The sequence below is a fragment of the Heterodontus francisci genome, chromosome 32, assembly GCF_036365525.1.
Source record: "Heterodontus francisci isolate sHetFra1 chromosome 32, sHetFra1.hap1, whole genome shotgun sequence".
In the NCBI taxonomy this organism is placed as follows: Eukaryota; Metazoa; Chordata; class Chondrichthyes; order Heterodontiformes; family Heterodontidae; genus Heterodontus; species Heterodontus francisci.
Genome location: NC_090402.1, coordinates 54,797,375 through 54,869,463, shown reverse-complemented (window position 1 = coordinate 54,869,463; position 72,089 = coordinate 54,797,375). Strand labels below are relative to the sequence as shown.

General features: G+C 44.5%; 1 protein-coding gene across 1 annotated transcript; it reads right to left on the bottom strand.

Moving 5' to 3' along the window:
- Nucleotides 1-42,977: 42,977 nt before the first annotated feature.
- LOC137347525 (lipocalin-like) lies at nucleotides 42,978-57,372 on the bottom strand. Its single transcript, XM_068011979.1, has 7 exons — nucleotides 57,014-57,372; nucleotides 54,680-54,819; nucleotides 54,041-54,117; nucleotides 48,605-48,718; nucleotides 45,465-45,566; nucleotides 43,912-43,937; nucleotides 42,978-43,097 (listed from the first exon to the last, which is right to left on the bottom strand). Exons 1-7 carry the CDS (start codon nucleotides 57,107-57,109, stop codon nucleotides 43,092-43,094), a joined length of 561 nt encoding a protein of 186 aa, XP_067868080.1. The 5' UTR covers nucleotides 57,110-57,372; the 3' UTR covers nucleotides 42,978-43,091.
- Nucleotides 57,373-72,089: the final 14,717 nt, after the last annotated feature.

Below are 72,089 nucleotides of genomic sequence, written 5' to 3'. Positions count from 1 at the left end.
TTATCTGTGAGTTGTAAATTAGTCTCTATATTATCAGTGAGCTGTAAATCAGTCTCTATATTATCTGTGAGTTGTAAATTAGTCTCTATATTATCAGTGAGCTGTAAATCAGTCTCTATATTATCAGAGAGTTGTAAATCAGTCTCCCTATTATCAGTGAGTTGCAAATTAGTCTCTATATTATCAGTGAGTTGTAAATTACTCTCTGTATTATCAGTGAGTTGCAAATTAGTCTCTATATTATCTGTGAGTTGTAAATTAGTCTCTATATTATCAGTGAGCTGTAAATCAGTCTCTATATTATCAGTGAGTTGCAAATCAGTCTCTATATTATCAGAGAGTTGTAAATCAGTCTCCCTATTATCAGTGAGTTGCAAATTAGTCTCTATATTATCAGTGAGTTGTAAATTACTCTCTGTATTATCAGTGAGTTGCAAATTAGTCTCTATATTATCTGTGAGTTGTAAATTAGTCTCTATATTATCAGTGAGCTGTAAATCAGTCTCTATATTATCAGTGAGTTGCAAATTAGTCTCTATATTATCTGTGAGTTGTAAATCAGTCTCTATATTATCAGTGAGCTGTAAATCAGTCTCTATATTATCAGTGAGCTGTAAATTAGTCTCTATTATCAGTGAGCTGTAAATTAGTCTCTATATTATCAGTGAGTTGTAAATTACTCTCTGTATTATCAGTGAGTTGCAAATTAGTCTCTATATTATCAGTGAGCTGTAAATCAGTCTCTATATTATCAGTGAGCTGTAAATTAGTCTCTATATTATCAGTGAGCTGTAAATTAGTCTCTATATTATCAGTGAGTTGTAAATTACTCTCTGTATTATCAGTGAGTTGCAAATTAGTCTCTATATTATCAGTGAGCTGTAAATCAGTCTCTATATTATCAGTGAGCTGTAAATTAGTCTCTATATTATCAGTGAGCTGTAAATTAGTCTCTATATTATCAGTGAGTTGTAAATTACTCTCTGTATTATCAGTGAGTTGTAAATCAGTCTCTATATTATCAGTGAGTTGCAAATTAGTCTCTATATTATCAGTGAGTTGTAAATTAGTCTCTATATTATCAGTGAGTTGTAAATTACTCTCTGTATTATCAGTGAGTTGCAAATTAGTCTCTATATTATCAGTGAGTTGTAAATCAGTCTCTATATTATCAGTGAGTTGCAAATTAGTCTCTATATTATCAGTGAGTTGTAAATTAGTCTCTATATTATCAGTGAGTTGTAAATTACTCTCTGTATTATCAGTGAGTTGCAAATTAGTCTCTATATTATCAGTGAGTTGTAAATCAGTCTCTATATTATCAGTGAGTTGTAAATTAGTCTCTATATTATCAGTGAGTTGCAAATTAGTCTCTATATTATCAGTGAGTTGTAAATTAGTCTCTATATTAACAGTGAGTTGCAAATTAGTCTCTATATTATCAGTGAGTTGTAAATCAGTCTCTATATTATCAGTGAGTTGTAAATTAGTCTCTATATTATCAGTGAGTTGCAAATTAGTCTCTATATTATCAGTGAGTTGCAAATTAGTCTCTATATTATCAGTGAGTTGTAAATTAGTCTCTATATTATCAGTGAGTTGTAAATTACTCTCTGTATTATCAGTGAGTTGCAAATTAGTCTCTATATTATCAGTGAGTTGTAAATCAGTCTCTATATTATCAGTGAGTTGTAAATTAGTCTCTATATTATCAGTGAGTTGCAAATTAGTCTCTATATTATCAGTGAGTTGTAAATTAGTCTCTATATTATCAGTGAGTTGCAAATTAGTCTCTATATTATCAGTGAGTTGTAAATTAGTCTCTATATTATCAGTGAGTTGCAAATTAGTCTCTATATTATCAGTGAGTTGTAAATTAGTCTCTATATTATCAGTGAGTTGTAAATTAGTCTCTATATTATCAGTGAGTTGTAAATTACTCTCTGTATTATCAGTGAGTTGCAAATTAGTCTCTATATTATCAGTGAGTTGTAAATTAGTCTCTATATTATCAGTGAGCTGTAAATCAGTCTCTATATTATCAGTGAGTTGTAAATTACTCTCTGTATTATCAGTGAGTTGCAAATTAGTCTCTATATTATCAGTGAGTTGTAAATTAGTCTCTATATTATCAGTGAGTTGTAAATTACTCTCTGTATTATCAGTGAGTTGCAAATTAGTCTCTATATTATCAGTGAGTTGCAAATTAGTCTCTATATTATCAGAGAGTTGTAAATTAGTCTCTATATTATCAGTGAGTTGTAAATCAGTCTCTATATTATCAGTGAGTTGTAAATCAGTCTCTATATTGTCAGTGAGTTGTAAATTAGTCTCAATATTATCAGTGAGTTGTAAATCAGTCTCCATATTATCAGTGAGTTGTAAATCAGTCTCTATATTGTCAGTGAGTTGTAAATTAGTCTCAATATTATCAGTGAGTTGTAAATCAGTCTCCCTATTATCAGTGAGTTGTAAATCAGTCTCTATATTATCAGTGAGTTGTAAATCAGTCTCTATATTGTCAGTGAGTTGTAAATTAGTCTCTATATTGTCAGTGAGTTGTAAATTAGTCTCAATATTATCAGTGAGTTGTAAATCAGTCTCTATATTGTCAGTGAGTTGTAAATTAGTCTCAATATTATCAGTGAGTTGTAAATCAGTCTCCCTATTATCAGTGAGTTGTAAATCAGTCTCAATATTATCAGTGAGTTGTAAATCAGTCTCTTTATTATCAGTGAGTTGTAAATCAGTCTCTATATTGTCAGTGAGTTGTAAATTAGTCTCAATATTATCAGTGAGTTGTAAATCAGTCTCAATATTATCAGTGAGTTGTAAATCAGTCTCTTTATTATCAGTGAGTTGTAAATCAGTCTCCATATTATCAGTGAGCTGGAAATCAGTCTCTATATTATCAGTGAGTTGTTAATCTGTCTCCTATTATCAGTGAGCTGTAAATCAGTCTCTATATTATCAGTGAGTTGTAAATCAGTCTCGATATTATCAGTGAGTTGTAAATCAGTCTCTATATTGTCAGTGAGTTGTAAATTAGTCTCAATATTATCAGTGAGTTGTAAATCAGTCTCTATATTATCAGTGAGTTGTAAATCAGTCTCTATATTGTCAGTGAGTTGTAAATTAGTCTCAATATTATCAGTGAGTTGTAAATCAGTCTCCCTATTATCAGTGAGTTGTAAATCAGTCTCAATATTATCAGTGAGTTGTAAATCAGTCTCTTTATTATCAGTGAGTTGTAAATCAGTCTCCATATTATCAGTGAGCTGGAAATCAGTCTCTATATTATCAGTGAGTTGTTAATCTGTCTCCTATTATCAGTGAGTTCTAAATCAGTCTCAATATTATCAGTGAGTTCTAAATCAGTCTCAATATTATCAGTGAGCTGTAAATCAGTCTCCCTATTATCAGTGAGTTGTAAATCAGTCTCTATTATCAGTGAGTTGTAAATCAGTCTCGATATTATTAGTGAGTTGTAAATCAGTCTCCCTATTATCAGTGAGTTCTAAATGTGTCTCAATATTATCAGTGAGTTGTAAATCAGTCCCTATATTATCAGTGAGCTGTAAATCAGTCTCTATATTATCAGTGAGTTGTAAATCAGTCTCGATATTATCAGTGAGTTGTAAATCAGTCTCGATATTATCAGTGAGTTGTAAATCAGTCTCCCTATTATCAGTGAGTTGTAAATCAGTCTCTATATTATCAGTGAGTTGTAAATCAGTCTCCCTATTATCAGTGAGTTGTAAATCAGTCTCAATATTATCAGTGAGTTGTAAATCAGTCTCTATATTATCAGTGAGCTGTAAATCCGTCTCTGTATTGTCAGTGAGTTGTAAACCAGTCTCGAAATTATCAGTGAGCTGCAAATAAGTCTCTCCATTATTAGTGACTTGCAAATCAGTTTCTCTATTATCAGTGAGCTGTAAATCAATCTCTGTCTTATCAGTGAGCTGTAAATCAATCTCTGTATTATCAGTGAGCTGTAAATCTGTCTCTATATTATCAGCGAGCTGTAAATCTGTCTCTATATTATCAGTGAGCTGTAAATCAGTCTCTATATTATCAGCGAGCTGTAAATCTGTCTCTATATTATCAGTGAGCTGTAAATCAGTCTCTCTATTATCAGTGAGCTATAAATCATTCTCCATATTATCAGCGAGCTGTAAATCAGTCTCTATATTATCAGTGAGCTGTAATTCAGTCTCTCTATCATCAGTGAGCTGTAAATCAGTCTCTTGATTAAGAATGAGCTGTAAATCAGTCTCTCCATTATCAGTGAGCTATAAATCATTCTCCATATTATCAGCGAGCTGTAAATCAGTCTCTATATTATCAGTGAGCTGTAATTCAGTCTCTCTATCATCAGTGAGCTGTAAATCAGTCTCTCCATTATCAGTGAGCTATAAATCATTCTCCATATTATCAGCGAGCTGTAAATCAGTCTCTATATTATCAGTGAGCTCTAATTCAGTCTCTCTATCATCAGTGAGCTGTAAATCAGTCTCTCTATTATCAGTGAGGTATAAATCTGTCTCTCTATTATCAATGAGATATTAATCTGTCTCTATATTATCAGTGAGCTGTAAATCAATCTCTGTATTATCAGTGAGCTGTAAATCAGTCTCTCTATTATCAGTGAGCTGTAAATCAGTCCATACATTAAGAGTGAGCTGTAAATCAGTCTCTCTATAATCAACGAGCTGTAAATCAGTCTATGTATTATCAGGGAGCTGTAAATCAGTCTCTGTAATATCAGTGAGCTTTAAAACGGTCTCGATATTATCAGTGACTTGCAAAGCAGTTTCTCTATTATCAGTGAGACATAAATCTGTCTCTATATTATCAGTGAGCTGTAAATCAGTCCATACATTAAGAGTGAGCTGTAAATCAGTCTCTCTATAATCAACGAGCTGTAAATCAGTCTATGTATTATCAGGGAGCTGTAAATCAGTGTCTCTATTATCAATGAGCTATAAATCAGTCTCTATATTGTCCCAGTCCCAGAATTACTGCATTAACTACAGTCCCCAAACCCAGTCCCGGAATTTCTGCATTAACTACAGTCCCCAAACCCAGTCCCAGAATTACTGCATTAACTACAGTCCCCAAACCCAGACCCAGAGTTACTGCATTAACTACAGTCCCCAAACCCAGTCCCGGAATTTCTGCATTAACTACAGTCCCCAAACCCAGACCCAGAATTACTGCATTAACTACAGTCCCCAAACCCAGTCCCAGAATTACTGCATTAACTACAGTCCCCAGACCCAGAATTACTGCATTAACTGCAGTTCCCAAACCCAGTCCCAGAATTACTGCATTAACTACAGTCCCCAAACCCAGACCCAGAGTTACTGCATTAACTACAGTCCCCAAACCCAGTCCCAGAATTACTGCATTAACTACAGTTCCCAAACCCAGTCCCAGAATTACTGCATTAACTACAGTCCCCAAACCCAGTCCCGGAATTTCTGCATTAACTACAGTCCCCAAACCCAGACCCAGAATTACTGCATTAACTACAGTCCCCAAACCCAGTCCCAGAATTACTGCATTAACTACAGTCCCCAAACCCAGTCCCGGAATTTCTGCATTAACTACAGTCCCCAAACCCAGACCCAGAATTACTGCATTAACTGCAGTTCCCAAACCCAGTCCCAGAATTACTGCATTAACTACAGTCCCCAAACCCAGACCCAGAGTTACTGCATTAACTACAGTCCCCAAACCCAGACCCAGAGTTACTGCATTAACTACAGTCCCCAAACCCAGACCCAGAGTTACTGCATTAACTACAGTCCCCAAACCCAGACCCAGAGTTACTGCATTAACAGCAGTCTCAAAACCCAGACCCAGAGTTACTGCATTAATTACAGTCCCCAAACCCAGACCCAGAGTTTGTGCATTAACTACCGTCCCCAAACCCACCCCAGAGTGACTGCATTAACTGTAGTCCCCAAACCCAGACCCAGAGTTACTGCATTAACTACAGTCCCCAAACCCAGACCCAGAGTTTGTGCATTAACGACAGTCCCCAAACCCAGACCCAGAGTGACTGCATTAACTATCTTCCCCAAACACAGCCCCAGAGTTTCTGCATTAACTACAGTCCCCAATCCCAGACCCAGAGTTTCTGCATTAACTACAGTCCCCAAACCCAGACCCAGAGTTACTGCATTAACTACAGTCCACAAACCCAGACCCAGAGTTACTGCATTAACTACAGTCCCCAATCCCAGACCCAGAGTTACTGCATTAACTACAGTCCACAAACCCAGTCCCAGAATTACTGCATTAACTACAGTCCCCAAACCCAGACCCAGAGTTACTGCATTAACTACAGTCCCCAAACCCAGTCCCAGAATTACTGCATTAAATACAGTCCCCAAACCCAGACCCAGAGTTACTGCATTAACTACAGTCCCCAAACCCAGACCCAGAGTTACTGCATTTACTACAGTCTCCAAACCCCGACCCAGAGTTACTGCATTAACTACAGTCCCCAAACCCAGACCCAGAGTTACTGCATTTACTGCAGTCCCCAAACCCAGACCCAGAGTTACTGCATTAACTGCAGTCTCCAAACCCTGACCCAGAGTTACTGCATTAACTACAATCCCCAAACCCAGACCCAGAGTTACTGCATTAACTACAGTCCCCAAACCCAGTCCCAGAATTACTGCATTAACTACAGTCCCCAAACCCAGTCCCAGAATTACTGCATTAACTACAGTCCCCAAACGCAGACCCAGAGTTACTGCATTAACTACAGTCCCCAAACCCAGACCCAGAGTTACTGCATTAACTACAGTCCCCAAACCCAGTCCCAGAATTACTGCATTAACTGCAGTCCCCAAACCCAGACCCAGAGTTACTGCATTAACTACAGTCCCCAAACCCAGTCCCAGAATTACTGCATTAACTACAGTCCCCAAACCCAGACCCAGAGTTACTGCATTAACTACAGTCCCCAAACCCAGACCCAGAGTTACTGCATTAACTACAGTCCCCAAACCCAGACACAGAGTTACTGCATTAACTACAGTCCCCAAACCCAGACCCAGAGTTACTGCATTAACTACAGTCCCCAAACCCAGACCCAGAGTTACTGCATTAACTACAGTCCCCAAACCCAGTCCCATAATTACTGCATTAACTGCAGTCCCCAAACCCAGACCCAGAGTTACTGCATTAACTACAGTCCCCAAACCCAGAACCAGAGTTACTGCATTAACTACAGTCCCCAAACCCAGAACCAGAGTTACTGCATTAATTACAGTCCCCAAACCCAGACCCAGAGTGACTGCATTAACTACAGTCCCCAAACCCAGACCCAGAGTTACTGCATTAACTACAGTCTCAAAACCCAGACCCAGAGTTACTGCATTAATTACAGTCCCCAAACCCAGACCCAGAGTGACTGCATTCACTATCTTCCCCAAACCCAGCCCCAGAGTTTCTGCATTAACTACAGTCCCCAAACCCAGACCCAGAGTTTGTGCATTAACGACAGTCCCCAAACCCAGACCCAGAGTTACTGCATTAACTACAGTCCCCAAACCCAGACCCAGAGTTACTGCATTAACTACAGTCCACAAACCCAGACCCAGAGTTACTGCATTAACTGCAGTCCACAAACCCAGACCCAGAGTTACTGCATTAACTACAGTCCCCAAACCCAGACCCAGAGTTACTGCATTAACTGCAGTCCCCAAACCCAGACCCAGAGTTTGTGCATTAACGACAGTCCCCAAACCCAGACCCAGAGTGACTGCATTAACTATCTTCCCCAAACACAGCCCCAGAGTTTCTGCATTAACTACAGTCCCCAAATCCAGACCCAGAGTTACTGCATTAACTACAGTCCACAAACCCAGACCCAGAGTTACTGCATTAACTACAGTCCACAAACCCAGACCCAGAATTACTGCATTAACTACAGTCCACAAACCCAGACCCAGAGTTACTGCATTAACTACAGTCCACAAACCCAGACCCAGAGTTCCTGCATTAACTACAGTCCACAAACCCAGACCCAGAATTACTGCATTAACTACAGTCTCAAAACCCAGACCCAGAGTTACTGCATTAATTACAGTCCCCAAACCCAGTCCCAGAATTACTGCATTAACTACAGTCCCCAAACCCAGTCCCAGAATTACTGCATTAACTACAGTCCCCAAAGGCAGACCCAGAGTTACTGCATTAACTACAGTCCCCAAACCCAGACCCAGAGTTACTGCATTAACTACAGTCCCCAAACCATGACCCAGAGTTACTGCATTAACTACAGTCCCCAAACCCAGACCCAGAGTTACTGCATTAACAGCAGTCTCAAAACCCAGACCCAGAGTTACTGCATTAATTACAGTCCCCAAACCCAGACCCAGAGTTTGTGCATTAACTACAGTCCCCAAACCCAGACCCAGAGTTACTGCATTAACTGTAGTCCCCAAACCCAGACCCAGAGTTACTGCATTAACTACAGTCCCCAAACCCAGACCCAGAGTTTGTGCATTAACTACCGTCCCTAAACCCACCCCAGAGTGACTGCATTAACTATCTTCCCCAAACCCAGCCCCACAGTTTCTGCATTAACTACAGTCCACAAACCCAGACCCAGAGTTACTGCATTAACTACAGTCCCCAAACCATGACCCAGAGTAACTGCATTAACTACAGTCCCCAAACCCAGACCCAGAGTTACTGCATTAACAGCAGTCTCAAAACCCAGACCCAGAGTTACTGCATTAATTACAGTCCCCAAACCCAGACCCAGAGTTTGTGCATTAACTACCGTCCCCAAACCCACCCCAGAGTGACTGCATTAACTATCTTCCCCAAACCCAGCCCCAGAGTTTCTGCATTAACTACAGTCCCCAAACCCAGCCCCAGAGTTTCTGCATTAACTACAGTCCCCAAACCCAGCCCCAGAGTTTCTGCATTAACTACAGTCCCCAAACCCAGCCCCAGAGTTTCTGCATTAACTACAGTCCCCAAACCCAGCCCCAGAGTTACTGCATTAACTACAGTCCCCAAACCCAGAACCAGAGTTACTGCATTAACTACAGTCCCCAAACCCAGAACCAGAGTTACTGCATTAATTACAGTCCCCAAACCCAGACCCAGAGTGACTGCATTAACTACAGTCCCCAAACCATGACCCAGAGTTACTGCATTAACTACAGTCCCCAAACCCAGACCCAGAGTTACTGCATTAACTACAGTCTCAAAACCCAGACCCAGAGTTACTGCATTAATTACAGTCCCCAAACCCAGACCCAGAGTGACTGCATTAACTATCTTCCCCAAACCCAGCCCCAGAGTTTCTGCATTAACTACAGTCCCCAAACCCAGACCCAGAGTTTGTGCATTAACGACAGTCCCCAAACCCAGACCCAGAGTTACTGCATTAACTACAGTCCCCAAACCCAGACCCAGAGTTACTGCATTAACTACAGTCCACAAACCCAGACCCAGAGTTACTGCATTAACTACAGTCCACAAACCCAGACCCAGAGTTACTGCATTAACTACAGTCCCCAAACCCAGACCCAGAGTGACTGCATTAACTGCAGTCCCCAAACCCAGACCCAGAGTTTGTGCATTAACGACAGTCCCCAAACCCAGACCCAGAGTGACTGCATTAACTATCTTCCCCAATCACAGCCCCAGAGTTTCTGCATTAACTACAGTCCCCAAACCCAGACCCAGAGTTACTGCATTAACTACAGTCCACAAACCCAGACCCAGAGTTACTGCATTAACTACAGTCCACAAACCCAGACCCAGAATTACTGCATTAACTACAGTCCACAAACCCAGACCCAGAGTTACTGCATTAACTACAGTCCACAAACCCAGACCCAGAGTTACTGCATTAACTACAGTCCACAAACCCAGACCCAGAATTACTGCATTAACTACAGTCTCAAAACTCAGACCCAGAGTTACTGCATTAACTACAGTCCCCAAACCCAGTCCCAGAATTACTGCATTAACTACAGTCCCCAAACCCAGTCCCAGAATTACTGCATTAACTACAGTCCCCAAACGCAGACCCAGAGTTACTGCATTAACTACAGTCCCCAAACCCAGACCCAGAGTTACTGCATTAACTACAGTCCCCAAACCATGACCCAGAGTTACTGCATTAACTACAGTCCCCAAACCCAGACCCAGAGTTACTGCATTAACAGCAGTCTCAAAACCCAGACCCAGAGTTACTGCATTAATTACAGTCCCCAAACCCAGACCCAGAGTTTGTGCATTAACTACAGTCCCCAAACCCAGACCCAGAGTTACTGCATTAACTGTAGTCCCCAAACCCAGACCCAGAGTTACTGCATTAACTACAGTCCCCAAACCCAGACCCAGAGTTTGTGCATTAACTACCGTCCCTAAACCCACCCCAGAGTGACTGCATTAACTATCTTCCCCAAACCCAGCCCCACAGTTTCTGCATTAACTACAGTCCACAAACCCAGACCCAGAGTTACTGCATTAACTACAGTCCCCAAACCATGACCCAGAGTAACTGCATTAACTACAGTCCCCAAACCCAGACCCAGAGTTACTGCATGAACAGCAGTCTCAAAACCCAGACCCAGAGTTACTGCATTAACTACCGTCCCCAAACCCACCCCAGAGTGACTGCATTAACTATCTTCCCCAAACCCAGCCCCAGAGTTTCTGCATTAACTACAGTCCCCAAACCCAGCCCCAGAGTTTCTGCATTAACTACTGTCCCCAAACCCAGACCCAGAGTTACTGCATTAACTACAGTCCCCAAACCCAGTCCCAGAGTTACTGCATTAACTACAGTCCCCAAACCCAGTCCCAGAGTTACTGCATTAACTACAGTCCCCAAACCCAGTCCCAGAGTTACTGCATTAACTACAGTCCCCAAACCCAGTCCCAGAGTTACTGCATTAACTACAGTCCCCAAACCCAGTCCCAGAGTTACTGCATTAACTACAGTCCCCAAACCCAGTCCCAGAATTACTGCATTAACTACAGTCCCCAAACCCAGACCCAGAGTTTCTGCATTAACTACAGTCCCCAAACCCAGACCCAGAGTTACTGCATTAACTACAGTCCACAAACCCAGACCCAGAGTTACTGCATTAACTACAGTCCACAAACCCAGACCCAGAATTACTGCATTAACTGCAGTCCCCAAACCCAGTCCCAGAATTACTGCATTAACTACAGTCCCCAAACCCAGTCCCAGAATTACTGCATTAACTACAGTCCCCAAACCCAGACCCAGAGTTACTGCATTAACTACAGTCCCCAAACCCAGTCCCAGAATTACTGCATTAACTACAGTCCCCAAACCCAGACCCAGAGTTACTGCATTAACTACAGTCCCCAAACCCAGTCCCAGAATTACTGCATTAACTACAGTCCCCAAACCCAGTCCCAGAATTACTGCATTAACTACAGTCCCCAAACGCAGACCCAGAGTTACTGCATTAACTACAGTCCCCAAACCCAGTCCCAGAATTACTGCATTAACTACAGTCCCCAAACCATGACCCAGAGTTACTGCATTAACTACAGTCCCCAAACCCAGACCCAGAGTTACTGCATTAATTACAGTCCCCAAACCCAGACCCAGAGTTTGTGCATTAACTACCGTCCCCAAACCCACCCCAGAGTGACTGCATTAACGACAGTCCCCAAACGCAGACCCAGAGTTACTGCATTAACTACAGTCCCCAAACGCAGACCCAGAGTTACTGCATTAACTGCAGTCCCCAAACCCAGACCCAGAATTACTGCATTAACTACAGTCCCCAAACCCAGACCCAGAGTTACTGCATTAACTACAGTCCCCAAACGCAGACCCAGAGTTACTGCATTAACTGCAGTCCCCAAACCCAGACCCAGAGTTACTTCATTAACTACAGTCCCCAAACGCAGACCCAGATTTACTGCATTAACTGCAGTCCCCAAACTCAGACCCAGAGTTACTGCATTAACTACAGTCCCCAAACCATGACCCAGAGTTACTGCATTAACTACAGTCCCCAAACCCAGACCCAGAGTTACTGCATTAACAGCAGTCTCAAAACCCAGACCCAGAGTTACTGCATTAATTACAGTCCCCAAACCCAGACCCAGAGTTTGTGCATTAACGACAGTCCCCAAACCCAGACCCAGAGTTACTGCATTAACTGTAGTCCCCAAACCCAGACCCAGAGTTATTGCATTAACAGCAGTCTCAAAACCCAGACCCAGAGTTACTGCATTAATTACAGTCCCCAAACCCAGACCCAGAGTTTGTGCATTAACTACCGTCCCCAAACCCACCCCAGAGTGACTGCATTAACTATCTTCCCCAAACCCAGCCCCAGAGTTTCTGCATTAACTACAGTCCCCAAACCCAGACCCAGAGTTACTGCATTAACTACAGTCCCCAAACCCAGACCCAGAGTTTGTGCATTAACTACAGTCTCCAAACCCAGACCCAGAGTTACTGCATTAACTACAGTCCCCAAACCCAGACCCAGAGTTACTGTATTAACTGCAGTCCCCAAACCCAGCCCCAGAGTTTCTGCATTAACTACAGTCCCCAAACCCAGACCCAGAGTTACTGCATTAACTACAGTCCCCAAACCCAGACCCAGAGTTACTGTATTAACTGCAGTCCCCAAACCCAGACCCAGAGTTACTGCATTAACTACAGTCCCCAAACCCAGACCCAGAGTTTGTGCATTAACTACAGTCCCCAAACCCAGTCCCAGAATTACTGCATTAACTACAGTCCCCAAACCCAGACCCACAGTTACTGCATTTACTACAGTCCCCAAAGCCAGACCCAGAGTTACTGCATTAACTACAGTCCCCAAACCCAGACCCAGAGTTTGTGCATTAACGACAGTCCCCAAACCCAGACCCAGAGTGACTGCATTAACTATCTTCCCCAAACACAGCCCCAGAGTTTCTGCATTAACTGCAGTCCCCAAACCCAGACCCAGAGTTACTGCATTAACTACAGTCCCCAAGCCTGAACCCTGATTTACTGCATTAACTGCAGTCCTCAAACCCAGAATGAGTTACTGCATTAACTACAGTCCCCCAAACCCCGACCCAGAGTTTGTGCATTTACTACAGTCCGCAAACCCAGACCCAGAGTTACTGCATTAACTACAGTCCCCAAACCCAGACCCAGAGTTACTGCATTTACTACAGTCCGCAAACCCAGACCCAGAGTTACTGCATTAACTACAGTCCCCAAACCCAGACCCAGAGTTACTGCATTAACTACAGTCCCCAAACCCAGACCCAGAGTTACTGCATTAACTACAGTCCTCAAACCCAGAATGAGTTACTGCATTAACCACAGTCCCCAAACCCAGACCCAGAGTTACTGCATTTACTACAGTCCGCAAACCCAGACCCAGAGTTACTGCATTAACTACAGTCCCCAAACCCAGACCCAGAGTTACTGCATTAACTACAGTCCCCAAACCCAGACCCAGAGTTACTGCATTAACTGCAGTCCCCAAACCCATCCCCAAAAATACTGCATTAACTACAGTCCCCAAACTCAGACCCACAGTTTCTGCATTAACTACAGTCCCCAAACCCAGACCCAGAGTTACTGCATTTACTACAGTCCGCAAACCCAGACCCAGAGTTACTGCATTTACTACAGTCCCCAAACCCAGACCCAGAGTTACTGCATTAACTGCAGTCTCCAAACCCCGACCCAGAGTTACTGCATTAACGACAGTCCCCAAACCCAGACCCAGAGTTACTGCATTAACTACAGTCCCCAAACTCAGACCCAGTGTTACTGCATTAACTACAGTCCCCAAACCCAGACCCAGAATTACTGCATTAACTACAGTCCCCAAACCCTGACCCAGAGTTACTGCATTAATTTTAGTCCCCAAACCCAGACCCAGAGTTATAATAAAAGCTAAATACTGCGTATGCTGGAAATCTGAAATAAAAACAAGAAATGCTGGAACCACTCAGCAGGTCTGGCAGCATCTGTGAAAAGAGAAGCAGAGTTAACGTTTCAGGTCAGTGTCCCTTCTTCGGAACTGCATTAACTGCAGTCCCCAAACACTGACTCAGAGTTGCTGCACTAATTACAGACCCCAAACCCAGACCCAGAGTTACTGCATTAACTGCAGTCCCCAAACCCAGTCCAGAGTTATTGCATTAACTGCAGTCCCCAAACCCAGTCCAGAGTTATTGCATTAACTACAGTCCCCAAACACAGACCCAGAGTTACTGCTTTAACTGCAGTTCCCAAGCCTGAACCCAGATTTGCTGCATTAACTACAGTCCCTAAACCCACACACAAAGTTACCTCATTAACAACAGCCCCCAAACCCACCCCAGAGTTACTGCATTAACTACAGTCCCCAAACCCTGACCCAGAGTTACTGCATTAATTGTAGTCTCCAAACACAGACCCAGAGTTACTGCATTAACTGCAGACTCCAAACTCAGTCCAGAGTTACTGCATTAACTACAGTCTCCAAAGCCAGACCCAGAGTTACTGCATTAACTACAATCTCCAAACCCAGTCCAGAGTTACTGCATTAACTACAGCCCCCAAATCCTGACCCACAGTTACTGCATTAATTATGGAGCCCAAACCCAGACCCAGATTTACTGCATTAACCACAGTCCCCAAACACAGACACAGATTTACTGCTTTAATTATAGTCCCCAAACCCACACTCCTAGTTCCTGCATTAGAGAAATTGGAGGGGTGGAGAGAGGTGGTGAGGTATTGCTGGATGTCGTCAGCATATATGGGAAAACTAATGTGTTTTCGGATGATATTGCTGTGCGGCAGCATGTTGATGAGAAATGGGTGGCAGCCAAGGATAGATCATTGGGGGCCACTAGAGGGAACTGTGTGGGAGCTGGAAGAGAAACCATTGCAAGTGATTCTCTGGCTACGACGTGACAGATACAATTGGAAGCAGGCGAGTGCAGTCCCACCTCGGTGGACAACAGTGGTGAGGAATTGGGGGAGGATGGTGTGGTTAACCATGTCAAAGGTTACACAGAGGTCAAGAAGGACCAGGAGGGCTAGTTTACCATCGTCACAGTTTGATAAGAGCTCTTTTGTTACCATGGCAGGGACAGACACCTGATTGGAGGGATTGAAATGTGAAGCTCCAGGAAAGATGGGCACAGATTTTGAAGATAGCAACACGTTCACAAGGATTTTGGAGAGAGTAAGTGATGTTGGATCCCAGAGCTGCTGCACTAACTACAGTTCCTGAGCCCAGTGTTCAGTACCATTCACAACACCTCAGAAACTGAAGCAGTGCCCACGTGCAGCAAGACCTGGGCAACATTCTGGCTTCAGCTGATAAGTGGCAAGTGACATTTGTGCCACAGAGTGCCAGGTAATGACTATCTCCAACACGAGAGAACCTAACCATCTCTCCTTGACGTTCAATGGCCCACCGTCAACCTTCTTGGGATTATCATTGACCAGAAACTTAATTGAATCAGTCATATAAATACTGTGGCTACAAGAGCAGGTCAGAGGCTGGGAATTCTGTGGAGAGTAACTCACCTCCTGACTCCCCAAGTACCATCCACCATCTACAAAGCATAAGTCAAGAGTTTGAGGGAATACTCTCCACTTGCCTAGATGAGTTCAGCGCCAACAACACTCAAGAAGCTCAACAAGCTGCAGGACAAAGCAACCCGCTTGATTAGTACCCCATCCACCACCTTAAACCTTCACTCCCTCCACCACCACGCAGAGTAGTAGCAGTGTGTACCATCTACAAGATGCACTGCAGCAATGCACCAAGGCGCTTTCAACAGCTCCTTCCAAACCCGCGGCCTCTACCACTTAGAAGGACAAGGGCAGCAGGTGCATGGGAACACCACCACCTGCAAGTTCCCCTCCAAGTCACACACCATCCATACTTGGAACTATATTGCCATTCCTTCACTGTTCCTGGGTCAAAATCCTGGAATTTCCTTCCTAAAAGCACAGTTGGTTTCTCGCACCTGATGTAATGCAGAGTTTCAAGGAAGCAGTTCACCACCACCTTCTCAGAGGCAATTATGGATGGACAACACATCACATGAATTAATTTTTTTTTAAACTACTGTCACCACACCCAGGACCCAGAACTGCTGTACTAACTACTGTCACCAAACTCACACCGCAGAGTTGCTGCATTAGATATGACAACGATTACCTGATTCATATCAAAGTTTTCCTGGACCTGCACATCATTGTTTGCATTCAGAGGGACAGCAGCTCCGAGTCCCGGGGAGAGTACAGCAAACAGCAGCAGAAGACTGCACCTCATCTTCTCTGGTCAGCTCTGGCCTGTTCTTAAAAACAGAAGACTGACAACATGGAACAATAGGGAGCTGGCTGCCTCGAGATGTCCCAATCGCTGTTTATTTATAGCAAGAGTTCATCAAACATCCGCTGTTGATGCTTCTTGTTAATCGATAGAACTACTGAGAAATCAACAAAATCCCAGAGGACAGATCAGACAAACTGAATTCAGACAGCTCAGACAGTGTATGGGGAGAGAGGGATTAAACTAGATGGATAACATTCATGTGATGGTTATTACTTGGTATCATACCTACCTACTGGGACTCACAAATTCAGAATATTCCATTGTTTACAAATGTTTATGAGGTGTTTGGACTCATTGGGGTTTTGGTGTAAAATGGACCCATGGTGCCACCTTGCTGAATAGAAAGAATTCTTCACTTTCATCTGAAAATAGTTAGCAGTAGATAATTGGGGAATTTCCTCCTGTATATTACAACACCTTCGATTCATTTACCACCTTTAATGTTGTACAACATTCCAAGATGTTTCACACGAGCGAAATCATTCAAAATATTTGACATTGGCCCACATAAGAAGATCTTAGGACAAGTGTTTTTGGAGCAGCATCTTAAAGGAGAACAGAGAAGTGGAAAAGTTTAGGGAGGAAATTCCAGAGTTCCGGAATTTGGTAGCTGAAGACACAGCACCAATGGTGGAGCGATGAAAATCAGGGCTGGACAAGAGGCCAGTGCTTGTATGTAAATACACCATGTGTGATAAATAAGGTTGGTGAGCTGCAAGCACAGATAGACATGGGGGAATAGGATGTCATGCTGGTAATACAAAGAACAAAGAACAAAGATAATTACAGCACAGGAACAGGCCCTTCGGCCCTCCAAGCCTGCGCCGATCCAGATACTCTCTCTAAACATGTCGCCTATTTTCTAAGGTTCTGTATCTCTTTTCTTCCTGCCCATTCATGTATCTGTCTAGATACATCTTAAAAGACTCCATCGTGCCCGCATCTACCACCTCCGCTGGCAACGCGTTCCAGGCACCCACCACCCTCTGCGTAAAGAACTTTCCACGCATATCCCCCCTAAACTTTTCCCCTTTCACTTTGAACTCGTGTCCTCTAGTAATTGAAACCCCCACTCTGGGAAAAAGCCTCTTGCTATCCACCCTGTCTATACCTCTCATGATTTTGTACACCTCAATCAGGTCCCCCCTCAACCTCCGTCTTTCTAATGAAAATAATCCTAATCTACTCAACCTCTCTTCATAGCTAGCGCCCTCCATACCAGGCAACATCCTGGTGAACCTCCTCTGCACCCTCTCCAAAGCATCCACATCCTTTTGATAATGTGGCGACCAGAACTGTACGCAGTATTCCAAATGTGGCCGAACCAAAGTCTTATACAACTGTAACATGACCTGCCAACTCTTGTACTCAATGCCCCGTCCGATGAAGGAAAGCGTGCCGTATGCCTTCTTGACCACTCTATTTACCTGCGTTGCCACCTTCAGGGAACAGTGAACCTGAACACCCAAATCTCTCTGGACATCAATTTTCCCCAGGACTTTTCCATTTACTGTATAGTTCACTCTTGAATTGGATCTTCCAAAATGCATCACCTCGCATTTGCCCTGATTGAACTCCATCTGCCATTTCTCTGCCCAACTCTCCAATCTATCTATATTCTGCTGTATTCTCTGACAGTCCCCTTCACTATCTGCTACTCCACCAATCTTAGTGTCGTCTGCAAACTTGCTAATCAGTCCACCTATACTTTCCTCCAAATCATTAATGTATATCACAAACAACAGTGGTCCCAGCACGGATCCCTGTGGAACACCACTGGTCACACGTCTCCATTTTGAGAAACTCCCTTCTACTGCTACTCTCTGTCTCCTGTTGCCCAGCCAGTTCTTTATCCATCTAGCTAGTACACCTTGGACCCCAAGCGCCTTCACTTTCTCCATCAGCCTGCCATGGGGAACCTTATCAAACGCCTTACTGAAGTCCATGTATATGACATCGACAGCCCTTCCCTCATCAATCAACTTTGTCACTTCCTCAAAGAATTCTGTTAAGTTGGTAAGACATGACCTTCCCTGCACAAAACCATGTTGCCTATCACTGATGAGCCCATTTTCTTCCAAATGGGAATAGATCCTATCCCTCAGTATCTTCTCCAGCAGCTTCCCTACCACTGACATCAGGCTCACCGGTCTATAATTACCTGGATTATCCCTGCTACCCTTCTTAAACAAGGGGACAACATTAGCAATTCTCCAGTCCTCCGGGACCTCACCCGTGTTTAAGGATGCTGCAAAGATATCTGTTAAGGCCCCAGCTATTTCCTCTCTCGCTTCCCTCAGTAACCTGGGATAGATCCCATCCGGACCTGGGGACTTGTCCACCTTAATGCCCTTTAGAATACCCAACACTTCCTCCCTCCTTATGCCGACTTGACCTAGAGTAATCAAACATCTGTTCCTAACCTCAACATCCGTCATGTCCCTCTCCTCGGTGAATACCGATGCAAAGTACTCGTTTAGAATCTCACCCATTTTCTCTGAGTCCAAGCATAACATTCCTCCTTTGTCCTTTAGTGGGCCAATCCTTTCTCTAGTTACCCTCTTTCTCCTTATATATGAATAAAAAGCTTTGGGATTTTCCTTAACCCTGTTTGCTAAAGATATTTCATGACCCCTTTTAGCCCCCTTAATTCCTCGTTTCAGATTGGTCCTACATTCCCGATATTCTTTCAAAGCTTCGTCTTTCATCAGCCGCCTAGACCTTATGTATGCTTCCTTTTTCCTCTTAGCTAGTCTCACAATTTCACCTGTCATCCATGGTTCCCTAATCTTGCCATTTCTATCCCTCATTTTCACAGGAACATGTCTCTCCTGCACGCTAATCAACCTCTCTTTAAAAGCCTCCCACATATCACATGTGGATTTACCTTCAAACAGCTGCTCCCAATCTACATTTCCCAGCTCCTGCCGAATTTTGGTATAGTTGGCCTTCCCCCAATTTAGCACTCTTCCTTTAGGACCACTCTCGTCTTTGTCCATGAGTATTTTAAAGCTTACGGAATTGTGATCACTATTCCCAAAGTAGTCCCCTACTGAAACTTCAACAACCTGGCCGGGCTCATTCCCCAACACCAGGTCCAGTATGGCCCCTTCCCGAGTTGGACTATTTACATACTGCTCTAGAAAACCCTCCTGGATGCTCCTTACAAATTCTGCTCCATCTGGACCTCTAACACTAAGCGAATCCCAGTCAATGTTGGGAAAATTAAAATCTCCTCTCACCACCACCCTGTTGCTCCTACATCTTTCCATAATCTGTTTACATATTTGTACCTCTATCTCACGCTCGCTGTTGGGAGGCCTGTAGTACAGCCCCAACTTTGTTACCGCACCCTTCCTATTTCTGAGTTCTGCCCATATTGCCTCACTGCTCGAGTCCTCCATAGTGCCCTCCTTCAGCACAGCTGTGATATCCTCTTTGACCAGTAATGCAACTCCTCCACCCCTTTTACCTCCCTCTCTATCCCGCCTGAAGCATCGATATCCTGGGATATTTAGTTGCCAATCATGCCCTTCCCTCAACCAAGTCTCAGTAATAGCAATAACATCATACTCCCAGGTACTAATCCAAGCCCTAAGTTCATCTGCCTTACCTACTACACTTCTTGCATTAAAACAAATGCACCTCAGACCACCAGTCCCTTTATATTCATCATCTGCTCCCTGCCTGCTCTTCCCCTTAGTCACACTGACTTCATTATCTAGTTCCTTACAGGCTTTTGTTACTACCTCCTTACTGTCAACTGACCTCAATTGGTTCCCATCCCCCTGCCACATTAGTTTAAACCCTCCCCAACAGCGTTAGCAAAAGCACCTCCAAGGACATTGGTTCCAGTCCGGCCCAGGTGTAGACCGTCCAATTTGTAATAGTCCCACCTCCCCCAGAACCGGTCCCAATGTCCCAAAAATCTGAACCCCTCCTTCCTGCACCATCTCTCAAGCCACGCATTCATCCTGACTATTCTTTCATCTTTATTCTGACTATCACGTGGCACTGGTAGTAATCCTGAGATTACTGCCTCTGAGGTCCTACTTTTTAACTTGGCTCCTAACTCCCTAAACTCTGCTTGTAGGACCTCATCCCGTTTTTTACCTATATCATTAGTGCCTATGTGCACAATGACAACTGGCTGTTCACCCTCCCCCTTTAGAATGTTCTGCAGCCGATCTGAGACATCCCTGACCCGTGCACCTGGGAGGCAACATACCATTCGGGAGCCTCGTTTTCAACCACAGAACCGCCTATCTACTCCCCTTACAATCGAATCCCCTATGACTATAGCCCTTCCACTCTTTTTCCCGCCCTTCTGAACAGCAGAGCCAGCCACGGTGCCATGGACCTGGCTACTGCTGCCTTCCCCTGGTGAGCCATCTCCCTCAACAGTATCCAAAACGGTATACTTGTTTTGGAGGGAGATGACCGCAGGGGACTCCTGCGCTGCCTTCCTGCTCTTTCTCTGCCTTTTGGTCACCCATTCCCTTTCTCCCTCAGCATTCCTAATCTGCGGTGTGACCAATTCACTAAACGTGCTATCCACGACCTCCTCAGCATCGCGCATGCTCCAAAGTGAGTCCATCCGCAGCTCGAGAGCCGTCATGCGGTCTAACAAGAGCTGCAGTTGGACACACTTCCTGCACGTGAAGGAGTCAGGGACATCAGCCATGTCCCTGAGCTCCCACATTGAGCAAGAGGAGCATGACACGGGTCTGAGATCTCCTGCCATTTTTAATCTTAAGCTTAACTTAGTTAAATGAAAAAGGAACGAAAAGTTTTTACCAATCACAATAAAACCAGAGAAATCGAAAAAGCCTTACTTTATAAACACCCCACCGAGTCCTTTTTTTTTGGTTAGAGGAGGAGGGCGGGTGGGAGACACGACAAGTGTGGTGTCTCGGGTTCAGAAACCGCCCAAATATATAGTGTTTTACTTACCCAGCAGCCCCCTGGCCTCCGCCGAAAAACAAAAGGAAATTAAATTTACTTTCAAACTGACCTTCCCAGCTGCTCACTCGCTCATACTCTGCTCCCGAAAAAGCTGCTGCAATGAAAAGGCATGGCTTTAAAAGGAGCAGAAGTGGGTTCTACATATTCCTGGATACAAGGTGTTCAGGAAAGATAGAGAAGGAAAGAAAGGAGGAGGGGCAGCAGTATTGATTAACGGGAATATTACAGTGCTGGAGAGAGAGGATGTCCGAAAGGAGTCAAGGACTGAATCTATTTAGATTAGATTAGATTAGATTAGAGATACAGCACTGAAACAGGCCCTTCGGCCCACCGAGTCTGTGCCGACCATCAACCACCCATTTATACTAATCCTACACTAATCCCATATTCCTACCAAACATCCCCACCTGTCCCTATATTTCCCTACCACCTACCTATACTAGTGACAATTTATAATGGCCAATTTACCTACCAACCTGCAAGTCTTTTGGCTTGTGGGAGGAAACCGGAGCACCCGGAGGAAACCCACGCAGACACAGGGAGAACGTGCAAACTCCACACAGGCAGTACCCAGAATCGAACCCGGGTCCCTGGAGCTGTGAGGCTGCGGTGCTAACCACTGCGCCACTGTGCCGTTTAGAGCTAAGTAAAATAGAGGGACCATTACACTACTGGATGTATTCCACAGGCTAGCAATTAGTGGGAAAGATATCGAGGAACAAATTTGCAAGGAAATTACAGAGAGGTGTGAACACTATAGAGCAGTGTTGTCCCGCATACAGCCCACGGGCCAGAGTCCGGCCCCCAAAGGTTTCAATCCAGCCGCCAATCCTCCATGACTGACAGCGGTCTGCCCGGGTGGGGTGAGCACTGATTGGTGATTTGCAGCTCAGTTGTACTGGGATTGGCTGCCCTGCTGTTTTTGTGCAGTTTGGAGAGTGAGCGATTCAATGGCTGCTATGTGGGCGAGAGAGAGAGAGCGAGGGGGGAGAGAGAGAGATGACTGAGGGGAGAGAGAGAGTGACGGGGAGAGAGAGAGCGAGGGGAGAGAGAGAGACTGAGGGGAGAGAGAGAGAGAGACTGAGGGGAGAGAGTGAGGGGAGAAAGAGAGGGAGAGACTGAGAGCAGAGAGAGAGAGAGAGCGAGGGGAGAGAGAGCACATGAGGGGAGAGATAGAGAGTGTGCGAGGGAGAGAGAGAGAAAGAGACTGAGGGGAGAGAGAGAGTGAAGGGGGGGTTGTGGTGGGGGTGGGGAGGTTGGGGGGGTAGGTGGTCTGGGGCAGGGTGGCCAACAGCTGCTCACAATGTATTTGTGGAACCAGGAGGAGAATTCCCACTCCTTCCAGCTCCACGAAACAATCATCAATGCTGGGGGAGGAAAAACACCATCAAATAATCGGACAGAGCCTTCCACCCCCTCAGTGGGTCCTGTAGACCCAGTAAAAACATGTATAGCAAAAACACATAAGAACTTAATTAAAGCAAAGGGACCAGTAACACAACAATGAACAGCGTGTTGAAGCATAGGGAGGATGAGTAGAAAGGAGCACAGCACACAGATAGCCGAGGAGTTGTAGATAGTATAGAAAAGGTATTGAGGAGGAACCCAGACACTGTCCTTGCACGTAGCAGATACAGGGAGTCGTCATGGGCACCAGATGTGATCAAACTCATAACAGACAATGGGAAACTGTGAAGTTTTGAACAGGTTCTCACTGAGCCAAATAAGGAATTATCATTATGTCATTATACCAGACCCCTATGAGTAAGAGGGAAGGGTCTTCGAAACAAGATTTAACCCCTGACTGAAACTAGGGAAGGCACAAGAACCCCGGGCAAGAACACTCGAGAAGATACCCTGAGCCAAGGGCACAGAGAAGAGAAGAGCAGCCGCAAGTTCGAGACTGATCACTTCGTGTCTTGCCGGGTAGTATACTGTACAAGTAGCTTGTACTTGATGATTTAGTGTGTGAATCAAATATTGATATACCTTTCACCAATCGGATTCCGTGCATTCTTTAAGAGGATGTGTGTATTAGGCACAACATAATTGGCGCCCAAACAGGGACTCGGTTGTAGTGCTATTTCAAGTTATTTTGAATAGCCTCGCTGAGTTTGAACTAAATTATAAACAAAGCTGCGAGTCTGACAGATCGGATTGGTGAACCTTTGAGTAATTATGGCCCTGGCCAGGCCAGAGTGGGAGTTGGAGCTCTGGAAATATTTGAAGGGCAAGTGGCCCTCATGGATAGAGTTTGCAGTTTAACAGTACACGGGCCAGGGATCCGTTGGGGTACAGCATTGGGAGGACGCATGTACCCACCAAGCCAAATGGGCACCTGATAGGGCCCTGAAGGCAGAGTCAGTTAGTACAGCACAGGTGGTGCAGAGTGAAGTTGAAAGATTGAAGCAGGAGTTGCAAAAGTCAGAAAAAGAAAAGAATGAGGGGCATGATAGGGCCCTGAAGGCAGAAACAGTTAACTCAGAAAAGGCTGAGTACAGTCGTAATAAGGCTGAGAGGGAAGCGGACAAGGCGAAGGAACAGCTCACAGGAGTGGAACAGAAATGCTCTGACTTATAGACCGCATTGACGGTTCTGCACCGCTCACAGAAGGAGCGGGTGTACCAGTCAGCAGATCATACCAAATATCAGGAGGAGACAAGTAAACTACAGTCTCAACTCTCAGCACAGAGGGGCATAATATGCACTTTTGTGGATAGGGAGAGTGATGACAATGACGATTTTATTCGGGCCAACTTGGCAGATAAGACCAGAGGGCTCCATGACAAAGTTTATGGCAGAGTGACATAAAAAGACTAGTTTTAATGAAATTTCAAGTTAGTAAAAACAAGTTACTGTGTCTTTTGATTCGAATGTGTGAGTGTTGGAAGCTTCCACGAATGAAATGAATGTCCTTGGGATTTGCAGCCTGTGTTCTGTGGAACTAACCGTTGTTAACTCTTTGTTGCCTGGCCTTGATGTTGTAAGAATGAGTCTGTTACCTTTTCTATTTTTACACACATATATTTTGTGGGAACCTTGAGTCATGTTTTGGTTGTGAATTAGTTGAACCTGTATGTTCCTTGGCAGCGGGACAGGGAATTTAACACAGATTTTGGTATTTTGAATTCATAACCCATTACAGGAATCAATTTTCTAAGTTGTTTGGAATTGAATGAGTGTGAAAAGTGATTGTTGAGTGTGTTCATTTCAATTTAACATATCCCAGGAATGGGATATAAAATTGAATTATATTTTAAGTTTTATTTTGAGTTTAAAAGTTGGTTTTGCAACTGTGAAAAGGCAATGAACAATTTTCTAAGAGATAAGCTTCAGCCTTGAAGGTCTGAAGATGTTTGGCAGAAATCCAATTTGAAGTTTAAAACACTGCTTTAATTGGAGTTCCAGTTTAAAATCTGTTCTAGTTTTTTTTTGGAGTTTAAATTAAAGACATGTTTAACTGACTGTTTTAAGTAGCAAATGTCAGGAACTGGATATTGATTTAAGGGAGAGAAGGATAAACAAAGGAGATATAGGAAAGATTCTGTCTGTTTAAAGTTTGTTTAAGAAGGTGGTGTTAAATCTTTTGTTTTAAGAATGTTAAATAACTTTTTCTTTAGTTTTTGGTTTTATTACAGTCATTTGAAAAGGCGCCTGAAGAAAGAACAAGAAAAATGATGTAATTTGCCTATCTTTAAAAAAAAAAGCACGTGTTATTCTGTTCTGTGTGTAGTTAATAAGTATTGAAAGTTAATAAGTCTGAGTTAGGTTTATACTATTAAGGTTAATTGACCTGTTAAGTTGAAAAACTGGAAATTTCATTTGTGGCCACAATGAACTTTCAAGTTTATTATGTCAAGTTTTGGGGGCGTCTTTAATTCTGGACATAAGACTCGCTCATATAACATAAGCAGTTTTGATTTTTAAATATTTATTGCAGTGAATTGGAATTTGGAATCATCTTTGTTATAAAAAAAATCTGGCATTAGAGACCTCTTATAAAAGATGCTAAAAGTTTGAAAACAATTGCAGTTTAATCTAAAATGCTGTCTTTCCTGATGGAGATGCTTCCCTTTGAAGCTGATAATGTTACTAATTATTTTGTTGTTTTCAAACCCGAAGGATACCAAAAGAATTGAAAAAAGTTTAAAATGGAGAGTAGTTCTTTACGATCAGAAAAAAAGGTTACGTGAAGTGACGCAGCTGAGAATGTTTTGCTCCGCCCCCTTGGAGACAGACAAAGAAATTAACCTTGCAACAGCTATTGTTTTTCAACTTAATCCACCACACAATTTTTGCATTTCTGAGAGTAAAATTTATGCATATTGGACATTGTTAAATTTTAAATTTCTAAGCTGACAGATATAATTGGACAAATTAACCCATTGTGCTCAGGGGCAGAGCCACAATGGATTCTTTCTGTGTTTTTTTTAAGCAGATGATGGTAGGTTCCAAGGCCACATGAGAACTGATGCCACAGCAAGAGATCCAGCAGCTTGAAGAATTTAAGAACTTAATTGCAGACATCAAATGTCACAGCATCTTTATCAATAAGACAAAGTGCTAAGAAGGAGAGATAGTTCAAGCACTTCTGTCTTTAATGTAAAAAAAACCCACCAAGTCTGGGCATAAGAAATTGGAATCAATAAGCAAAATATAATTGATATGAGTGGTTATTTAAAGCACTCAAAGGGAAATTTATCTGACATTTAAGAGGACAATCAAAGTTTAAAATAAAACAAACAGTCTAAGTGGTTTACAGTGCTCGACATTAGCAATGGGTTCTGGTCCATACCACTGGGACAAGAGTGTCAATATAAATTTGCCTTTATGTTCCAGGGACAACAGTACACCTGGACGTGTCTCTCCCAGGGATTTCATAATAGTCCGTCGATATTCCACCTTCTTCCAGAAGGTCGGAGTGAAAGTTAAGCCGAAAAAGGCACAGATAATGAAGGAAAAAGTTTCCTATTTGGGAATAGTAATAACACAAGGAAAGCATGAGATAGAGCAGATGCGAGTACAGACAATCCTCAAACTCCCCCTACCACAAGATACTAAGGCTCTGAGATCATTTTTGGGCCTTGTTGGGTATTGCTGAACCTTACTGATGGATTTGCCTTAAAGGCAGCCCCTTTATATAATCTCCTGAAAAAGAACTACCACGTGCCTGGCGGACAATTTAATCTGCTGAGTATTTCCAGCATTTCTTGTTTTTATTTCTGATTTCCAACATCCGCAGTATTTTCCTTTTATTTTAGTGGACAATTTAATCTACCAGGTGTGTCAGCTTCTGACAGCAAAGGCCCTCAAGGGACCTTTTGTGTCAAAATCATTGCGGGGTGTAGAAGGGAAGGAGCCAGCAATCAAACCAGCAATCTCAATTTTTGTTGATGTTTCCTCTACAGGGGAGGACAGGATTAGGCAGACAGGATGTGGATTATATGTACAGGAGGATGGAAGTCCCAGACTCAGGGACGAATTGCGGTGGGCCTTTCTTGTAAATGTTACTATCGGACAGTGGGTATGTGTCGAATGCCCAAAAGGGACTCACCAGGGCCACCCCCCCCCCACCCCCTAAAGTTCCCTGTCTGGCAGTGCGATGATAAAGACTGTAAAAACCGATCAATATGTGTGAAACCACAAAACGATAGGGGCTATTGGCTCTATTGTGTTTGGAGAAATAAAAAAGGACAGTTCCTATTCCAGGTTGTGAGATTAAACGGACAAGAAGCACCAACCCCCACGGTTACCCCCACATCCGAATTACCAACGAGTAAGGTTATGATCCAGCAGCCACAAGTGACTGATCTCCCTTGCCCTGCCTTCACTGCAGGACCAGAAAATGGACTTGCGATAGTAAAAACTAATAAAATTGTATATGATAATATAGAGCATGAGTTTGTACCGGTATTATTGAATATGTCAGATATGCAGCTACCTGACTGGTGCCCTGAGAAGACCCGAAAGTTGCACAAGGTATTACTGTAATAATTGCTAAGACAAGAATTTGGTAATGAGGGAATAATAAAGAGAAAGAAACATAAACGTAGTTCAGTGAATGATGCAACCACAGTCTTTAATACGGGAACTTCAGTTGCCAATACTTTAGATTTGGAAAGCGTGGACCAGGAGATTAGAACTTCAACCAGCTAGTAAAGGATATTTTGAAAGAGGAGCAAAGGGCACAGAGTGGTGTAGCTAAAGTAGGACAGGATCTGACAAATGCAGTGACAGGACTGGTGAAAGTACGGGAAGGTCATGCTCATACTATTAATGATATAATAGAAAAGGTAAAGGAGGTCCATGACATTTCAAATAATGAAAGTGTTTGCAGTACATACAGTTCGTGGATGTTAGAACAAATGAAGGAAAATTTGAGGCAAATTGATGAGGGACAGGTGTCAGTTTGGATAAATGACACCCAGTTGGAGGACTTAGCTAGTCAGACAAATGATAAAATTACCAGGTGCCAACTCATAAAAGGTCAGGAGTGTGTAAATACAGGATCTATGAGTATTGGAGTAGTATTGGGAATACCTGTAATTCCAAGAGATAAATTAGGAATGCAATTATACGAAGTAGAAAATATAGGGGTGATGAAGGGAAAAGATTACATAAAATACTATGATATTTTATCCTATGTTGTGGAAATTGGAAAAGAGGTAGTTGGAACAACATTGTCTAAGTGTAGTCTGGAAAACCAGGTGGTCAACCGCAGAATCAAAATGTGGATTTAATGTCACTGTAAATTGCACCATGGAGACTACGAAAGTATTGTCAGGGCTAACCCATGTGGCCTGCATGGGAACGGGGAGGTATTGCTTAACCACCACGGCGGAGGAGTATCAGTATGGACATAACCGGACTTGTCCAGTGAGCAACAGTACGTTTTGTTTCAACCCACAAATACCAACTAGGGTAGGGAAGGTGGAGTTGGTAGACATACATAAAAGAAAGACAGAAACGTTAACTGTGACAGAAAGTATTAAGGAGGACTTGATACATTACCTCCGGGAATACGAATATACAATTCAACCATTGCCCACACGATTGGGTAAAGAGAGACAACAGCTCGAGGCCATTGCTGTAGTGTAGTACAAGCTGGAACAACAGTCGAAGATGCTACAAGATGAGATTGACGAGATAAACGATTCTACTTGGTGGGAGGACTTATGGAACTGGGGGTCAAACGTGCTGATACACCCCTGGTTTAGAATTATCTCCCATGTCCTGATAGTGGTTTTGGGTATCCTGGTGATATATGTGACAAACTTAATTTGGAAACTTAAGAAATTAATTAGGCGATGTTAAAGGATGTATGAACACAGGTTGGACAGCTACCTTAAAGGCAATCAGTTGTTCTATAAAAGATAGACTGTTAGTTATGTAACACGAGGGTAATTTAACAGAAACGTTAACTCTGCTTCTCTCTCTACAGTTGCTGCCAGACCTGCTGAGTATTTCCAGCATTTCTTGTTTTTATTTCAGATTTCCAGTATCTGCAGTAGTTTACTGTTATTATACAGTGTCCTGGGCTTTATTAATAGGGGTATAGAGTACAAGAGCAAGGACGTTATGTTGAACTTGTATAAGACACTAGTTCGGCCTCAGCTGAAGTATTGCGTCCAGTTCTGGGTACCGCACTTTAGGAAAGACATGAGGGTATTGGAGAGAGTACAGAAAAGATTCACAAGAATGGTTCCAGGGGTGAGGAACTTCAGTTATGAAGATAGATTGGAGAAGTTGGGACTGTTTTCCTTGGAGAAGAGAAGGCTGAGAGGAGATTTGATAGAAGTTATTCAAAATCGTGAGGGGTCTGGACAGAGTAGATAGAGAGAAAATGTTTCCACTCGCAAAAGGATCGAGAACGAGAGGGCACAGATTTAAAGTATTTGGTAAGAGAAGCTAAAGTGACATGAGGAAAAACTCTTTTACGCAGCGAGTGGTTAAGGTCTGGAATGTGCTGCCTGAGCGTGTGGTGGAGGCAGGTTCAACTGAAGCATTCAAAAGGGAATTAGACTGTTCTATGAAAAGGAAGAATGTGCAGGGTTACAGGGAGAAGGCAGGAGAATGGAGCTGAGGGAATTGCTCTTTCAGAGAGCCAGTGTGGACACGATGGGCCGAATGGCTTCCTTCTGCACTGTAATGATTCTGTGATTCTGTCAGTAAACTGTGTAAGAGGTTCCGTTCCCATACCCCCTTACTACAGTTTCTGGACTTTCGGAATTACAAGAACAAAATTGCACACGACACAGGGTTTGGCTTAACCATGAATTGTTGTTTTATTGAATCCAAGAATATCCCTAATACAGACACCTCTATGGTTAGTTGAAACAGAAATAAAACAGAATTGTCCTCAGTACAAAGCCTCCTGCAGTAACTTAAAATTCCCAGCTGAACCCTTCAGCGATTTGATCACTGTTCCCAGTTACCCAAAACAAAGTCACTAGACTTAGCTCAAACTTACAAATCTCAGGCAAAAGCACTACGCTTTTGTCCCGAAACCCTCAGACCAAGATCACTACGATTTCACTGAAAACACTTAAAATCACCCACATGGCCGGTCGGTACCAGTGTTGATTGTCGGTCCTGAGTCAAGATGACCAACTTTGACTCTTCTTCTGACTGCAGCCCCCAAAGTACAAACCCTTTCAAGATTTGACTGAAAAACTTACAAAAACCCACACGGCTGGTCATTACCAATGTTGACTGTAGGCCTGGACCTGAGATGACCAATCACTGTCCTTCTTCACATAACTGCAGTACTAAACCCTTCGATCTTGTCCTTTTTGTGATGCTCCTTATCGAAATATCATGAACACATCTCCTGAAGCCATCCTGCTGGATGGTCAGCACTTAACACCTATTTACCTCTTTCCTCTGTTACCTGCTAGTCCAGACAGATCCATTTAGTGCTGATGTTATTGCCATGACTGAGAGCAATGAACTCCACCAAGGTAAGGTAGCCCCAGGTTCCACAGCTGAGATACACAACAAAGATTTCTGTCCTGTCTTGCGATTGCAGGGGAAAGTGCTGTGGGAACTGGACGAGGTGGTGGGGGTAATGGAGGAGTGGATGAGGGTATCACGGAGGGAACGATCCCTTCGGAATGCTGACAGGGGAAGGGAGGGGAAGATATGTTTGGTAGTGGCATCACACTGGATGTGGCAGAAGTGGCGGAGGATGATCCTTTGGATGTGGAGGCTGATGGGGTGGAAAGTGAGGACAAGGGGAACCCTGTCGCAGTTCTGGGAGGGAGGGGAAGGGGTGAGGGTAGAAGTGCGGGAATGGGTCAGACACGGTTGAGGGCCCTGTCAACCACAGTGGGGGGGAATCCTTGGTTGAGGAAAAAGGAAGACATATCAGAAGCGCTGTCATGGAAGGTTGCATTATCAGAGCAGATGCGTCAGAGACGGAGTAACTGGGAAAATGGAATGGACTTCTTACAGGAGGCAGAGTGTGAAGAAGTGTTGTCGAGGTAGCTGTGGGAGTCGGTGGGCTTATAATGGATATTAAATTTTTAGATTTAGAGATACAGCACTGAAACAGGCCCTTCGGCCCACCGAGTCTGTGCCGACCATTAACCACCCATTTATACTAATCCTACACTAATCCCATATTCCTACCACATCCCCACCTGTCCCTATATTCTCCTACCACCTACCTATACTAGGGGCAATTTATAATGGCCAATTTACCTATCAACCTGCAAGTCCTTTGGCTGTGGGAGGAAACCGGAGCACCCGGAGGAAACCCACGCAGACACAGGGAGAACTTGCAAACTCCACACAGGCAGTACCCAGAATTGAACCCGGGTCGCTGGAGTTGTGAGGCTGCGCCGCTAACCACTGCGCCACTGTGCCACCTATCTACAGAGATGAAGACAGAGAAGTCCAGGAAGGGAAGTGTTGGAGATGGACCATGTGAAGGTGAGAGAAGGGTGGAAATTAGAAGCAAAGTTTATAAAGTTTTCTAGTTCTGGGCAGGAGCAGGAAACGGCACCGATACAGTCATCAATGTACCGGAAAAAGATTTGGGGGAGGGGGCCTGAGTAGGACTGGAACAAGGAATGTTCGACATATCCCACAAAAAGACAGGCATAACAAGGACCCATGCGGGTACCCATAGCAACACCTTTTACTTGAAGGAAGTGAGCGGAGTTGAAGGAGAAGTTGTTCAATGTGAGAACAAGTTCAGTCTGGCGGAGGAGGGTGGTGATGGATGGGGACTGGTTGGGCCTCTGTTCAAGGAAGAAGCGGAGTGCCCTCAAACCGTCCTGGTGGGGGATGGAGGTGTAGAGAGATTGGACATCCATAGTGAAGAGGAGGCTGTTAGGGCCAGGAAACTGGAAATTGTCAAAACGACGTCGGGCATCAGAAGAGTCACGGATGTAGATGTGAATTGGGAGAGGGAAAATCTCAGTGTGGTGAGAACAGATCTGGCCAAGATCAATTGGAAATAAAGATTGGCAGGCAAAACTGTAATGGAACAATGGCCCGTCTTTAAAGAAGAGATGGTTCGCACAGTTGAGGTACATTCCCACAAGGGGAAAAAATAGGACAAACAAAGTTAGAGCTCCCTCAATGATGAAAGAGGTAGAAAGTAAAATGAAGCAGAAAAACAGTGTGTATGACAGATATCAGGTGCATGATACAAGTGCAAACCAGGCTGAATATAGAAAGCTCAGAGGGGAAGTGAAAAAAGTAATAAGAGAAACAAAGAGAGAGTATGAGAATAGAATGGCAACTAACATAAAAGAAACTCCAGTTAATGTGATGTACATGGACTCCCAAAAGGTGTTTGATAACTTGCTGCATAACAGTCTTGTCAGCAAAGCCAAAGCCCAGGAGATAAAAGAGACAATCTCAGCATGGATGTGAAGTTGGCTGAGTGACAGGAAACAGAGAGTAGTGGTGAATGTTTGTTTTCCAGACCAGAGGAAGGTATACAGTGGGGTTTCCCAGGGGTCAGCACTCGGACCACTGCTTTTCTTGTTCAAGATCAATGACCTAGACTTGGAGAGAAAGGGCACAATTTCAAAATTTGCAGATGGCAAAACCTGGAAGTACTGTGAACTGTGAGGAAGATAGCGATAAACTCAAAGGGACATAGACCAGCAGGTGAAATGAGCAGGCAAGTGGCAGATGAAATTTAATGCAGAGAAGTGTGAAGTGATACATTTCAATAGGAATAATGAGGAGAGGCAATATAAGATAAAGGATACAGTTCTTGAGGGGGTGCAGGGGCAGAGGGACCTGGAGATTTATGTGCACAATTCATTGAAGGTTGCAGGACAGGTTCAGAAAGTGGTTAATAAAGCATATGGGATCTTGGGCTTTATAAATAGGGTCATAGAGTACAAAAACAAGTAAATAATGATGAACCTTTTTAAAACACTTGTTCAGCTTCAAGTGGAGTAATGTGTTTAATTCTGGACATCATACTTTAGGAAGAATGTGAAGGCACTGAGAGGGTGCAGAAAAGATTTATGAGAATGGTTCCAGGGATGAGGGACTTCAGTTATGTGGATAGATTGGAGAAGCTGGGGCTGTCCTTGGAGAAGAGAAGATTGAGAAGCGTGGATATCACAGAGGTTTGCAGCACTGGAAGAGGTTATACAGATAGGGAGGAGCATGACCTGGAAGGGATTTTAACACAAAAACGGGTATTTTAATGGACCTGGAACCAATGTAAGTCACCAAGCATAGGGATGAATAGGACTCAATGCGAGGTTAGATACAGGCAGTAGAGTTTTGGATGAGCTCAAGATTATGAAGAGTAGATGAAGGGAGGCTGGTCAGGAGTGTGCTGGAATGGTCAAGTCTAGAAGTAACAAAAGCACGGATGAGCTGAAAAAAGGATGGAGTGACTCAACGTTATGGAGATGCAAACAGGAAATTTTAGTGATGAATGAATGAATTAATCCACAGATCTGTGGTTGGAAGCTCATCTTGGGGGTCATATATGACACTAAGGTTGCACACAGTCTGGTCCAGCCTCAAGCCAGTTGCCAGGGAGAGGAACAAAGTCAGTGTCTAGGGAATTTATGACAGGGACCAAAAACAATGGCTTTGATCTTCCTAATATTTAGCTGGAAGCCATTTCTGTCCATCCAGTAGTGCATGATGAACAAACCAGTTGGAATTCTGCCCAGGAGAGCTTTGAAATATCTAAGTTCATCCCCAATTTTAAATGCTCCATCAATTGGTAGCCATGACTTCAGCTACCTAGGTCCTAAGCTCTGGAATTCCCTCTGTAAATCTCCCTGACTCTCTAACTCTCTTTCTTCCTTTAACACATGTCATAAAACCTACCTCTTTGACCAAGCTTTTGGTCGTCGACCCTAACATCACCTTATGTGGCTCGGTGTCAAATTTTGCTTTATAACACTCCTGCGAAGGCATCCCTCTCCCTGGCAACTGGCTTGAGACTGAATCAGACTGTTCACAACCTTGTTTTCACATTTGACTCCCAAGATGAGCTTCCAACCACAGATCTGCGGATTAATAATAAATATAAATATAAGTTGTTGTTGGAATGGTTGAGTCTGGAGGTGTAAAAGGCATGGATGAGAGTTTCGAGCAGCAGATGAGCTGAGGCAATGAATCATCTGCTTGCTGCTGAAAGGATTTTAGGAGTGAGTTCATTGTAAATGTTGTATTTTAAAACAAAGTAAACTTGCACGAGTTGAAAAAGTGTCATAGAATGAAGGCTTGAAGTCATGTAGAAAGCCAGACCAGGCAATTGGTGGAATATCACAACTCACAGTCTATTCAAACTAATACAATGAAAGGCTGTAGCAGGGGTGTCCAACCTATTCATGTGAGGGGCCACATTACAACGTTTGTCTACATAGGGGACCGGTGAACATATTTCTGAAAGATAAAGGCATTAAAAATGTATCTATTAATTAAAACAACAACAAATGTGCATTTTTGTGAACAAACTTTAAATGAGATGACTAATTTATTAACTTACTTTCTCTTCACTATGTTGAACACTGATTTCATGAGAAACCTGGCATTGTTTTTGCTTGCACAGGTGTCTGCCCCCACATTGATGTAGCAATGCTGAGTATTCCAAATAGATGCCCATCTGTCAGGACTGATCTTGATTTCTTTCTGTCTCCCCCCTCTGTGTCTCTCCCCCTCTCTGTGTGTCTCTCCTTGTCCCCACCAGTATTGTACCCCAGTGTTATACAGTGACAGACCTGTCTCCACCAGTACTGTATGCCAGTGTTATACAGTAACAGACCTGTACACACCAGTACTATACCATAGTGCTATTGGCATAGTGGTATTGTCACTGGACTAGCAATCTAGAGGTCCAGGCTAATGCTCCAAGGACATGGGTTCAAATCCCACTATGGCAGCTGGTGGAATTTAAATTCTATTAATAAATATGGAATTAAAAATCTAGTCTTAGTAATGTGACCATGAAAACATTGTTGATTGTCTGGTTCTTTAATGTCCTTTAGGGAAGGATATCTGCCGCCCCTACCTGGTCTGGCTGACATGTGATTCCAGACCCACAGCAATGTGTTTGACTTTTAAATGCCCTCTGAAATGGCCCAGCAAGCCACTCAGTTGTCAAGGGCAATTAGGGATGGCAACAAAAGCTGGACTTACCAGCGATGTCCACATCTCATGAAAGAATAAAAAAAAGACCTGCCCCCACCAGTACTGTATCTCAGTGTTGTACAGTGACACCTGTACAGCAAAGCAGTGGAACATCCATCAGTTCTGTAAATATTTCACAAGGGCAGTGTTTGCAATGTAGCTTCTTAGTGGCAATAACAGGCCACTTAGAAACAATGGGGAGGCTCCAGGCAGGTGCTGTGACATTTCCCATCAGCAGACAGAACAGGGCGGCACAGTGGCGCAGGGGTTAGCACCGCAGCCTCACAGCTCCAGGGACCCGGGTTCAATTCTGGGTACTGCCTGTGTGGAGTTTGCAAGTTCTCCCTGTGACCGCATGGGTTTTCACCGGGTGCTCCGGTTTCTTCCCACAGCCAAAGACTTGCAGGTGATAGGTAAATTGGCCGTTGTAAATTGCCCCTAGTGTCGGTGGTAGGGAATATGGGATTACTGTTGGGTTAGTATAAAATGGGTGGTTGTTGGTCGGCACAGACTCGGTGGGCTGAAGGGCCTGTTTCAGTGCTGTATCTCGAAATAAATAAATAAAACAAAAATAAATAAATGAAGAGCATCATCACTGCTTGGGTTTCTGTTGAGTCGCCCGTCCAACCAGATCCTCAATCAGTGGTCTCCTTGTTCCTACAGCGTCAGTTCTCAGTACAAGGCCAGTAACATTGGCGAGTCATAGCCCATCACTGGAGAACAAACAACCACAGGGAACAAAAAGATGTTAAATCCCCACTGAGACAGGTGCTTATTCCCACTAGAAGAGCAACTGGCTATGCAGCAGCTGTCCCCACACCCACACACTCAGGTTAAATTCCTCACCTTCCTCAGCAGTTTAGGAGGCAGGTTGGACAAGCGTGCGGTATCTAGTGCTCCAGTCTGGGTGAGTGTTGTGACCACCACTCCACCAAAATGGCAGAGCCACAGGCAGCCTGCTGTCAATCACACAGGATTGGCAAGCCAGATTCTGGCCTGCAGGCTGTATGTTGGACAACCATGGGCTATAGACTTATTCCAGCTCAATGAGCCAGACTGACCAAAATGTTAGTCATTCATCTCAGGTGGCCAACAGACATTCATACTCAATGTGGTGAGGATGATTCCAGTCTCAGGGTCTTTGCAAAGCTTATATTCCTGGGAAAGCAGGGAGTCAGCTTGAGTCTTTTTTATTCTTTCATAGGATGTGAGCGTCACTGGGAGGCCAGCATTTGTTGCCCATCCCTAATTACCCTTGAAAAGATAACTGAGTGACTTGCTAGGCCATTTCAGAGGGCAATTAAGAGTCAACCACAGTGATGTGGATCTGGAGTCACATATAGGCCAGACCAGGTAAGGACAGCAGATTTCATTCCCAAAAGGACATTAGTGAACCAGATGGGTTTTCATGACAATCGGTGATAGTTTTATGGCACCATTACTGAGATGAGTTTTCAATTCCAGTTTACATATTAATTTAATTATTTATTTATTAATTAATTGGGATTTGAAACCTGATCCCAGGGCATTAATCTGGGCCTCAGTGATACTATGATTACACCACCATCTCCCCGATTGATAGGTCTCCTGGTGAATCCCAACGTGGGGAAGGTGTCAGAGATACTCTCTCCCCCTCTCCATTCCTTCTGGGGTCAGACTAACAGAGAGAGAGGGGAGAAACTGATATTGGTGGGCCTTTGGGGTTAAAGGCCTGTGAGACACAGACCTGTTCTTGGAGCTGGATGCTAAGACGCAGGAAGGCAGGTTTTGCAGTTGTTTAGAGTGAAAGTCAAAAACAAATAAATCAGCCCACAAAAGAGGCAGGATTTATTTTATCCATTTGTGGAGGTGAGAAATGAGATTGAGCTAAAGACATGGAATATATTTTGATCGTTACTCTGTATGTTCACTTTCTGTCTGGAAAATAAACAACTTAGCAAGTTGTAATCTGGCCTCATCTTCCCCGAGTCCACTATCGGGAAGATTGGAGACAGGAGTGAGAGGAGCACAATGGGAGAGACACAATATCTGGTCCTGATCACAAAGGAGGTCCTATTCATACAAGCTGGGTTTTGCTAACCCGCAGTATGGACATGCACCTGGACATAAGGCACTTAGACCACTTACAGGAGTGAGCAGCACGGCTGTATCCCAGAGAATATCTAAGGCAAGACTCTGTGTTTAGAACAGTCACCTTGATGAGCACAAAGTTTAAAAGTGTTTTTTGTATTTATGACATTGTGTTTAGGTTTCCTCTCTCTCTCTGGGCATACAGGATGCCTGACAAGTGTTACCTGCCACCTTTAAACTACTAGTGATAGAGGTGCATGTGAGTTTACCATGTTAATTTTCTCTCCGATTTTACACTCCTCAGTGTCAGCACCTGCCCGTCACTGACCCCCACCCCTCATCCCATCATTTTGTGGTTAAGATCAAGAACTAGCAACATGGGCAGCTCCCTTACTCCGAGGGTCTTACAGGCAACATGGGCACATAGCTTTGAACAGCAGTCATGAAACTTGTTCCCAGTCCCTCATAAATTACCTGCAACCAACTACTCCAAAGGTCATTAACCAAGCGCCCTTGATATGTGTCCTTGTGATCAGCAGCACTGAACCTCAAAGATCAAACAACTGCCATAGCCGAGGCTGCAGAACGGCAGTCATTGACTCCTGCTTTCTGTTTTCATTGGTTAATGATTCATTCAAATAAAAGGGAGCAGGGATGATTTCAACTTAATTCGAAACATAAAGCATGAAACCACTGAGCTCGTGTTGAGAGCAATTTCCCACTTCCCTGCTTATCATCGACCATCTTGACATTGATTCAAATTGCTCGCCATCCCATCCTTTTCCGGCTCTGTGCTGCGTTCACTGATCTGAGATGGGGAATGTATTAGGGCCCAACAGTTAGCCTTAGTGGCCCTAGATTAGAACAAAGAACAGTACAGCACAGGAACAGGCCATTCGGCCCTCCAAGCCTGCGCCGATTTTGATGCCTGCCTAAACTAACACTTTCTGCACTTCCGGGGCCCATATCCCTCTATTCCCTTCCTATTCACATATTTGTCAAGATGTCTCTTAAACGTCGCTATCGTATCTGCTTCCACCACCTCCCCTGGCAGCAAGTTCCAGGCACTCACCACCCTCTGTGTAAAAAACTTGCCTCGCACATCCCCTCTAAACTTTGCCCCTCGCACCTTAAACCTATGTCCCCTAGTAACTGACTCTTCCACCCTGGGAAAAAGCTTCTGACTATCCACTCTGTCCATGCCGCTCATAACTTTGTAAACCTCTATCATGTCGCCCCTCCACCTCCGTAGTTCCAGTGAAAACAATCTGAGTTTTTCCAACCTCTCCTCATAGCTAATGCCCTCCAGACCAGGCAACATCCTGGTAAACCTCCTCTGTACCCTCTCCAAAGCTTCCACGTCCTTCTGGTAGTGTGGCGACCAGAATTGCACGCAATATTCGAAGTGTGGCCTATCTAAGGTTCTGTACAGCTGCAACATGACTTGCCAATTTTTATACTCTATGCCCCGACCGATGAAGGCAAGCATGCCGTATGCCTTCTTGACTACCTTATCCAGCTGTGTTGCCACTTTCAGTGACCTGTGGACCTGTACGCCCAGATCTCTCTGCCTGTCAATACTCCTAAGGGTTCTGCCATTTACTGTATACCTCCCACCTGCATTAGACCTTCCAAAATGCATTACCTCACATTTGTCCGGATTAAACTCCATCTGCCATTTCTCCGCCCAAGTCTCCAACCGATCTAAATCCTGCTGTATCCTCTGACAATCCTCATCATTATCCGCAACTCCACCAACCTTTGTGTCGTCCGCAAACTTACTAATCAGACCAGCTACATTTTCCTCCAAATCATTTATATATACTACAAACAGCAAAGGTCCCAGCACTGATCCCTGCGGAACACCACTAGTCACATCCCTCCATTCAGAAAAACACCCATCCACTGATACCCTCTGTCTTCTATGACCGAGCCAGTTCTGTATCCATCTTGCCAGCTCACCTATGATCCCGTGTGACTTCACCTTTTGTACCAGTCTGCCATGCGGGACCTTGTCAAAGGATTTACTGAAGTCCATATAGATAACATCCACTGCCCTTCCTTCATCAATCATCTTCGTCACTTCCTCAAAAAACGCAATCAAATTAGTAAGACACGATCTCCCCTTCACAAAACCATGCTGTCTCTCGCTAATAAGTTCGTTTCTTTCCAAATGGGAGTGAATCCTGTCCCGAATAATCCTCTCTAATAGTTTCCCTACCACTGACGTAAGGCTCACCGGCCTATAATTTCCTGGATTATCCTTGCCACCCTTCTTAAACAAAGGAACAACATTGGCTATTCTCCAGTCCTCTGGGACCTCACCTGTAGCCAATGAGGATGCAAAGATTTCTGTCAAGGCCCCAGCAATTTCTTCCCTTGCCTCCCTCAGTATTCTAGGGTAGATCCCATCAGGCCCTGGGGACTTATCTACCTTAATGCTTTGCAAGACACCCAACACCACCACCTTTTTGATAATGAGATGACTGAGACTATCTACACTCCCTTCCCTAGGCTCATCATCCACCAAGTCCTTCTCTTTGGTGAATACTGATGCAAAGTACTCATTTATTACCTCTGGCTCCACACATAGATTCCCATCTCTGTTCTTGAGTGGGCCAACCCTTTCACTGGTTACCCTCTTGCTCTTTATATATGCATAAAAAGCCTAGGGAGAGGAAAATGAATGAGTCAGGATTCCCACTCCTGACCAATGACCATTGAGTGCAGGTGGAAGGATATAATTGCTTTGGAGAAAGTACAGAGGAGATTTACAAGAATGTTGCCAGGGCTTGAAAGTTGCAGCTATGAGGAAAGATTGGATCGGCCAGGACTGTCTTCCTTAGAACAGAGGAGGCTGAGGTTTTGACTTGATTGAGGTGTACAAAAGGGGTGAGGTGCCTAGATAGAGTAGACAGAAAGGACCCGTTTCCCCTAGCGGAGAGATAAATTACCAGGGGGCACAGATTTAAGGTGATTGGTAGAAGGATTAGAGGGGACATGAGGAAAAGCTTTTTCACCCAGAGGGCGGTGGGTGTCTGCAAATCACTGCTCGGATCAATGGTGGGGGCAGAAACCCTCAACTCATTTAAAAGGTACCTGGACCTGCACCTGAAGTGCTGTAACCTGCAAGGCTATGGACCAGGTGCTGGAAGGTGAGATTAGATTGGGCAGCTAGTTTTTTCAGCCGGCGCAGACATGATGGGCTGAATGGCCTCCTTATGTGCTGTAACTTGTCTATGGTTCTATGGAAAATCCATGTGCTGACACTGGGTGTGTATTTCTTCAGGCCCGGCTCTGAAATAGACTTTCCATACTCACCAATGGTCACTAGAAAGAGCAATGAAATTAAACTTGACAGTGTCACTCTCATTCCATGAAAACATGAACAAACCTTGGCTGAGGTGCATGTGAGGGCCTGTGAATTATAATCCAACAGAGTAGCAAGCTCAGGGCAGAAGAGGAGGTTCCTTCCCTCTGGTCTGACTCCCATTGAAGCCCCATCCTATGTTACATTAACCCCCTCATTGAAACCCATGGATTAACTTTGCTGTTTCATAATGGATATATTCTTCATTTGTAAAGCCAGAGAGCTTGTCGACTATAGAGAGCATCACATCCTCATTAAAGTTCAAACATGGCAATAGGGATCACTGGAACCTGGGAAGAATTCCCCCTCATTAGCCCAAGGGGCACTGAAGCTCCGACCAATTTCCATGATCAGTGAATTGACAAGAGACCAGGGACCGACCCTTTCACCTTTACATTCTGTATGGTTCAGTTCTTTAATACCTTGACCAGTTCTATAAATGTAATAAAACTGATGGATATGAGGATACTCAGGGTTTGGGGGGTGGGGAGAGTGTAAATGTGATTAGAACTTGTTCACTTGGAGGGTAATCACACACACAGATTGATTACTGAATGAGCCTGCTTCTTTGTTAGGAGCAGTGTTGAACCTGAGGTGAGCCACTCTCGGACAAGGGGTGTGAGTTTGCCTGGTCAGTATATTTCTCACACTAACTGTTCCTTAGGAATGTGTCATGTCTGGGTGATGAGATAAGAAGAGTGTTGTTGAAGCATAATGTCTCTTTCTGTTATTGCGCTGTACCAGCTGCAAGGCCAATGGTGAGATAGATATGTAAACGAAGGATTGAAAATTACTGTATCTTATTCGTTTCGAGCAAAAACTGAATTGTGATATTATTGGTGCTTTAGAATGCAAATTAAGGATTGAGCTATTGTTGTAAGATTATTGGCTGCAGAATAGTATAATTGCCATTGTTTTACTGAAATTCTTCAGAACATCGCACTGAGTCTCAATGTGAGCTCTACTGTGTTCTCCTTCTGCACAAGTTAATAAAAGTCGGTTGCGAGTACTCCCCGTGCCTAGTCTGATTATTTTACTACAGTTTCTTCGACAGCAGGTGGAGGCCATTCAGCCCCTCAAGCCTGATCCACCATTCAATTAAATCATTGCTGATCTGTACCTATTGTCAATTCACTGATCTCTGCTCGGAAATTGGTAGGAGTTTCACTGCCCCTTGGGTTAATGAGGGGGAATTTATCTGGGGTTCCAGTTTGTGATCATTACCCAGTGATCCCTATTGCTATGTTTGAACTTTAATGAAGATGTGATGCTCTCTTTGGTTGACAAGCTCTCTGGCTTCACAAATGATGGCCAATTTTAAAGTGATGCCCCCTTGTTCTGGACTCTCCCACAAGAGGAAATAGGGCAGGTAAAGAGAACCTATCAAATCCTTTAATCATCTTAAACACTGCAAATTAATCTTCTATATTTGAGGGAATACAAGCTTAGTCTGTGCGATTTGTCCTGATAATTTAGCCTTGCTATCATTCCAGTGAATCTACACTGCACCCTCTCCAAATCCTTCCTGAGGTGCAGTGCCCAGGACTGAACACAATATTCCAGATGAGGTCTAACCAGAACTCTGTACAGCTGTAGTATAACTTCCTCCCCTTTGTATTCCAGCCCTATTGAGATGAAAGCTAACACCCATTATCCTTTTTATTATATTTTGTACCTGTCCACTTGCTTTCAGTGATTTCTGCACTTGGATCTCTAAATCTCGGCTCATCCACATTCCGAGCTTCTCACCATTTAGAAGATACTCTGCTCTATCTTCCCCGGATGAGCTCACACTTTCCCACATTGAACTCCATCTGCTACAGTTTTTCCCAATCACTTCATCTGTCAATGTCCCTTTGCAACTTTCTGCTCCATCGACACTATTTACAGTGCCACCTAACTTAGTGTTGGCAGCAAACTTAGATGCACTGCTCTCTATTCACACATCCGAGTCATTGATAAACCATGGTGCATTCTAGCTTCCACTCTTACAATGGCAGTGGGGGAGTTATTTAAATTTTAAAAGCCACACAGTGTAAGTGTTTTAAAAACTAAAATTCAGTTGCCCAGCCCTGAGATGGCCAACCAGGTGCACGTAGCGCGTGACCCAGTCCTGCCACAGCTGTTCTCCTGTGGATCCCACAGGTGATTACCCAGCGGAGGGCAGGAACAGGCCTAAAATACGCATTGATCCCTGAATTTTCTGTCTCATCTCACACATAATGAATGTCCGCTTTGCAGAGGCAAATGGTGCCTGTTGTGGCACTGTCCCCGGTAGAGCTCCAAATGGAGCAGGGATGTAAACTGGGCACAAATTCGGCCAATCAATTCTGCTGTAATGTGGTAAGTATTGACCATGATCAGATATCTAAGACAGATCCTGCCTGCAGATTACTGCTTCCTTCCCCGTCCCACTGGGACCTGCACTAGATCACTTCTCTTTCTCTGTCTTGAGGCAGTTCAGAACTAAATACATAACCTCCTCCTGTGCTCAAATCTCCCGACAGAAGCCAACAAGGAGTCAGGCAGAGATTGTGGATGATTACTATTGACTTTTATTGCGAGCTGGTTGTGTAACAGCAGTTTACAAGGTGCGTGGAGAAAGGCATGGAGCAGAGTGTTGGAGCGACTGACTTCCTTCAGATTTCCTTCTGCACAGGCTCCGCTGTTCAGTTCTGTAGAAAGATTTGAAATTGCATTTAGCTGTGTCTCCCCACTGCTTGTCAATTCTATCACTTCCTGAAAAACTGGGAAGGGCTCTGATGGTTCACTCTGTAAAGCCAATCCACATATGAACAGGAGGAGGCCATTCAGCCCCTCAGTCCTTTTCAGTCATTCAATTAGATCATGGCAAATCTGTACCATTTACCCAACTTTACTCCATATTCTTTGATATTTTTAACAAGCAAAATCTATTGATCTCAGTCTTGAAAACTCCAGATGACCCCCAGAATCCACAGCCTTTTGAGGATGAGAGTTCCAGTTTTCCACGACCCTCATGGAGCTTTCAGAATCTCGAGAATTTAGCCTATGGATTCTTTCTCTCTCTTCGTAAGAAGACACCTGATTAGCTAAGCACAGTGAGCGTAGGCACAGGATGGCAAAAGACATGAGTTAGGGACTTTATGTGAGCAGAGTGGTACCACTAGATTTTAGCTTATTTAAAACCATGTTAATCACCAACACAGACTTACTATTTGTTCAGTTCAGGCCACCATACATTATAATGTCTCCTGCTCCCAATACCATGAATGAACCAGGGCTGGCTAGTTATGAGCAGCCTGCAGGGTCCAGTACTGGGCACTGAGATTGCCTCACAGTGTTAGCTTAGTCCAACATCCCCTCACCACAGGGGTCCTGATTCAATTTGCACCAACAATCCCATTTATCTCTCCAAGGAGAAGGGCGATGAATTGTCAGCCATCACTTCCCCCAACCCTCGACCACGTCAATAAAAACAGAAATTGAATAAAGAATGGCAGAGCTGACCTGAGCAGAGGTGGGTTTGCATTCATCTGGAAAGAGATCAAAAGGGGAAAATAGATTAATTTTTGTAGCTCAGGATCAGAAAAGCCATTGGTTATTAAAACGGCCACTGAATCTTGTGCCCCATTGGTATCTACACTAGTGTAGATGTCTGTCATGCTTCAGTTGATCGCTCCCTTCTCCTGTGAGTCAGGACGTTGTGAGTTCAAACCCCACTCCAAAGACTTCGGCCCATAATACTCGCCTTGCCTGTGCAGTACTGAGGGAGTGCTGCACTGTCAGTGGAGTTGTCTTTCAGGTAACACGTTAAAGCAAGGCCCCATCTGCCTTCTCAGTTGAAAGTAAAAGATTCTCATGCAGTTTTTGAAGAGGAACACAGCAGTTCACCGGAGTCCTTGCCAATATTTACTCTTCAACCAAAATCATTAAGAAGCACTAGAATCTGGTTATTACCACGTTGATGTTCGTGGAATCTTGCTGTGTGTGACGTTCTCGTCATACTGTCCCAAACACAAGCTTTAGTGTCCCATTTGCAGAAGAGGAGGGATACCTATCCCCAACTCTGCTTCCCTGCTCCCGGTTCCCTAAGGAGTCCTGCTCCACATTTCCCGTGCTCTCAGTTGTGATAGTGAGGAAGGAAAGTGTGAAATTACAAATATCCATTAGTACCATATATAAAACATTTTGAGATGTTCAAATAATCTGATGAAGCCGAATATAAATTTTAAGATAATTGGCAAAAGAGCTCGAGGGAAATTAGATTTTTTTTTACGGAATGAGTTGTGATCTGGAAGCAGATTTAATAGTAACTTTAAAAAGCGAATTTGGTAAATATATGAAAAGGAAAAAAATTTGCAGGTTTGTGGGTATCGAGTAGGGAGTGGGACAAACTAGATTGCTTTTGCAAAAAAGCCAGCACAGGCAGGATGGGTGGAATGGCCTTCTTTGGTGCTGAAAGATTCCATGATAAGACAAGTACCATGTTAGCAAATATATTCCTGACCCTAATCATTTTCCCTTTTATTGAGCATGTGTGATCATGGGGTGTCAGCACCAAACACCCACCATCCACACCACCCACCCCCCACCCCCCCCCACCCCCAGCGGTGGCGGTGGCGTACTGGTATTGTCACTGGACTAGTAACCCAGAGACCCAGGTATTGCTCTGGGGACATGGGTTCGAATCCCACCACAGCAGAAGGTGGAATTTGAATTCAATTAAATAAATCTGGAATTTAAAGCTAGTCTATTGATGGCCACGAAATCATTGTCGATTGTTGTAAAAACCCATCTGCTTCACTAATGTCCTTTAGGGAAGGAAATCTGCTGTCCTTACCTGGTCTGGCCTACAGGTGACTCCAGATCCACAGCAATGTGGTTGACTCTTACATGCCCTCGAAATGGCCTAGCAAGCCACTCAGTTCAAGGGCAATTAGGGATGGGCAATAAATGCTGGCCTGGCCTGCGACGCCCACATCCCATGAAAGAATAGAAAAAAACCCCCGCCCACCCCAACTATCAAACTGCAGAAGGCCAGAGGAGTACATGAAAATTACCTAGCTTCGTGAAAGTTACAATGTTTTCATCCTCCAGTCCCTGTGCCAGACTGTACTGTCTGAACCTCTCCAGGAGTTCTGGTCTCAGCTCCTGGGCTCTACCTGAAATAGTGGAGAACATTTGGACAACACTTAATGTACGTTCTGGGAATATATTACACAACATGTTCGACATGTGACACAATTTAGCACCAAATAACGCTGAAGTGCATTCCCATCAAGCTACCCTTAACCTAGCAATAGTCAGTTCCCATGGAATCTGTACCCAGTGATAGTCAGTGCCCATTGAATTTGTACCCAGTGATAGTCAGTGCCCATTGAATTTGTACCCAGTGATAGTCAGTGCCCATAGAATCTGTACCCAGTAATGGTCAGTGCCCATGGAATCTGTACGCAGTGATAGTCAGTGCCCATAGAATCTGTACCCAGTAATGGTCAGTGCCCATGGAATCTGTACGCAGTGATAGTCAGTGCCCATAGAATCTGTACCCAGTAATGGTCAGTGCCCATGGAATCTGTACGCAGTGATAGTCAGTGCCCATAGAATCTGTACCCAGTAATGGTCAGTGCCCATTGAATCTGTACGCAGTGATAGTCAGTTCCCATAGAATCTGTACCCAGTAATGGTCAGTGCCCATTGAATTTGTACCCAGTGATAGTCAGTGCCCATAGAATCTGTACCCAGTGATAGTCAGTGCCCATAGAATCTGTACCCAGTGATAGTCAGTGCCCATTGAATTTGTACCCAGTGATAGTCAGTGCCTGTGGAATCTGCACCCAGTGATGGTCAGTGCCCATGGAATCTGTACCCAGTAATGGTCAGTGCCCATGGAATCTGTACGCAGTGATAGTCAGTGCCCATAGAATCTGTACCCAGTAATGGTCAGTGCCCATTGAATCTGTACGCAGTGATAGTCAGTTCCCATAGAATCTGTACCCAGTAATGGTCAGTGCCCATTGAATTTGTACCCAGTGATAGTCAGTGCCCATAGAATCTGTACCCAGTGATAGTCAGTGCCCATTGAATTTGTACCCAGTGATAGTCAGTGCCTGTGGAATCTGTACCCAGTAATGGTCAGTGCCCATTGAATTTGTACCCAGTGATAGTCAGTGCCCATAGAATCTGTACCCAGTGATAGTCAGTGCCCATAGAATCTGTACCCAGTGATAGTCAGTGCCCATTGAATTTGTACCCAGTGATAGTCAGTGCCTGTGGAATCTGTACGCAGTGATGGTCAGTGCCCATTGAATTTGTACGCAGTGATAGTCAGTGCCCATTGAATTTGTACGCAGTGATAGTCAGTGCCCATTGAATTTGTACCCAGTGATAGTCAGTGCCCATTGAATTTGTACCCAGTGATAGTCAGTGCCTGTGGAATCTGCACCCAGTGATGGTCAGTGCCCATGGAATCTGTACGCAGTGATAGTCAGTGCCCATTGAATTTGTACGCAGTGATAGTCAGTGCCCATTGAATTTGTACCCAGTGATAGTCAGTGCCCATTGAATTTGTACCCAGTGATAGTCAGTGCCCATTGAATCTGTACCCAGTGATAGTCAGTGCCCATTGAATTTGTACCCAGTGATAGTCAGTGCCCATTGAATCTGTACCCAGCGATAGTCAGTGCCCATTGAATTTGTACCCAGTGATAGTCAGTGCCCATTGAATTTGTACCCAGTGATAGTCAGTGCCCATTGAATCTGTACCCAGCGATAGTCAAAGCCCATGGAATCTGTACCCAGCGATAGTCAGTGCCCATTGAATTTGTACCCAGTGATAGTCAGTGCCCATTGAATTTGTACCCAGTGATAGTCAGTGCCCATTGAATCTGTACCCAGCGATAGTCAAAGCCCATGGAATCTGTACCCAGCGATAGTCAGTGCCCATGGAATCTGTACCCAGCGATAGTCAGTGCCCATTGAATTTGTACCCAGTGATAGTCAGTGCCCATTGAATCTGTACCCAGCGATAGTCAAAGCCCATGGAATCTGTACCCAGCGATAGTCAGTGCCCATTGAATTTGTACCCAGTGATAGTCAGTGCCCATTGAATCTGTACCCAGCGATAGTCAAAGCCCATGGAATCTGTACCCAGCGATAGTCAAAGCCCATGGAATCTGTACCCAGCGATAGTCAGTGCCCATGGAATCTGTACCCAGTGATAGTCAGTGCCCATTGAATTTGTACCCAGCGATAGTCAAAGCCCATTGAATTTGTACCCAGTGATAGTCAAAGCCCATGGAATCTGTACCCAGCGATAGTCAGTGCCCATGGAATCTGTACCCAGCGATAGTCAGTGCCCATTGAATTTGTACCCAGTGATAGTCAGTGCCCATTGAATCTGTACCCAGCGATAGTCAGTGCCCATGGAATCTGTACCCAGCATTGTTTAGTGCCCATGGAATCTGTGCCCAGGGAATCTGTACCCCAGTGAGAGTTAGTGTCTTGAAAACGGGTATGGTGGGAATCAGAAAATACTGGAGAAGCTGCTTTTACAACACCTAGCAATGCATCAAGGTTACAACACTGAATCAGGCCGTTCAGCCCGTCCAATCCATGTTAGCATTTACGCTCCATATAAGTAAATAGTTCTGAGCACCTTTACCTGCCCTGTTCCTAAGTCTCTTAAACCCATTTTCCTTCACCCACCTGTCCAGTCTGATCTTGAATGTTGACAGAGTCTCTGCCTTTAACCCCTAACCCAGGAAGTGAATTCCACAGCCTGACAACTCTATGTGTGAAGGAGTTTCTCCTGCTCTCCGTTCTAAATCTCTTACATTTAATCTTGTATTATGGCCCCTCAGCTACTGGAAACAGTTTGTTTCTCTCTACCATGTTCCATCCTTGCATGACTTCAAACACCTTTATCATATCACTCTGTAATCTGCATTGTTCTAATGACAAAGCATGTCTTTGGATTTGTGCTTGCTTCCCTCAAGCAGCGTCCTGAACCAGTGCAGTTACGGAAAGACTAGAAAGTACAATTTCCCACATCATGTACAGAGTTTACTTAGGAGCTTTGTATAAATAAGAGGGATTGTGTCTGCATGTAAAGTGCAGTAGTTCCCAGGGATGGCACCTTGATTCACTTTTGGACCTTGCTCATACTTAACAGAGAGATATCAGAAGCAGCACTTCATACCATACAGTTTCACCAAGGTTGTGACATCTGAGCCTTTGATGATGGTGTTGTGGATCAAAGCATATTCACCATAGTTGGTTTCTGTCACATACACCTCATGGTCATTGTTCCAACCTGAACAAGAACGGTTAAGTATTAATTATGTAGCTGGGACACAGAGATATATGAGACAGTGTGAGTGTGACACAGACAGAGAAATTTTAGGCAGAGTGGGTGACAAAGAGAGAGTGAGATATTAGACAGAGTGAGTGTGACACAGAGCGAGAGAGATTTTAGATAGAGTTTGACAGAGACACAAAAATTAGATAGCGTGAAACAAAAACAAGAAATGCTGGAATCACTCAGCAGGTCTGGCAGCATCTGTGGAAAGAGAAGCAGAGTTAACGTTTCGGGTCAGTGACCCTTCTTCGGAACTATTAGATAGCGTGAGTTTGACAGAGAGCGAGATACTGGAGACAGTGCGTGTGACAGAGAGAGAGTTTAGATAGAATGAGTGTGTTGCACAGAAAGAGAGAGATATTGTATAGAGAGAGTCATTTGGCAGAATGCCTCATCACCAGAACTTTCAAACAAGCACCAAGATGTAGCTTGGCTGGTGGTGAGAAGGGCTCTCCCCATCAGATCCTTCCTGCACGCCCGAAGTCTCGCCTACTCCGCGCAATGCCCCAGCGGTGGCTGTGGTGGGGAAGAGACGGTTGCCCACCTCCTCCTGGAATGTGTCTTTGCAAAGCAGGTGTGGAAAGAGATGCAGTGGTTTATGTCGAGGTTCATCCCAAGCAGCTCTGTAACACAGGAGTCTGTGCTCTACGGGCTGTTCCCAGGGACGCACACCGAGACAAACATCAACTGCTGCTGGGGTACTATCAATTCAGTGAAAGACGCCCTTTGGTCTGCCCGAAACTTGCTGGTCTTCCAGCGCAAAGAGTTGTCCACGACCGAATGTTGCAGACTGGCACATTCCAAGGTCCAGGACTACGTGCTGAGGGACGCACTAAAGCTTGGGGCAGCCGCAGCAAAGGCTCAATGGGGAAAGACCACAGTGTAAGGTCCCCCCCACCGAGCTGAACTGAGGGGCTGCATCCATGGGAAACCCCTCGAACTGTATCGGAAAAATTTTCATTTGATGTAAGATGTAAAAATGTTAATGGCATGACAAATTAAATGGAAGTGTTGTGAGGCAACTCATGATTGTAATGAAGCAAACAGACCGCCTTTGCACTGTTTGTATTTTTGACTTGGTGCTTTTGAAACTGTTTGGCAATGTATTTTTCACAGATTTTTATGAATAAAGTATATTTTGGGGAAAAAAAATATTGTATAGAGAGAGTGTGACAGAGAGAGAGATATAGTCAGTGTGTCACAGAAGGTGATAGATTAGATAGAGTGAGTGTTATACAGAGAGAGAGAGAGATTGGATAGAGTGAGTGTGACAGAGAGAGAAGGATTTTAGATAGAATGAGTGTGATGCACAGGAAGAGAGATATAAGATAGAGTGAATGTGGCAGAGCAAGAGAGATATTGGATAGAGTGAGTGTCACAGGGAGAGAAATATATTAAATGTAGTTAGTGTGGCACAGAGAGTAAGAAAATAGATAGAGTGAGCATCATACAGAGAGAGGGAGAGAAAGATTGGATAGAGTGGTGTGACAAAGAGAGATATATTAGAGTGAGTTTGACATAATGAGAGAGAGATTGGATAGAGTGAGTGTGAACACAAAGGGAGAGACATATATTAGATAGAGTGATCTATTTATCCATTTATTAACCAATTTATTTAAAGAAGTATACTGACCCATTTAGTTATTGAATAGAACATTCGAATTAGGAGCAGGAGTAGATCACTCGGCCCTTCGAGTCTGCTCCGCCATTCAATAAGTTCATGGCTGAACTGATTACTCCACATTTCCACCTACTCCCGATAACCTTCCATCCCCTTGCTTATCAAGAATCTATCTACCTCTGCCTTAAAAATATTCAAAGACTCTGCTTCCACCGCCTTTTGAGGAAGAGAATTCCAAAGACTCACGACCCTCTGAGAGAAAGAATTTTTCCTCATCTCTGTCTTAAATGGGCGACACCTTATTTTTAAAAATAGTGACCCCTAGTTCTAGATTCTCTCACAAAGGGAAACATCCTTTCCACATCCACCCTGTCAAGACTCCTCAGGATCTTATATGTTTCAATCAAGTCACCTCTTACTCTTCTAAATTCCAGTGGATACAAGCCGAGCCTGTCCAATCTTTCCTCGTAAGACAGTCCGCCCATTCCAGGTATTAGTCTAGTAAACCTTCTCTGTACTGCCTCCAACGCATTTGCATCCTTCCTTAAATAAGGAGACCAGTACTGTACACAGTACTCCAGATGTGGTCTCACCAATGTCCTGTATAGCTGAAGCATAACCTCCCTACTTTTGTATTCAATTCCCCTCGCGATAAATGATAACATTCTATTAGCTTTCCTAATTACGTGCTGTACTTACATGCTAACCTTTTGCGATTTATGCACTAGGACACCCAGATCCCTCTGCATCTCAGAGCTCTGCAATCTCTCACCATCTAGATAATATGATCCTTTTTTATTCTTCCTGCCAATGTGGACAATTTCCCACTTTCCCACATTATACTCCATTTTCCAGGTCTTTGCCCACTCACTTAACCTATCCCTTTGTAGCCCCCTTGTGTCCTCTTCACAAGTTACTTTCCTACCTATATTTGTGTCATCAGCAAATTTAGCAACCATACCTTTGGTCCCTTCATCTAAGTCATTTACATAAATTGGAAAAAGTTGAGGGCCCAGCACGGGTCCTCATGGCACACCACTCATTACTTTTTGCCAACCAGCAAATGACCCATTTATGCCTACTTTCTGTTTCCTGTTAGCTAGCCATCTTCTATCCATACCAATATGTTAACCCCGACGCCATGAGCTTTTATTTTCTGCAATAACCTTTGATGTGGCAGCTAATAAAATGCCTTCTGGAAATCTAAATACAATACATCCACCGGTTCCCCTTTATCCACAACACATGTAACTCCCTCAAAGAACTCCAATAAATTGTTTAAACATGATTTCCCTTTCACAAAACCATGTTGACTCTGCCTGATTACCTTGAATTTTTCTAAATGCCCTGCTGTAATGTCTTTAGTAATAGCTTCTAACACTTTCCCTAAGACAGATGTTAGGCTAACTGTAGTTTCCTGCTTTCTGTCTCCCTTTTTGAATAAAGGAGTTACATTCGCTATTTTCCAATCTAACGGAACCTTCCCCAAATTTAAAGAATTTTGGAAAATTAACACTAACGCATCAACTATCTCACTTCTTTTAAGACCCTAGGATGAAGTCCATCAGGACCCGAGGATTTGTCAGCCCACAGCTCCAACAATTTGTTCAGTACCACTTCCCTGGTGATTGTAATTTTCTTGAGTTCCTCCCTCCTTTCCACTTCTTGACTTACAGCTAATACTGGGATGTTATTTGTTACCTGAATAGTGAAGACTGATGCAAAATATCTGTTCAATTCATCTGCCATCTCCTTATTTTCCATTAATAAATCCCCAGACTCACTTTGTATCGGACCAACGCTCACTTTGTTAACTCTTTTTTAAATATGTATAGAAACTCTAACTATCTCTTTATATTTCTAGCTAGCTTTCTCTCGTACCCTAATTTTACCTTCCTTATCAATCTTTTAGTCATTCTTTGCTGTTTTGTATATTCTGTCCAATCTTCTGACCTGCCTCCCATCTTTGCGCAATTGTAGGCTTTTTCTTTAAGTTTGATACTATCTCTAACTGTTTTAGTTAACCACGGATGGCGGGTCCTTACAATTTTTCTTTCTTGTTAAAACGTATCTATTCTGTGTATTCTGAAATATCCCCTTTAATGTCTGCCACTGCATCTCTATTGACCTATCCCTTTACCTGATTTGCCAATTCATTTTAACTAGTTCTGCTTTCATGCCCTCATAATTGCCCTTATTCAAGTTTAAAATACTAGTCTTGGACCCACTCTTCTCTCCCTTCAGCTGAATGTAAAATTCAATCATATTATGATCGCTGCTACCTAGGGGTGCTTTAACTATGTGGTCATTAATTAATCCCATCTCGTTGCACAATATCAGGTCTAGTATAGCCTGCTTTCTGGTTGGCTCCAGGACGTGCTGTTCCAAGAAATTATCCCAAAAACATTCTATGTACTCCTCATCTAGGCTACCTCTCCCCATCTGATTTTTCTAGTCCGTATACAGGTTAAAATCCCCCATAATTTTCGCTGTACCTTGCTGACAAGCTGCCATTATTTCTTCCTTGATACCCCATCCTATAATGTGGTTAATGTTAGGTGGCCTGTACACCACTCCCACAATTGACTTCTTGCCTTTATTATTTCTCATCTCTACCCAAACTGCTTCTACATCCTGGTCTCCTGAACTTAGGTCTTCCCTCTATATTGCACTAAATACTATCATTCATTAACAGAGCTAAATATGGAAGGATACATGGCATTTCAGAAGGACAGGAAGCTAGAAAAAGTTGGAGGGGTAGCTCTGTTAATTAATGATGGTATTAGCACTTGGCCCGTAGCCTTGTATGTTACGGCATTTCAAGTGCTCATCTAGATACTTCTTAAATGTTGTGAAGGTTCCTGTCTATACCACCCCTTCAGGCAGTGTATTCCAGATTCCAACCACCCTCTGGGTGGAAAAGAAATTCCTCAAATCCCTCTAAACCTCCTTCCCCTTACCTTAAATCTATAAGATCTATTTATCTAACAGGAATACCAATACATTTATTGAACCAGAGTGGAAACCCTTTTATTTAATAAGAGTACTGATCTATTTATTTAATGGGATTACTAATCTATTAAATTAATGGGAATACTAATCCATTCAGTAAACCAAATAATTAATGGGAATACTATCCATTTATTTAATGGGAGTACTTGACCAATTATTTAATGAGTCTAGTGATCCATTTGATTAATGAGAGTAATAATCCATTAATTTAACTGGAGTGATATAATTAAATGGAGTTAAAGTACAGGTCATCCATTATCTAATTAAATGGTGGAGCAGGTTCAAGGGGCTGAATAGCCTCCTCCTGTCTCTATGTAACAGGCTTGAGAGTCTGAATAGCCTTCTCCTGTTCCCTTGTACCAGTCTCAAGGGGCTGATTGGCCTCCTCCTGTTCCCTTGTATCAAACTTGAGGGGTTGAATTGCCTCCTCCTGTTCCTATGTACCAGACTTGAGGGGTTGAATTGCCTCCTCCTGTCCCTATGTAATTACAAGGCTGCATAAAGTTGGATAAAGTTGAGCACCAATTATGAGTCAGTGTTTGAGATTAGAGAGGATATAAGGAGCAAGGGTCCCTGCTGCCAAAGTAAGATGGGTGCAGGTAACGCAAAGCCACGGAGAAGCAGATTTAGAAGCAGGTACTGACGATCACTGTGGAATACGAATTGTCCTTCCCGCCCTGTCCTCCTGTAGGGAAAGATTATCTGCAAGCACTTCCCACGCCTGCAAAAATAAAAATATTAACACAAGTGTTAACACAGAGAGACTTACCAAACCCTAGAGCTAATTGTAACTTTATTCTGAAACCACATCGCAATTCATCTATCCTCTGTGCCATTTATCAAATGTAAGGAGCAGCATCTTATTGGTCTGTCTGGTCCCTCTGAGAGTGAGCAGGAGAGTGGGATTTGACTAGACCATATCCCTCAATCTCACCAACCCCCTCTCTTCATATCCCTCAATCTCCACTACCCCCTCTCTTCATATCCCTCAATCTCACCTACCTACCTCTCCCCATATCCCCTAATCCTCTGCCTCCGAACATGTAACATGTAACACTATTAGTCAAGGTGTCTCACATAGAAAATTCTTAATATTCATTCTCATTTTTATTAAATTGCAGTTTCAAGAGATAGAGTCACACATTTTTTCTGAATTCTTTCTGGATTTGATTGGATGACGTTCATAGGAAGTAAACCGAATGGGTTTAAGGATTGTAGCAATTGACTTGTTATCTCTGGAGTTGAGCTATCTATGGAAATATATTCAGGTTTTAAAACCTTACCTTAATTTAGTCAAAACAGTCTCAACTTTGTCATTCTCAGGAGTTTTCATAAGAATTGTGCTCATCTTAAACTTCTCCTTCCTTGTAGTGAACCATTGTGCATCAGAAGCCATCCCGATGATGTACCATTTTCCTAAAAACTGAACAGGAATGGATCCTTAGTCATTAGAGTATTGACATAGGTACAATCACTGATATCTTGGACTTTGAGTTAATTGAAACTAAAAGCTGCATTGTCCTCTTGTGCTTTTGCCAGTTACTGTGTGAGAGTGATGTATTTACTAGCTGTGTGAAACAATGCATCAGTGACCTGCTTGACACATCTGCGTACTGCAGATTGACGGACATTCTTTGGCAGCCTGTAATGAGCCTGAGCCATAAAGGTTCAGGACCAATTGCTTTTCACAATCACTGGCAGTGTGGTGCTTGTCCTGGCACTTGGTTCAAGGTAAATAGTCAGCATGTGGAACAAGTCTATAACTACCTCCCCATGAATCTTACTCTATCCATACACTGTCTTCTGACAAGCCCCAGGTGAGTCTAACATGTCTACAAATTTTGTTTGGGAGGGGAATGGCAGGTGGGTGCAATCCTTCTCTCATGCACTCTGACATTCTTTGGAGTCCATTCATTCCTGTAAATAGCATACCTGCAGGAGGATCCCCTTAGGATTACCTACCTTGGTGAGCCACTAACAAAAAATGGATGGTCCTAAATCACAGGCCCTCTTCAGACACTAAAGTGGCAAAAAAACAATGAGAAAAATAGAACAAGAGTTCCAAAAGTCAATTCAAAAGCAAACGTGGACCTTCAAGACTATCCCTTTAAATATCTCTCCATTTAAAGGTTTGGACTAGCAATCACTACATGTCCAATGTCATTGAATGAGTTAAAAAGATGAGTCCTTGCAGCATACAGGCAGGGAAATTATGTCACTGCATTATTATATTGTAATGAATTCTCACTTATTACTGCAAGGGGTTTCTGCTACTGTGAAATGACAGAAAATGTACAGCACGGAAAGGAGTCACTCAGTCCAACTGGTCCACACCAGTGTTCACACGGAGTGATTGGAGGGAGGGTTCAAAGAGGAGAGTGGGATTGGAGAGGGGATTAGAGGAGCAAGGGCTGATTAGAGGTCACAATTGGGGAGGGAAGGGAGTGATCCAAGAGAGGAGAGGAGAGGGCAATTTCAAGATAGAAGAGAGAGGTGATCAGAGGAAGGAGAGGAGGAGATGATCAAAGTGGGCAATTGTCGGGTTTGATGGGTGACCTGATGGAGAGGGGTCTATCAGCGAGGGGACTGTAGGGTTGGAGAGGAGGGATGATGTAGAGGGGCGATATGGAGGGGAGATCAAAGGCAGGACAGTCAAAATGAGCTCCTCCTGGCTCCACCGAAATGCAAATTGCATGGACCACTGGTTAGGACAGTCAAACACAGACAACTGGACATGTGCAACACATGCTCCTCCCATTTGTATGCTAAAAATTAATTGGTGTCCTAGAACTGGCAAAAGGACCTCAGTTTGACATGCAAGACACATGTTTCAGGTATATGATCTGCACACCTTCAACCACACACTTCCAATATGGCACCTGACATAATCCCTGGGAGATTCCAACATGGAATACTTATCCCAAACTTCATTTCGTGCCCAAAGACAGGGCAAGCCAGCTTGAATTTCCAGCCTCATACAACGTCAATCAACTTTATAGTCTCCTGTTTGTCGACAGCAAATAATGATCACAGATAGCAAACTGAGAAAGGAAACAAAATCAGGAGAGGCTCAATGGAACTACACCCTGGAACTCAAACCCCTCCTCACCACTAACCCCCTCCCCCATCCACTGATCCCCTCACTCACCTACTGACCCCCTCACCCCATCATCCCGTCACCCACATACCAGCCCCCTTACCTACACCCTGACTCCCTCAACCCTCACCCCACACCTCAACTCCCCACCTGTCATCCCCTCATCCATGCAATGACCCCTTCACCTCTTATCCCACTACTTGAACCCTATCCCACTCACACTGGGTCCTGCTTTTCAAATCCTTTCCAATTGTTCAATCTCAGCTCTCTGTGAAATGTTCCTGCAGCAATCTCAGCCCACATTCTCCATTCCTTCCTGACCATACCTCCCTCATGGATAGTCTGAGGTCTTCCCCTGAGTGATGGGCAGTGGATAATTCATGAATTGATTGGGTCTGGGTGAGGTACAAGAGGATCGACAGCCTCCAAGAATCCCATTCCCGTCTGGAAACATTGCCTAGCGAAAGGGAGGAAATGACAAAACACAGAGAAACACTGAAAGGCAGGAACCCCAAAGTACCTGGTCGAGGTTGAAGTCATTCTGCACTTGGATTTCCCCGTGCACGGCTAGTGTACAGAGCAGTGCCAGAGCGGCACACAACATCACCTTGTTCATTGCTGCTGGTCCTGCTGCTTCTCACAGACTCTGAGAGATAGTCACAGTCGTCTGGGAGCTTGCATTTATAAAGGAGAGAAACACACAGCTGCATAATAAGCCACACCCAACAACATGCTGAACTCATTTAAATCTCTTACACAACACTGACTGGAAGTGGTCTTAAGGACAACACGCATATATTCAAATTCACACATCAACCAGATCCTAGTCTCACGAACATCTAAACACACACACACATCAGATCCTAGTCTCACGAACATCTAAACACACACACACATCAGATCCTAGTCTCACGAACATCTAAACACACACACACATCAGATCCTAGTCTCACGAACATTTGGTCTGCGTGATCATTCAAATATGTCTTATCTCTGGGTACTGTGAAGGAAATTGGAATTAGTCCAGTTGGAATACTAATGGATGTGGGGAGTGAATATGAGAGTGGGATTAGACAGTGTGGGATATTAAAGAATCAGTGCCTGTGGAACTGTCCCCCAGTGAGAGTCAGTGACTCTGGAACTGTCCCCCAGTGAGAGTCAGTGCCTGTGGAACTGTCCCCCAGTGAGAGTCAGTGACTCTGGAACTGTCCCCCAGTGAAAGTCAGTGACTCTGGAACTGTCCCGCAGTGAAAGTCAGTGCCTGTGAAACCGCACCCCAGTGTGAGTCAGTGCCTGTGGAACTGTCCCCCAGTGAGAGTCAGTGACTCTGGAACTGTCCCCCAGCGAGAGTCAGTGACTCTGGAACTGTCCCCCAGTGAGAGTCAGTGACTCTGGAACTGTCCCCCAGCGAGAGTCAGTGACTCTGGAACTGTCCCCCAGTGAGAGTCAGTGACTCTGGAACTGTCCCCCAGTGAAAGTCAGTGACTCTGGAACTGTCCCCCAGTGTGAGTCAGTGACTCTGGAACTGTCCCCCAGTGAGAGTCAGTGCCTGTGGAACTGTCCCCCAGCGAGAGTCAGTGACTCTGGAACTGTCCCCCAGTGAAAGTCAGTGACTCTGGAACTGTCCCCCAGTGAAAGTCAGTGACTCTGGAACTGTCCCCCAGTGAAAGTCAGTGCCTGTGAAACCGCACCCCAGTGTGAGTCAGTGCCTGTGGAACTGTCCCCCAGTGAGAGTCAGTGACTCTGGAACTGTCCCCCAGTGAAAGTCAGTGCCTGTGAAACCGCACCCCAGTGTGAGTCAGTGCCTGTGGAACTGTACCCCAGTGAAAGTCAGTGACTCTGGAACTGTCCCCCAGTGAAAGTCAGTGACTCTGGAACTGTCCCCCAGTGAGAGTCAGTAGGTGCAAAATTGGGCTCTGTGGTGCCTGTTTTTGAGCTCTACGAGGCCCTGTAAGCATTGTAAATTGCATTCTCAGTACCTGTGCATAATTCCAATGCGAAGTGCAGCAGACGCCATCTGCATTAAACAATTAGCATGTGTGAACCTATTGATATCAATAAGCATGCAAGGCTAATTTGCTGCCAGTGCTGATGTTTTCGAACAGCATGCCTTAACCTATGCCCTATTTTAACCTTAATGTAAAAGCAAAATACTGCAGATGCTGGAAATCTGAAATAAAAACAAGAAATGCTGGAAATACTCAGCAGGTCTGGCAGCATCTGTGGAGAGAGAAGCTGAGTTAACATTTCAGGTCAGTGACCCTTCTTCAGAACTAGCAAAGGTAAGAAATGTATTAGGTTTTGAGCAAATAAAGTGGGGGTGGGGCAGTGGTAACAAAAGGGAAGGTGTTGATAGGACAGAGGGTCACAGAGAATAACTGACAATAAGGTTATGGAGCAAAGGCAAAGAGTGTGTTAATGGTTTGCTGAAAGACAAAGTGTTAATGCAGAGAGGGTGTTAATTGACAGAAAAATGAACAGCCCTGGCCCAAAGCACAAACATGAAAAAACAGTGGGCAGGCACATGGTAAGAAAAATGAATGATGAAACAAACTAAAATAAAAATAAGATAACAAAATGGGAGCTGGGGGGGGAAGCAGCGAGAGCAGGAGCTGGAATAAAGCAGTGGGAGCTGGGAAAAGCAGTGGGAGCTGGGATAAAGCAGAGAGAGTGGGAGCTGGGATAAAGCAGAGAGAGTGGGAGCTGGGATAAAGCAGAGAGAGTGGGAGCTGGGAGAAAGCAGTGGGAGCTGGGATAAAGCAGTGGGAGCTGGGATAAAGCAGAGTGGGAGCTGGGATAAAGCAGTGGGAGCTGGGATAAAGCAGAGAGAGTGGGAGCTGGGATAAAGCAGTGGGAGCTGGGATAAAGCAGAGAGGGTGGGAGCTGGGATAAAGCAGAGAGAGTGGGAGCTGGGATAAAGCAGTGGGAGCTGGGATAAAGCAGTGGGAGCTGGGATAAAGCTGCCAGACATTCTGAAGTGGGAGGGTGAACAGTCAGAGGTCGTGGTTCACATTCGTACCAACGACATAGGTAGAAAGAGGGATGAGGTCCTGCAACAAGAATTTAGGGAGGTAGGTGGCAGATTAAAAAGCAGGACTTCAAAGGTTGTAATCTCTGGATTACTCCCGGTGCCACATGCTAAGGAGAATAGGAATAGGAGGATAGAGCAGATGAATGCGCAGCTGAGGAGGTGGTGCAGAAGGGAGGGCTTTAGTTTCCTGGATCATTGGGTCTGTTTCTGCAAAGGTGGGACCTTTACAAGTTGGATGGGTTGCACCTGAACCGGAACGGGACCAACATCCTTGCTGGGAGGTTTGCTAGTGCTGTTGGGGGGCGGTGGTGGTTTGAACTAGATTTAGATTTAGAACATTACAGCGCAGTACAGGCCCTTCGGCCCTCGATGTTGCGCCGCCCTGTGAAACCATCTGACCTACACTATTCCATTTTCATCCATGTGTCTATCCAATGTCCACTTAAATGCCCTTAAAGTTGGCGAATCTACTACTGCTGCAGGCAGGGCGTTCCACGCCCTTACTACTCTCTGAGTAAAGAAACTACCTCTCACATCTGTCCGATATCTATCACCCCTCAACTTGAAGCTATGTCCCCTCGTGTTTGCCATCACCATCCGAGGAAAAAGACGCTCACTATCCACCCTATCTAACCCTCTGATTATCTTATATGTCTCTATTAAGTCACCTCTCCTCCTCCTTCTCTCCAACGAAAACAACCTCAAGTCCCTCAGCCTTTCCTCGTAAGACCTTCCCTCCATACCAGGCAACATCCTAGTAAATCTCCTCTGCACCCTTTCCATAGCTTCCACATCCTTCCTATAATGCGGTGACCAGAACTGCACGCAATACTCCAGGTGCGGTCTCACCAGAGTTTTGTACAGCTGCAGCATGACATCGTGGCTCCGAAACTCGACCCCCCTACTAATAAAAGCTAACACACCATATGCCTTCTTAACAGCCCTATTAACCTGGTTAGCAACCTTCAGGGATTTATGCACCTGGACACCAAGATCTCTCTGTTCATCTACAGTACCAAGAATCCTCCCATTAGCCCAGTACTCTGCATTCCTGTTACTCCTTCCAAAGTGAATCACCTCACACTTTTCCGCATTAAACTCCATTTGCCATCTCTCAGCCCAGCTCTGCAGCCTATCTATGTCTCTCTGTACCCGACAACATCCTTCGGCACTATCCACAACTCCACCGACCTTAGTGTCATCTGCAAATTTACTAACCCACCCTTCTACACCCTCTTCCAGGTCATTTATAAAAATGACAAACAGCAGTGGCCCCAAAACAGATCCTTGCGGTACACCACTAGTAACTAAACTCCAGGATGAACATTTGCCATCAACCACCACCCTCTGTCTTCTTTCAGCTAGCCAATTTCTGATCCAAAGCTCTAAATCACCTTCAACCCCATACTTGCGTATTTTCTGCAATAGCCTACCGTGGGGAACCTTATCAAACGCCTTACTGAAATCCATATACACCACATCCACTGCTTTACCCTCATCCACCTGTTTGGTCACCTTCTCGAAAAACTCAATAAGGTTTGTGAGGCACGACCTACCCGTCACAAAACCGTGCTGACTATCTCTAATGTACTTATTCTTTTCAAGATGATTATAAATCCTGTCTCTTATAAACTTTTCCAACATTTTACCCACAACCGAAGTAAGGCTCACAGGTCTATAATTACCAGGGCTGTCTCTACTCCCCTTCTTGAACAAGGGGACAACATTTTCTATCCTCCAGTCTTCCGGCACTATTCCTGTCGACAATGACGACATAAAGATCAAGGACAAAGGCTCTGCAATCTCCTCCCTAGCTTCCCAGAGAATCCTAGGATAAATCCCATCTGGCCCAGGGGACTTATCTATTTTCACACTTTCCAAAATTGCTAACACCTCCTCCTTGTGAACCTCAATCCCATCTAGCCTCGTAGCCTGAATCTCAGTATTCTCAACAACATTTTCTTTCTCTACTGTAAATACTGACGCAAAATATTCATTTAACACTTCCCCTATCTCCTCTGATTCCACACACAACTTCCCACTACTATCCTTGATTGGCCCTAATCTAACTCTAGTCATTCTTTTATTCCTGATATACCTATAGTAAGCCTTAGGGTTTTCCCTGATCCGATCCACCAATGGCTTCTCGTGTCCTCTCCTTGCTCTTCTTAGCTCTCCCTTTAGATCCTTCCTGGCTAGCTTGTAACTCTCAAGCGCCCTAACTGAGCCTTCACGTCTCATCCTAACAAAAGCCTTCTTCTTCCTCTTGACAAGCGCTTCAACTTCTTTAGTAAACCACGGCTCCCTCGCACGACAACTTCCTCCCTGCCTCACAGGTACATACTTATCAAGGACACGCAGTAGCTGCTCCTTGAATAAGCTCCACATTTCGATTGTTCCCATCCCCTGCAGTTTCCTTCCCCATCCTACGCATCCTAAATCTTGCCTAATCGCATCATAATTTCCTTTCCCCCAGTTATAATTCTTGCCCTGCGGTATATACCTGTCCCTGCCCATCGCTAAGGTAAACCTAACCGAATTGTGATCACTATCACCAAAGTGCTCACCTACATCTAAATCTAACACCTGGCCGGGTTCATTTCCCAGTACCAAATCCAATGTGGCATCGCCCCTGGTTGGCCTGTCTACATACTGTGTCAGAAAACCCTCCTGCACACACTGGACAAAAACAGACCCATCTAAAGTACTCGAACTATAGTACTTCCAGTCGATATTTGGAAAGTTAAAGTCCCCCATAACAACTACCCTGTTACTCTCACCCCTGTCGAGAATCATCTTCGCTATCCTTTCCTCTACATCTCTGGAACTATTCGGAGGTCTATAAAAGACTCCCAACAGGGTAACCTCACCTCTCCTGTTTCTAACCTCAGCCCATACTACCTCAGTAGCCGAGTCCTCAAACTAATTTGGAAGGGGGATGGGATACAGGGTGGAGGTACAGTAGGGGTTGATGCACAGTCAAATATAGAAGAGAAACTGAGTCAGTCTGGAAGGCAGAGCAAATATAGACCTGTTAAGGCACAAGTGAAAAATGAAAGGCTGGATTGCATCTATTTTAATGCAAGGAGTCTTACTAGTAAGGCAGATGAATTGAGGGCGATGATTAGCACATGGGAATATGATATTATTGCTATCACAGAGACATGGTTGAGGGAGGGACAGGACTGGCAGCTCAATATTCCAGGGTATAGAATCTTCAGGCGTGACAGGGGAGGGTGTAAAAGAGGAGGTGGCATTGCACTGTTGATCAAGGAGTCAATTACTGCAGTAAGGAGGGATGATATCTTAGAAGGTTCCTCAAATTAGGCCATATGGGTAGAACTTAAAAACAAAAAGGGGACAATCACTTGGCTGGGAGTGTACTACAGGCCTCCAAACAGTCAGGGAGAGATAGAGGAGCAGATATGTAGGCAAATCTCAGAGAGCTATAAAAATAATAGGGTAATAATAGTAGGGGATTTCAACTTCCCCAGTATCAACTGGGATAGTCTTAGTGCAAAAGGCTTAAAGGGGGCAGAATTCTTAAAATGCATACAGGAGAACTTTTTGAGCCAGTATGTAGAATGTCCTACAAGAGAAGGGGCAGTACTGGTCCTAATCCGAGGGAATGAAGCCGGACAAGTGGTAGAAGTGTCAGTGGGGGAGCATTTCGGGGAAAGTTACCATAACTCTGTAAGATTTAAGGTAATTATGGAAAAGGACAAAGATGGACCGGAAATAAAGGTACTGAATTGGGGGAAGGCCGATTTCAATATGATAAAACAGGATCTGGCCAAAGTGGACTGGGAGCAGCTACTTGTAGGAAAGTCTACATCAGACCAGTGTGAGTCATTCAAAGAGGAAATAGTGAGAGTTCAGAACCAACATGTTCCTGTTAAGGTGAAGGGTAGGACCAATAAGTCCAGGGAACCCTGGATGTCAAGGGATATAGAGGATTGGATCAGGAAAAAAAAGGAGGCTTATGGCAGACTCAGAACGCTGAAAACAACAGAGGCCCTAGAGGAGTGTAGAAAGTGTAGGGGGTACTTAAAAAAGTAATTAGGAGAGCGAAGGGGGGAGATGATAAAACATTGGTGGGCAGGATAAAGGAAATCCTAAGGTGTTTTATAAGTATATTAATGGAAAGAGGATAACCAGGGAAAGAGTAGGGCCCATTAAGAACCAAAGTAGCAATCTGTGTGTGGAGCCGGAGGACATAGGCGACGTTTTAAATGATTGCTTTTCATCTGTGTTCACTATGGAGAAGGACGATGTAGGTGTAGATCTCAGGGAGGGGGATTGTGATATACTTTAACAAATTAGCATTGAAAGGGAGGAAGTATTAGCTGTTTTAGTGGGCTTAAAAGTGGATAAATCCCCAGGCCCAGATGAGATGTATCCCAGGCTGTTATGTGAGGCAAGGGAGGAGATAGCAGGGGCTCTGACACAAATTTTCAAATCCTCTCTGGCCACAGGAGAGGTACCAGAGGACTGGGGGACAGTGAATGTGGTACCATTATTCAAGAAGGGTAGCAGGGATAAACCATGTAATTACAAGGTGGTGAGTCTAACATCAGTGGTTGGGAAATGATTGGAAAAATCTCTGAGGGACAGGATTAATCTCCACTTGGAGAGGCAGGGATTAATCAGGGATAGTCAGCATGGCTTTGTCTGGGAGAATGTGTCTAACTAACTTGATTGAATTTTTCGAGGCGGTAACTGATGTGTAGATGAGGGTAAAGCAGTTGATGTAATCTACATGGACTTCAGTAAAGCTTTTGATAAGGTCCCGCATGGGAGATTGGTTAAGAAGGTAAGAGCCCCCGGGATCCAGGACAATTTGGCAAATTGGATCCAAAATTGGCTTAGTGGCAGGAGGCAGAGGCTAATGGTCGAGGGTTGTTTTTGCAATTGGAAGCCTGTGACCAGTGGTGTACCACAGGGATCAGTGCTGGGACCCTTGCTGTTTGTAGTGTACATTAATGATTTAGACGTGAATATAGGAGGTATGATCAGTAAGTTCACAGATGACATGAAAATTGGTGGTGTCGTAAATAGTGAGGAGGAAAGCCTTAAATTACAGGATGATATTGATGGGCTGGTAAGATGGGCGGAGCAGTGGCAAATGGAATATAATCCTGAGAAGTGTGAGGAGATGCATTTTGGGAGGACTAACAAGGCAAGGGAATATACAATGGATGGTAGGATCCTAGGGAGTACAGAGGGTCAGAGGGACCTTGGTGTACTTGTCCATAGGTCACTGATGGCAGCAGCACAGGTAGATAAGGTGGTTAGGAAGGCATTTGGGATACTTGCCTTTATTAGCCAAGGATTGGAATATAAGAGCAGGGAGGTTATGATGGAGCTGTATAAAATTCTAGTTAGGCCACAGCTGGAGTACTGTGTACAGTTCTGGTCACCACACAATAGGCAGAATGTGATTGCACTGGAGAGGGTGCAGAGGAGATTCACCAGGATGTTGCCTGGGCTGGAGCATTTCAGCTATGAAGAGAGACTGAAAAGGCTCGGTTGTTTTCCTTAGAACAGAGAAGGCTGAGGGTGGACATGATTGAGGTATACAAAATTATGAGGGGCATTCAGAGGATAGATAGGAAGAGATTTTTTTCCCTTAGTGGAGGGGTCAATAACCAGAGGATATATATTTAAGGTAAGGGGCAGGAGGTTTAGAGGGGTTTTGATGGAAAAAAAATTCGCCCAGAGGGTGGTTGGAATCTGGAACACACTGCCTGAAGGTGGTAGATTGAACAATACCGGAACCCTCACAACATTTAAGAAGTATTTAGATGAGCACTTGAAATGCCATAGCATACAAGGCTACAGGCCAAGTGCTGGAAAATGGGATTAGAATTTGTAGGTGCTTGATGGCTGGCACAGAGACGATGGGCCAAAGGACCTGTTTTTGTGCTGTATAACTCTATGACACTATGAGTAAAGCAGTGGGAGCTGGGATAAAGCAGTGGGAGTGGGAGCTTGGATAAAGCAGTGGGAGCTGTGATAAAGCAGTGGGAGTGGGAGCTGGGATAAAGCAGTGGGAGCTGGGATAAAGCAGTGGGAGCTGGGATAAAGCAGTGGCAGCGGGAGCTGGGATAAAGCAGTGGAAGCTGGGATAAAGCAATGGGAGCTGGGATAAAGCAGTGGGAGTGGGAGCCAGGATAAGCAGTGGGAGCTGGAATAAAGCAGTGAGAATGGGAGCTGGGATAAAGCAGTGGAAGCTGGGATAAAGCAGTGGGAGCTGGGATAAAGCAGTGGCAGCGGGAGCTGGCATAAAGCAGTGGAAGCTGGGATAAAGCAGTGGGAGCTGGGATAAAGCAGTGGGAGTGGGAGCCAGGATAAGCAGTGGGAGCTGGGATAAAGCAGTGAGAATGGGAGCTGGGATAAAGCAGTGGAAGCTGGGATAAAGCAGTGGGGGTGGGGAGCTGGGATAAAGCAGTGGGAGCTGGGATAAAGCAGTGAGAATGGGAGCTGGGATAAAGCAGTGGAAGCTGGGATAAAGCAGTGGGAGCTGGGATAAAGCAGTGGCAGCGGGAGCTGGCATAAAGCAGTGGAAGCTGGGATAAAGCAGTGGGAGCTGGGATAAAGCAGTGAGAATGGGAGCTGGGATAAAGCAGTGGAAGCTGGGATAAAGCAGTGGGAGTGGGAGCTGGGATAAAGCAGTGGGAGCTGGGATAAAGCAGTGAGAATGGGAGCTGGGATAAAGCAGTGGAAGCTGGGATAAAGCAGTGGGAGCTGGGATAAAGCAGTGGCAGCGGGAGCTGGCATAAAGCAGTGGAAGCTGGGATAAAGCAGTGGGAGCTGGGATAAAGCAGTGGGAGTGGGAGCCAGGATAAGCAGTGGGAGCTGGGATAAAGCAGTGAGAATGGGAGCTGGGATAAAGCAGTGGAAGCTGGGATAAAGCAGTGGGGGTGGGGAGCTGGGATAAAGCAGTGGGAGCTGGGATAAAGCAGTGGGAGCTGGGATAAAGCAGTGGCAGTGGGAGCTGGGATAAAGCAGTGGGAGCTGGGATAAAGCAGTGGGAGCTGGGATAAAGCAGCGTGAATGGGAGCCAGGATAAAGCAGCGGGAGCTGGGATAAAGCAGTGGGAGCTGGGATAAAGCAGCGTGAATGGGAGCCAGGATAAAGCAGCGGGAGCTGGGATAAAGCAGCGGGAGCTGGGATAAAGCAGCGGGAGCTGGGATAAAGCTGTGAGAGCTGGGATAAAGCAGTGGGAGCTGGGATAAAGCAGTGGGAGCTGGGATAAAGCTGTGAGAGCTGGGATAAAGCAGTGGGAGCTGGGATAAAGCAGTGGAAGCTGGGATAAAGCAGTGGGAGCTGGGATAAAGCAGTGGCAGCGGGAGCTGGGATAAAGCAGTGGAAGCTGGGATAAAGCAATGGGAGCTGGGATAAAGCAGTGGGAGTGGGAGCCAGGATAAGCAGTGGGAGCTGGGATAAAGCAGTGAGAATGGGAGCTGGGATAAAGCAGTGGAAGCTGGGATAAAGCAGTGGGAGTGGGAGCTGGGATACAGCAGTGGGAGCTGGGATAAAGCAGTGAGAATGGGAGCTGGGATAAAGCAGTGGAAGCTGGGATAAAGCAGTGGGAGCTGGGATAAAGCAGTGGCAGCGGGAGCTGGGATAAAGCAGTGGAAGCTGGGATAAAGCAGTGGGAGCTGGGATAAAGCAGTGGGAGTGGGAGCCAGGATAAGCAGTGGGAGCTGGGATAAAGCAGTGAGAATGGGAGCTGGGATAAAGCAGTGGAAGCTGGGATAAAGCAGTGGGGGTGGGGAGCTGGGATAAAGCAGTGGGAGCTGGGATAAAGCAGTGGGAGCTGGGATAAAGCAGTGGCAGTGGGAGCTGGGATAAAGCAGTGGGAGCTGGGATAAAGCAGTGGGAGCTGGGATAAAGCAGCGTGAATGGGAGCCAGGATAAAGCAGCGGGAGCTGGGATAAAGCAGTGGGAGCTGGGATAAAGCAGCGTGAATGGGAGCCAGGATAAAGCAGCGGGAGCTGGGATAAAGCAGCGGGAGCTGGGATAAAGCAGCGGGAGCTGGGATAAAGCAGTGGGAGCTGGGATAAAGCAGTGGGAGCTGGGATAAAGCAGTGGGAGCTGGGATAAAGCTGTGAGAGCTGGGATAAAGCAGTGGGAGCTGGGATAAAGCAGTGGGAGCTGGGATAAAGCTGTGAGAGCTGGGATAGAGCAGTGGGAGCTGGGATAAAGCAGTGGGAGCTGGGATAAAGCAGTGGGATCTGGGATAAAGCAGTGGGAGCTGGGATAAAGCTGTGAGAGCTGGGATAAAGCAGTGGGAGCTGGGATAAAGCTGTGAGAGCTGGGATAAAGCAGTGGGAGCTGGGATAAAGCAGTGGGAGCTGGGATAAAGCAGTGAGAGCTGGGATTAAGGAGCAGGAGCTGGGATTAAGCAGTGGAGCTGGGATTAAGGAGCAGGAGCTGGGATTAAGCAGTGGGAGCTGGGATAAAGCAGTGGGAGCTGGGATAAAGCAGTGGGAGCTGGGATTAAGGAGCAGGAGCTGGGATTAAGCAGTGGGAGCTGGGATTAAGGAGCAGGAGCTGGGATTAAGCAGTGGGAGCTGGGATAAAGCAGTGGGAGCTGGGATAAAGCAGTGGGAGCTGGGATAAAGCAGTGGGAGCTGGGATAAAGCAGTGAGAGCTGGGATAAAGCAGTGGGAGCTGGGATAAAGCAGTGAGAGCTGGGATAAAGCAGTGGGAGCTGGGATTAAGGAGAAGGAGCTGGGATAAAGCAGTGGGAGCTGGGATTAAGGAGCAGGAGCTGCATCGTTGAATTCAAAATCAAGAAAAAAAATTAAGGAACAACATTTAGGTGATTGGTTGGTGAGTATTACTATTTTGTTTTCTCTCTAAGCTGAGGAAGTGGGTTTAACTCAGCTGAGAAACTATATATCAATAACTTAAACTAAATAAATTGATTATTTAATAAAGCTAAAATAAGCAACTGAATCCTAACATTAAGTAATTAAATAAATAAAACAAGGTTAGATAGATATGTCAAGATAGGGTGTGTGCCATTATTGCAACATGTGGGAGTTTATGGAGATCAGCAAGATCAAAAGTAAACAAATCTGTGTTAAATATCTGTGACTCGAGGAACTTTGGCTCAGAGCTGCTGAGCTGGAGTCCAAACTGCAGACATTGCAGGGCATCAGGGAAGGGGAGAGTTACCTGGGCACTTTGTTCCAGTAGAGGGTCACACTCCTAAAGTTCAGTAAACCTTGAGAGTTGGTCAGTGGTCAGGAACAGGAGGCTGTGACTGCGAGTCACCAGGTCTGGCGATCCAGGATGTAATGATGGAGAAGCCTCGTGAGGGGAAATCTAAAGAAAAAGACAAGTCGATAGAGCTTTGTAGTGATTTTGGTAAAGTCAAGCAGAGTGGGATCGGAAGGGACAGAGAGAGTAATGGTAATAGTGCATCAGCAAATAAGGTCCAAGCAGGGAATAATGGTAAAAAAAAAATTAAATTAAAGGCTCTTTATCTGAATGCACATAGTATTCATAATAAGGTAGGTAACTAGTGGCACAAATAGAAATAAATGGGCTTGATCTAATAGCCATTACGAGACATGGTGCATTGTGACCAAAGTTGGGAATAAAATATTCCAGGGTACTTGATATTTTGAAAAGGAAGAGGGGTAGCCCTGCTAATAAAAGATGTCACAAGGACAGTAGTGAGTGCTTGGAAGATCAGGAAGTGGAATCAGTATGGGTGGAGATGAGGAATAACGAGAGTCAGAAAACACTGGTAGGAGTAGTTTGTGAGCTCTCTAACAGTAGTTATACTGTTGGACAGAGCGTTAATCAAGAAATAATAGGAGCTTGTAACAAAGGTAATGCAGTAATCATGGGGGACTTTAATCTTCATACAGATTGGACAAATTAGATGGGCAAGGGAAGTCTGGAGAAAGTGTTCAGAGAATGCAATCAAGACAGTTTCCGAGAAGAATACATCACGAAACCAACATGGGAAGAGGCTATTTTAATTCCCGTTTTGTGTAATGAGAGAGGTCATCTCACCGTAAAGGATCAAATGGGGCAGAGTGATCATAATATGAATGGCAGAACAGGCTCGAGCGGCTGGATGGCCTATTCCTGCTTTAACTTCTTATGTTCTAATGCTCATATGCAGCTGTTAAGATGACTCTTTGGTGCATCCAACAAGTGCAAAAGAGCTCATGAATTTCTTTGTCACTAAGATTGAGGCCATATGATCGGCTACCTCTCCCACTTCCCTCTCTTCCCCTAGCCCACAGAGTCAAACTTCCTCCAAGGCTCCCCCCTGCCTTCGCCTGAACTTACATCTTTGTCTAGTTTCTCTCCTATTTCCTCTCATATCCTTTTGTCCATGATACCCATCCCCTGCTCTCCTGACCCTATTCCCACTAAACTACTGGCCACCCAACTTCCCCTCTTGGTCCCCATGTTAGCTACTGTTGTTAACAGTTCACTCTCTTCAGCTGTTGTATCTCTCTCCTTCAAATATGCCATTATCACCCCTCTCCTCAAAAAGCTAACCCTTGACCCCTCCGTCCTTGCAAATTACCCTTCTCTCCAACCACCTTCTCCTCTCCAAAGTCCTTGAATGTGTTGTCGTCTCCCAAGTCCATGCCCATCTTTCATGGAACTCCATGTTTGAATCACTCCGATCAGGTTTCTGCCCTACCACAGTAGCAAAACTCTTAACCAAGTCACACATGACAACTTTCCCTCCTCATCCTTCTCGATCTGAGTGCAGCTTTTGACACAGTTGACCACACCATCCTCCTCCAACGCCTCTCCACTATCGTCCAGCTGGGTGGGACTGCTCTCACCTGGTTCCATTCTTATCTATCTAATCATAGCCAGAGAATCACTTGCAATGGCATCTCTTCCTGCTCCTGTACTGTTACCTCTAGTGTTGCCCAAGGATCTATTCTTGGCTCCCTCCTATTTCTCATCTACATGCTGCCCCTCGGCGACATCATCCAAAAACATCACATCAATTTTTACATGTATGCTGATGACACCCAGCTCTACCTCACCACCACCTCTCTCGACCTCTGCACTGTCTCTATATTAATCACACTGCTTGTCTAATATCCAATACTGGAAGATCAGAAATTTCCTCTTACTAAAAATTGGGAAGACTAAAGCCATTTTCTTCAGTTCCTTTCACAAACTGAGCCACTGACTCCATCCCTCTCCCTGGAAACCAGACAGTTCACAAGTTGGTGTCCTATTTGACCCCGAGATGAACTTCAAACACGTACCTCCTCCATCACTAAGATCACCCATTTGCACCTCTAACATTGCCCGACTTCACCCCACCTCAGCTCAGCTGCTGCTGAAACTCTCATCCATGACTTTGTGGTCTCCAGACTTGACGATTACAACACACTCCTGGTCAGCCTCCCATATTCGACCCTCCGTAAACTTGAAGTCATCCAAAGTTCTGCTGCTCGTGCCTTTACTCACACCAAGTCCAGTTCAGCTATCACCTCACTGACCTACATTGGCTCCCAGTCAAGCAAAGCATTAATTTTAAAATTCTCGTCCTTGTTTCAAATCACTCCATGCTCTCAGCCCTCCCTATCTCTGTAATCACCCCCAGCCATACAAGCCTCTGAGATAGCAGCACTCCTCTAATTCTGACCTCATGAGCATCTCCGAGTTTAATCGCTCCACTATTGGTGGCCATATTTTCAGCAGCCTGGGCCCCAAGCTCTGGAACTTCCTGCCTTAACCTTTCCATCTCTCTTTCCTCCTTTAAGATGCTCCTTGAAACCTACCAAGCTTTTGGCCATCTGACCTAATATCTCCTTATGTGGCTTGGTGTCAAATTTTGTTTTATAATGCTCCTGTGAAGCACCTTGGAGCATCTTACTGTGTTAAAGTTGCTGTTGTTGTTGACTCCTTTCAGGCTGCTGCTGGAGACATTACTGTATATACTGCTGGAAACGTCACATTTTTGAGACCAATTATCGGGGCTAAAATTTGGGGGATGGACTTTTACACAAGCCATATTTTCAAACTTTTATCAACAAAATAATAGCCACCATGGAGACAGACATAATTAGTGTAAACTCATTTATTTAAACAGAAGTCTTATACAATTTCTATTACAGTAAATGGAACAACCTAATAACATGAACTAGTTAGAATTGAATGTGCATTCGAATTCATCAAAATCACTCTCTCATCATCTGCAGCTCCAGCTAATTCTTCCCAATCACCTGCTTGAATGGGGGCATCATCATCAACAGCAGTTATGCCATCATCTTCATCATTCCATCCTCTGTACCATCCTTCTTGAAGGATTTCTCGACAGTGTCAGTTTTGAGTTCATTCCAATCATACACAACCCATTCACACCAAGCTGCAGTGTTGGAGCCCGCAGGCTGCTTCGCTGGGGGAATGTTTTCTCTCCCTGTAGCATCCAGTTGCTCCATTTATATCTGAGGCTGTCTTTGAAGAACTTGTTGACACTGTTACGACTGAGGTAGGAGGAGTGCACTGTTAATTCAGTCCCACTTCTCCACAGGTCACAACATGTAAATACATTTTC

Coding starts and splice junctions, on each gene's coding strand:
- LOC137347525 (XM_068011979.1), bottom strand. CDS start 57,109: ATGAACAAGGTGATGTTGTGTGCCGCTCTGGCACTGCTCTGTACACTA. Junction 45,567..48,604: donor AACCTTGGTGAAACTGTATG/GTATGAAGTGCT, acceptor CCACTATTTCAG/GTAGAGCCCAGGAGCTGAGA. Junction 43,938..45,464: donor TGTAACTTTCACGAAGCTAG/GTAATTTTCATG, acceptor ATCTCTTTCCAG/ATGAATGCAAACCCACCTCT.